Below are 67,683 nucleotides of genomic sequence, written 5' to 3'. Positions count from 1 at the left end.
CGTTGCATTATGTTATCTTGCATTCAACCAAGCCTATCATAATTTCTTCAGTTTATGGTTACTGTTTCAAACTGTGACCGCATGCCAAATATTAAACTGCTCCTTAGGATAGTAGTTCTGCATATGGAAATATGTCTACCAATACAACAATTGTAATCCTGATCCCCATGTACCTCTTCTGGTTGAGGCTCATTTATCTCTGTTTTAATGTACTTGATTTGTTTTCATATTTTACCTTTGTAGTTCTGATTTGTTCAACTTGCAACTGTAGGAAATTGGCAGATTTGGCTGGTTTAATCTAAACACTACAATAGTGCATGAATAATTTTTCTTTGTCTGTCATAGAAGTCTGACATAGGATAGGGCAGTGAAAAATTGGACTAGGGAACAGTTGAATTTGATTGATCTGCTTCAGAATATGCAATGCTCATTCTAATATATTTGGGTGGTAGAGGTAAATTCTATAGTGGTGTCTTTTGACTCATTAATTTCTTTTAACATGCCTATTGACATAAGGGTTCTGCCTTTATCATCCATCCAGGGAGTGGACTGGGCAACTCTCTGTTTTCATGATTGATCAATTTGTGATGTCTGGGGAAGATGTGTTAGATTGAGCAGCTTCATTGGTTCCTTCCATAATGGTTTTCGACTCCAAAGTTTGCAAAAGAAGCCTTGATATTTTTGGCTCTATTTCTTTCCTCAAGCATCATTTAGGAATCTTCAAATAATGCTCCTGCGATGATATGTTTAGAATGAGTTGTATTTGTGGAGCTGTAGAATATAGAATGGGATGTCTGTGACAAGTTTTGGGATGTGAGCATCATGTTTATATTTTGTAAATCACTAGACACCACTCCCTTCTGTAAATGAATATATGTATTAGGTCCATAGCATAGCCTCCTCACTTGTTTATTTGACCATAGCTCTTCTTTGAGCTTGTAAAAAGCCTTGTACTGATGTTGAGGCTCTTTTTTGTACATATTTGATTGCCTGCAATTCGTCATCCTATCTGATGTCAGAAGGGTCAGAGATGAGCTAAGGCTGTATATTGATGAGTAGCCGTTTCCACTGTAACAAAGTAGATTCTAGCCCCCACCCCCCCTGGAATTGAGTTTATGTCATCAGTTCCTTGTATATTGCAGTTCTGATGAATCTTTTGTTGTATATACCCTTCTTTTCTGGTTTTTCATTAGGATGTAGAGTTTTTCATATGATGTTTATTAGATTTTCGGTCTACAATATTCTTGTAATTTGAATACAAGGACAGGCACAGATCTTGAAGGTGCACACTCAGTGTTTTGATGCGTACTGCTTTCCTGACCTGGACAATTGCCACAGCTGTATCAACTATGCTGTTGTAGGCATCTTGTAATTTTTCTGGTCCCTTTTATGCACTTCCTTCACCTTTTGTTTTTCTGTTCATGATAGTATGTAATGATTTGTTTTTATATCAACTGCACAGCTATGGTTGTAAATTTGATATCATTTTGTATTGGGCTTTATTATTAAATGCTTGATCTGTTTAGTGCAGTTGTTTCATATAGGAATTTTACATGTGATATGGGGTAGTTTTGTGGGGAGAGGAAAAGGGGATAGCTGGGTTGGCATCCATTCTCTCCTTTGCAATTTTATGCTATTGATGGAAGATTGCATTAAGAATCTTGACGTTTTCCAGATGCTCAAAGTGTTGAGGCATTTTGTTGGAATTTTTTGTTAGTATTTCGGTCATCAAACGTGTCCAGCGTAAGTATTATCTTAGCCTCGTATTGTTCTGAGTGGAAATTTATACCAAACGATAGATGCATGCATTTGTTTGAACAGTTTATTCTTTTCTTCCTTTTGTTCATTTGCTCTGCTGTGGGTGGAGAAAGTGTTACCTTGAGAGTTGAGCTTTGTTCTGTGCAAAAACTGAGAGGAGCATTGCCATATTGCTGTGCATTCCCTTTCCACGCACTTTTGTGTTTGGAGGTAGTTTTGCCTGTTCTCTGAAAATTTAATCTATTTTCCTCGCGTGCCTGGATGCATCTGTGCTTTTCCTTTTTCGTTTTAGCCAAGGCTAACACCTTTTTTCTCTTTTTTTCCATGTTTGGTTTGTTCCAGATTTATTGTTATTACAATTTATGCTTTGTTTGTTTCAAGGAAAATGAATTCCCGGAATTCATTTTCCTCACTTTCCCATGTTTGGTGACTATCAGGAAAATAAGTCAAAGGAAAACCAATTCCTTCCAATTCCAGTCAACTTAAACTTTCCCTTTCCTTGTAGGAAAGTGTTTTCCTTTCAAAAGGAAAACACTTTCCTATTTTGAGCTCCGTTAAAACAATCCTTGATCTTGTTTGTCTGTTCCAACAAAACTTTTATTTCTGTTAATTTATCTTCTGCCTGTCAATTTTTTCTCATACCCAACCCAGTTTTCTTCTTTCTCATCACATTCAACCCAGAAAAACCCAACCAACTGAAGCATCACAATCAAGCCATAAAACACACATTTTTTCTTCCACATTCGGCACATTCAACATCTGCACAGAAAAACCCAACCAATTGAAGCATCACAATCAAGCCATTTTTTCTTCACACATTCGGCACATTCAACATCTGCACAGAAAAACCCAACCAATTGAAGCATCACAATCAAGCCATTTTTTCTTCACACATTCGGCAGCTTCTTGAGAGATCAAAATCCCCAACAAAACCCAACTAGCCCCTACCCTGTGACAGATCCAGCACAAAGAGAGACGCAAACATGAGGGTAAACTGTCGGGTGAGAGAGGGATGAGAACTGGGGATGATGAGCAGATCTTGAGGTCTAGCTCTCCTGCTCCTTGCCCCTTCAATATGTGATGGTGTCCTGCTTCTTCAGAGAACAGGGGATTGGTGAGACAGAGCCGAGAGAGAATGATCTGTGATAGGCGAGAGAGAACGAACAGTGATAGGCAATAAAATTATTAGGGGGAATTAGGGGAATCAGAGGGGAATGAAAGGCGAGCCTGAGAAACCGAAGTGTAAGTGACCGATTGAGAGGGGAACGACAAACCGATTGCCAGGGGAACGACAAACCGATTGCCAGGGGAACGACAAACCGAATGAGATGGGAATGACAGTGGAATGAAATGGGAGCAGAAACCGAACGAATGAAACCGAATGGGAATGAAACCGAACGAATGAAACCGAATGAGGAGAATGAATGAAATTGTCTTTAATTTTATGGGAGAGAGTTAGAGATAGGCAGAACAGAGAAAATTACACGGGGAAGGGGAATGAAACCGAAATACGGGGAAGGAATGAAACTGTCTTTAATTTTATGTTAATTTATTCATATTGTTGTAGTAGAACCAATTATAATATACATTCGATCATTTGGTCCAAAATGAAATGTTGGCAAAAGCATTTATGGTAAAAAACACTAATTTGAGAAAAATTTGGGTTCAGAATTTTGTGAACCAACACTGCTACATGCCTGCTTGCTAAGATGGTTTTAATATGTCGAAAATTTGGGTTCAGACTATGTTTGTTATTTGACAAGTATGACATCGAAACGTAATATTTATGCATGATTGTGTTTGATGTTAGGTATTTATATTTATTTCTTAATGATTATTTGATATATATTCAAGGGGTAATTGCCTTTACCCATAAAAAAAAATATTTATCCAAAAAACCAATCAAAATATTTTTGTATGTATTTATCTTTAAAAAAATTCTTCATACAAAAAAAAAAAAACTAATTTGGCTTTCTTCATATGAAAAAAAAAACTTATTTTAAGCTTTTAAAATTGAAAAAAATATATTACTAGGTTTTGCTTCAAAAATATTTCACAAGCTTATTTCTATATAATATGATATGATATATATAGTTATATTTTATAAAATAAGCTGTGTATGAATATAGGATATAATAATAATAAAAAAAAATTATCATTATACTTTTTAGATTTTATTTTTTTATTGTAAGTGATTAAATATTTATATTAAATATTATATATATATATATAGATAAACTTGAAAAAAAAATAATTCATTAATAAATTATTTTTCCAGTTCATTTTCCATAACACAAACAAACACCGGAAAATGTTTTCCAGTTCATTTTCCATAACATTACCAAACATCGGAATTCACTTTTCAGGAATTCACTTTTCAGAAATTCACTTTCTAAAAAGAATTCACTTTTCTGCAAACAAACGAAGCCTTAGAAATATTGGACATCGTGTTCTCTTAGAATATCCTTCCATTTGCTAGATGGTACCTAGCCATCTGATCCTTCTATAACCTTGAAGCCGATGCCTGGTCTTTTCTTGCCTTAGTTACTTGCAGTTAGGTTCTGACCTGATGAACATCTCGTAACCAATGCCTGGTCCTTTCCGGGGTTTGCAATAATGATCCTAGATCCTCGCTTAAAATTAGGTATGAAATTCTCTTTCGGTCCAGCCAAGGAGGAGTAGTTGCTGAGGCGCCGTCATGAAAATTTTTTAAAAAATTATTTAAAATTAATATTTTGTATTTTTAATTTAATATAATATATATTAATATCAAAAATAATTTTTTAAAAAATAATTTTTTTTGATATATAACCATTATCATATGCTTCAGTATGAGCTTAGATTACATGATTGATCAGGTCGGTTTTGATCAAATCACTTTCTAAAGCCTTTTTTTTTCCTGTAAATGATTCGAGGCCTGAACGGTAAGAGGCATCCTCAGCTTATAAGCTAAGAGAGTCATAATCTACCAAGGGAAAGCCGTCGTTCTCCTAATCATAGCTTTCTGTGATGGTAAGAGTCTAACTTGGCCTAGTTCGGCTCCCTGTTTCATATTCTAGAAAGTATCGTTTTGAAACCTGATCTGGTCTAGTGGGTTGATTCGATCCAAGGTTGGAACAAGCAAGGTTAAAGAAAAAATAAAGAAAGGAAAACTCGGTGTGCTTTGATAGACCTAGCAGGTTGACTCGATTAAAAACTTTATTGCAACTTGTTAATTTTTGTTTTTATTTTTATTAAAATAATGTTATTTTGATTTTTTTTTTAAAAGGATTGACTTGAACGATCCGGTCAAAATCTAGAACCCGGGTTTTAAACCGGCTGTATCTAAAAACTTTACTAGGGGAAAATGGCAGAAGGTGGGAAATCGAAAACCCACTACCCTCAGTGGAGAATTCCTTCATGTTCACTGTCATTGTCTGTGAACTGGGGGTCTGCAACATCCTGAAAATGCAGTGAAACGTACCTACGCTTGTTCGTTCCATTCCCAGTTCTCGTCAGAGGAACCGAAAAACAGTTTTGGTGTTTCCAATGCCACGGCCGGAAAATGGAGTTAGGAAGGTGTAAATGATTGAATAGGTCCCAATTTTCTTCAACCAGTACTATAATGGCTTAGAATCGTAGGTGCATGCGCAGAGGTTGTCCACCAACCCAGAGCTAACTAATTACCAGCAGCAAGGGTCCCTTGCTTCGAGTTTGAAAATAAAAATGAAGAATCTGCATCAATGCGTGTTTATTGCATTAAGGAAGAACATGATTCCACTAATCAATATATATATTTTGTGGAGATTGATACACCAAGCTCATGATCTGGTGCAATAATGGTGGTTACAATATAAATAAATAGACATCGATGGCAAGAAACCCTCCCCCCTTGCACAGAAAGTTGAGATACATAAATCTTTTACGTACACTACACAATATAACTTAGCTTAGAAGAAGAGGCAGCCAGCAACAGCGGCAACTCCTGTAATGGCAGAGAACTTGAGGGCAGCGGAATCACTTTTGGGTGATCCAGAAGGTCCCCCGGCTGCTTCAACACTTCCCATTGGTCCTGGAACAACGGCGTCACCACCAGAGGGTGCAGCAGCATCATCAGTGCCGATAAAATCATCGCTCAAAGGTGCTTCTGCTGGCACGACAGTTGTGGAAGGAGCAGGTGCTTCTGCTTGCACGACAGTTGTGGAAGGAGCAGGTGCTGCTGCTGCTGATGCCAACCCAACAATGGCAAAAAAGACAAGAGCAAGAACAATCACTTTGCTTGCCATTTTGTTTCAATCTTCTTGTGGGATAACTCTGATTGAATTAGAATGCAGATGTTCTCTAGCTAGCTATGGGGGATAGAGAAACTCTGCAATGATGGAGGAGGGATTTGCATAGAAGGTGCTTTGTGTATATATATACAGTCGTTTGGTTATGGAGACAAAGCTGTGTGGATGCTAATCACTAATTGTTAATAAACCTGTAATCCGGTAAGATTGCTGCGGGGACTGAGGAAAACCACACGTAGCCTCGGGAGTTATTGGCTGTTCAAGTTGAATAAACACCTAAGATTTTCCCAATAATTAGAGAATTAGTAGGGAAAATTTGTTAATTAGGCTACTCATCTAATTTTAGTGATTCCATTGTTGTCTTACAGAGTTTGACATGGATGTTCTGATCTTGCATTTTGCAGGGAAAACTGCGTTCCATCGAGTCAAATGATCATATCCGTGGATCAGTTTGTAAAGCATGTTTTTTTTTTTTTTTTTTTTTTTTTTTTTTTTTTAATTTTAAGAATATGATGCATCAAACATGCTTTTTCTATCTGATTCTGCACGAAATCATACATTAAAAAATAATAATTAATTAGTAGGTTGCTAAATTGTTGGTTTGTAGATGGCAATTTAATATGTCCTTTGATTTTCTTCAAAGGTATGAATAAAAAACTTTAGTTTATTAGAACCTGTTTGAACCTCTGTTTTTCTAAAAAGTAGCATGTGATTTTTATAAAAATATTTTAAGGATATATTACTTTTTCACTTTAAAAAACATGGGAAGTGATGTTCTTTTTTAAGATAGAAAACATTTTATTTTATTTGAAATAAAAAAATAACCTTGAGTATTTTAAAATTAACCACCTACAATTCTTTTTGTTTTATATATATTAATTAACTAGTATTTAATTATATAGTTAAAAATTTGAAAATTAAGTAATCTCGATTATTTCTTAAGTGCGTTTTATCTTTAACTTGTATGGATCTTAATTAAATTACTTAGTAGTTCTATTTACAGAAAAATTAATAATTATGTAAAGTTTTGATTATTTTTTACTTATATTATTTTATGATAGTTATTTATTTTTCAAATAAAGATCTTTTTTTAAATGATTATTTAAAAAAATTGTTTAATTTTAGTCTTGTACTTAATAGTAATTTTAATTTAAATACTTTTACTAAAAATATAGTACAATAGTTTACTATCAAATAATTTGTCATGTTTAATTTTACAACACAATACAATAGCTTTTAGGAGTTAAATAAACTCTTAATAATAAAATATTTTAATTATTTAATAGAAGTCTTACCTGCGATGTACCTGATTGTGTGATTGTTCTTGAGAGAATGCTAAAGGGGCTAATAATTAGATACAAGTTTTACATGTGATATATCCAATTGCGTGATTGTTCTTGAGAGAGTGCTAGTTTGGTGCAGTCTGATGAGATTTTGGTTGATTTTGCAGTGGTTTATTTGTTATTTCTCTTTGTTCTGGGCATGTATAGCTTATAAGTACTATGAGATTACGCTAGGTATTTTTAATTATTTCTTTTGGATTTTGCTGGATTCAAGAGATTGCATATAGATTTTATGTCTAAGATTAATTGGGGTAGTTATGTTTTCTTTTATATATATAAACATGCTAATCGTAAACATATGAAGTTGCCAGAACCAAGTAACATATGTCTGATAAGCTTTCCAGACACAACCAAGGTGGGTCTAGCATGCTTGTTTGATCCAGCCACAATAGTTCTAATAAGCTTACAAGACTCAACCAAGATAGTCTGTTAGGCTTACCAAATCCAAATAAAAAGATGGTTCGGGCAAGCTTCCATGATCCAACCAAAGTAAACTTGGCTATGCATCCATGAGCCTTGGAGTTAGTAAGCTTGCCACATCCATGTGTCTTGGCTTTAGCATAGTTGTCAAACTTAAGACACTTGGACTTAACCTATTATTATTATTATTATTGTTTTTTTTATCATTATTGTTAATATTATTAATATAATTATTAAAAAATTTTAAAAAAATATTATTATTGAAAAAAAATTATAAATTTAATTTAAATGGTAAAATTAAAAACTGTTATTATTGCTATTGTTTTTATTATTATGTAAACACAACGGGGGATTTATTGGGCCCTTAAGAGTAAAGGCCGGGCACACTTGATAAATTTATTGGGCCAAGGCCTTGTAAGCCCAGGAAAAAAAAAAAAAAAGTATCATCAAGTTAGGGCTTTGAAATTTCGGAGGCGCTTCTTCTCACTTTTCTTATATGCTATAACTACTACTAACTCTTCATTTCACTGAATCACTTCCTTCCTTCTACACTCTTCTCGCCTATCACTCTCCCCCTTGGAAACCGAAGAAGTTGGGGAAAAAAATCTTCATTTCTTTGCTTGAAACACACACAGAGAGAGATGGCGTTAGCGTTCGATGAATTCGGTAGACCATTTGTAATAATAAAAGAACAAGACCAGAAGGTTCGATTGAGAGGTCTCGATGCTCAAAAAGCCAACATTGCTTCTGGTATGGCCGTCTCTCGCATCCTTCGCACCTCTCTCGGTCCCAAAGGTATGGATAAGATGCTCCAGAGTCCCGACGGCGACGTCACCATCAGTCAGTACCCTTCTCTCTTTCTCTCTCAGTTGATTTCGCCACTGAATATAGGGTTTTCTTTTTAAGAAAAAAGTTCAAATTCACTTTGATTTGATTTTTATTAGGGTTTAGGGTTTGTGATTTACTAATTATGGATATGGATCTGTGGAATTAAAATTAGCAAATGATGGTGCTACGATATTGGAGCAAATGGATGTGGACAATCAGATTGCAAAACTGTTGGTTGAGCTTTCGAGGAGTCAGGATTATGAAATCGGTGATGGGACTACTGGTGTTGTTGTTTTGGCTGGTGCACTTTTAGAGCAGTCTCAGAAGCTGTTGGAGCGCGGGATTCACCCTATTCGTGTTGCTGAGGGTTATGAGACTGCTTCTAGAATTGCTGTGGAGCATTTGGAGAAGATCTCTCAGAAGTATGATTTTGGAGTTGATAATATTGAGCCCTTGGTTCAAACTTGCATGACTACTTTGTCCTCCAAGATGTAAGTTTGGTTCTGCTCTGTTTTTGTGGTATTGCACTTGTCAAACGATTTGCTGTTATGTTCATTGTATCTTCTTTATTGTTGTTTTTGTTATGTTATTGCTACACTAGACTGTTTCTCTTTGTGCATACCTATTTCTTAAATTTCTTGCGTGTATGTGCAATTCAGTACATTTGTGTATCCGGTGATGTAATCTATTATAAACCACAAGTTTCTTAATGAACCCTTGGCTCTGCACCAAGATACAGAGTCTTATAATTCTATGCTAGTGGTTTGGATCTTATCTAAAATACCTTTTTTGTGTGTTTCCTTTGCTGCCTGTTAATAACTCTATCAAACTGCAAATATGCTTAGAAAGGATGATTTTTTTTTTTTTTATTTTTATAAGCACTGCTCTAAATACCTAAATCATCTCATAAAGACCATGGAACACTGAAAATATGACAAACCAAAGTCACAAGACGAGATGTTTTAGCATGTGTCGCCCTAAGCAAAGAGTAGTTGTTTTTAGTATGCAGAATGTAGTGCGATGACTGTCCAGATGATTCATAAATATTCCCAGTTTTGTAGTAATGATAATTGCCATATATAAATCTTCATAGTTTTTTCACACCTATCTATGTTTCCCTTTTCCATAAATATTCTAAGCTGTTTTAAGGTTTTCTTCCCTCATGCATGTGTATGGAGCACTGTCATAGCTGAGTTTAGGGTTTTTCAACTTTAACTCTCCACTGAGGTCTGTAGTTTTGGTATCAAATTAGGGATCGGAAAGATGAGTGTACAGCTGTGCATTAGCTGGATTTTTTAGTGGTTGAATCGTGTGTGTTGCAACCCATTCTCTATTAAAGGTGTTTTGACTTCGAATTTGGGCATGCTAGGAAGATGAGTGCTAGTTGAATGCCTTTACTGCTAGACTTATGCTATGCACTGTGATTATTACATGTCTCTTTGTTTTGCAGTGTGAATCGGTGCAAGCGCAGTTTAGCAGAGATTTCAGTTAAAGCAGTTCTTGCTGTTGCAGATTTAGAGAGGAAAGATGTTAATTTAGATTTGATAAAAGTTGAAGGGAAAGTAGGAGGCAAGTTGGAAGATACTGAACTGATATATGGGATACTTGTTGACAAGGAAATGAGTCATCCGCAGATGCCAAAGCAAATTGAAGATGCAAAAATTGCTATCCTGACGTGCCCCTTTGAACCACCTAAGCCAAAGACTAAACATAAGGTGGACATTGATACAGTTGAAAAGTTTCAAACATTGCGCAAGCAAGAGCAGCAGTACTTTGATGTCATGGTTCAGAAATGCAAGGTGGGTTGCAGTTTGTGTAACCATCAATAAATGTTTGATATGACACAATTGTATAAGCTCATCTCTCTTACTGTATATTAAACTTGTCCCTGTACTCATCTCCCCTGTATTTGTTTTCTTTCTCTGGTTTCACCAATTTCTGACTGTTCTATTTTCATCTGGCCAGTATTCAGGTTGTATGAGGTTTTTGATAATATGCTTTTTGGCGGGTTGCTTTTGGAGTCGCTAGGAGACTATGTTACCGTCTCTTTATGTTTATGTTGCTTGTAACTATTTTTTGCTTAAATCTGATTCTCAGGATGTCGGCGCAACCTTGGTTATCTGTCAATGGGGGTTTGATGATGAAGCAAATCATTTATTAATGCACAGGAACTTGCCTGCTGTCCGGTGGGTTGGTGGTGTAGAGTTAGAGCTGATAGCAATAGCTACAGGTTCGTGTCAATTAAGCCTCTCTCTAGCTGTATATATATATATATATATATATATATATATATATATATATATATGGGGAACACTTGCGCATCAATAATATTTATCATTATAAATGAAATGATGGGGTCTTGTTATTTTAGGTGGAAGAATTGTGCCAAGGTTCCAGGAGTTGACACCTGAAAAGCTGGGAAAGGTAAATGTTTCTTATTTACTTGCACTTTTCAATTAGGGAAAAAGAGGTCGGATATAATAGCATCATATATTTTTGTGTTCTCAAACCTGGTTCTAGCCTCTGGAAGAAGATTATTTATCAGTGTTTTAGTTGAGCCAGGTTTAAGAATTTAAAGGCATTCAAACCAATAAGGCAATAAAGATTCCTGCATTTTAGTGACTGGACTCTATTGATTCATGCAATTACCTTTTACATTTCATTCATGGAGTACAGATGACACTGATGTGTTATTCATCATTTTCTTTTACTGTTTTATGTGTGAAGGCTGGTTTGGTTCGAGAAAAGGCTTTTGGCACAACCAAAGATAGAATGCTATATGTTGAACACTGTGCAAATTCGAGGGCTGTAACCATATTTATTCGTGGAGGTACGATTTAGATTATCCATTTAAAATCTTTATTGCTATTGATTTTGTTTTGGCTTGTTATATTGTGGCAACTAACTTTGTGTTTCTTCCAAAATATAATTGTTATTACATGGCAATTAACTTTGTGTTCATTCAAAATATAATTGTTATTACGCGGAGTCTTTTGCATTCATGTTTTCATTCCCCAGTAAATGGGTGACAAACTTTGTGCCTATGGTATATCTTCTCTTTTTTCTTACTGGAAAAGAAGTATTTATTGCATTGTGGAGTCACTGTTTAAGCTTGACATACATGGGGTATGATTTATATTTGGGATCAACTTGTTTGCTAAGTTTGAAGTTTGAACTCTATTTCATCTACATGTTTGATGCTCAGAAGTCACAGTCTGCTCTTGCATTGTGTCTGCTTTCCTATGGGATCCCGTGTACTTGTATGAAAGCAAGCTAGAGATGATCTCAAAGTTTACAATAGATTTGTTTGAAGATATTGTGCTGCTTTGCTTTGATGGCTCAGTATATTTAATACTGCTCTGAAACTACTCGATTGTGCCCGCTCGCAAACATCTAATTATCATCCAATTCTAGTAGAGAAATGAACTAGTAGAAAGATCTCTTCTTTTTTCGCTTGTTATGCTGTTTGGATGCATTCCATTGCTATCATGGATGAATTGCTAAGCTACTCAAGAAAGCAAGGCCATCCTTTGCTCATGTTTGATATGTAGACCTATTGTAGTTTCAAAGGGAGATGATTTGAAAAAAAAGAAGGCAGGGGGGTCCCTGTCTTGAAGTTTATGCAGTTGATCTCATGCAAGGTTCTGGTGTTTTGTGATTACTAGGTAACAAAATGATAATTGAGGAGACAAAGCGTAGCATCCATGATGCGTTGTGTGTGGCAAGGAATCTTATTCGCAACAACTCTATTGTATATGGTGGTGGCTCAGCTGAGATTTCCTGCTCAGTTGCTGTGGAGGCTGCAGCTGATAGATATCCTGGAGTTGAGCAGGTAAGTTTCTTTCGTATTATTTTATGTGTGTGGGTGTAAATCTTCTCTTTTTTTCTATTGATACTGATGGCTTTCATTTTCGTTATATGCAGTATGCCATCAGGGCTTTTGCTGATGCTTTAGATTCTGTCCCTATGGCGCTAGCAGAAAATAGCGGTCTCCAACCAATTGAGACATTATCTGCAGTGAAATCTCAGCAAATTAAGGTACCACCTTCAGTGCCTCTCACATCTAGCTCCAATTTGTGCACCTGTAGTTCACCATCATCACAGGTGTTATTTTAATTTTCCTTTCAAAAATGAATTTGCAGGAGAACAATCATTACTGCGGAATAGATTGCAATGATGCTGGTACAAATGACATGCGCGAGCAAAACGTCTTTGAGACTCTTATTGGAAAGCAGCAGCAGATTTTTCTTGCAACACAAGTTGTCAAAATGATATTAAAAATTGATGATGTCATCTCTCCTTCTGAGTACTGATCTTGTAAAGGTCGGATATCACACTGCTTAACCATCAACTGAGGCCATATTGTTTTACTGGCCTGGTGCAGCATTTCGAGCCTCTCGGAGACGGACATTTGTTTCATGAGAGCTTGTTTTGGTTGCAGATTTTGTATTGCCCGTTGGATTTTAATCGGTTTTCCTTGCGTGTTTGAAGTGGTTGATTTTTATTGCTTGTTTTCTTTTATTAGTGATATTACATGATGCCCCCTTTTAACTGTTTCTACTTTTATACTCCACTTTCTTTATTGCGGGATCTTTTGATTCAGCTCTTATATCTTGTCTTCTGTTTCAAATGATTCTGCTCATACCATCCATAAACCTCCTCGATGCCATTTTTCTGCCCACCTTTCTATGTGGACTTGGAATGGACGCCCTACCACTATCATTTTTCTGGCCACCTTTCAAACACAGCCCTTGTGATGGTAGTAGAGCGTCCATTTGGTGGATGGAAATTGGAAATGGAAACAGTGTATTTTGTGATTTTTTTTTAATTAATATGGGTGTCTGGTTAACTTGTGTATATGTCAACGGTTTTCATGATTTTTAAAATGAATGATTATATAAGCTTTTCGTGAGTAATTTCAGGACTTGAACTGTGTATTTTATGATTTTTATTTGTTTATGCGGGTGCTTGCACTGTTTAGTTCACAAATTTAATTTTTTAATTTTTTGGCATGCTCTCTAGATTGATATTGTTTTTATAATTTTAAAATTCTCATATAACCTTGATCAAGTTTCATGGGTGCATGCATTCAAATTGAAAAAAAAAAAGAAACAAAAAAACAATGTAATCAAAATATAGCCACCGGTGATCATGTGAGGTCGTACAAGAGGTGGCTGTCGAGGAAAGCAATGTACCCCGCTATTCAGGTCAGTAGAGGCGTCTCGAATTGATCTCCTTGTGATTTTGGTATTTGGTTATCATCTGTATGTTTATTATTAAATTAATATTTTTTAGTATGATTTTAACATTAATATAAAAAAAATGAAAAAAATAGTGAAAAACACGATTGTATATAATAATACGGAACACGTTTATCCAATTACTACGTGTCATCGACAATTGCATTTTATACAGGTTCGGTTCTGCTGGTCTGCTCACAATTCACCAGGCCCCTCAGTTAATTACTCACAATTTGGGTAGACAATAAAGTTCCGGCTGGCAGAGACTGAGGTCCTGTATACAGGTAGTTGATGCGCAACGGAACACATGGTGGACCTTGTTGTCTGTTCATGATGTAGATGCAATGGGTCGACTGTCAATGTTATTTTGGTCCTAGGTAGAGGGAGACTGATGTCTATAAATTTAACGGGTTTATAATTTTTTTAATTATTATTTTGCTATCAAGATACATGAACTTGGGATATTACATTAAGTTTAATTTTTATCTAGGTACATAAATTTTCGGGTATGGTATCAAGCCTATACTAACATACACCTCCATATAGAAGCTCGAGCTCACTATTTAGATGTACACCCACTATTATGTTGACTAGGAGCGACATGCCCAACCTTGGTGGGCATGTTGTGCTCGAGCCTATTATACCTTAATCCAGACAATGCATCTCGATTTATTTTTCATCTCAAATGATCTAAGGTACTTTACTTGAGCATGATATCATTAATCTTTTTATATTTTATATTGATTTAATATGTATTATTTTGTGTTGAATATAACTCAAAATACTATAACGGGTGAAATTACATTTTAATATTTTCTTTTTATAAAAAAACAAGATTTGTGAGTTATAAATATACCATGAATCTTTTAAATTAAAGATTAACAATAACTTTATTTCAAATATTTTTAGTATATATATTTTTAGAGTTTATCTCTCTAAAATATTATTGTATTTTTTCTTTTCTATAAAGTTACTGACTTAAATATCATAAAATCATTGTATCTAAAAAAAAAAAAAAAAACTTTTACATGCATAGACTATTAACCATTTTGGCTTATCAAAGATCATCAACTACTAACCACTTGATTTTTCAAATATTTTAATTAAAATAAATAAATTAGATTATTTGAGCTAAAAAATTAATCAATTATCCAACGATCTTAAATTTTCAATGAATCATTTGCATGCGTTACGAACAGGTTCGAATTAGCTCATCGGATCCCTATCGTCCCCTGATTCAGGGTGACTCGAAACTTGATTGACTTCTTCAACCTTTTATTAGCATGCGTTGCTAGAAAATACAAGCTGGAAACCATGCTGCGAGGATATAATGTTCAATCGTTCATGCCATGGAACGAACAAGCTCCGCCCTGAGGCTAGAGAGGAATCGGTCAATCGGCCACCGGAATAAATAAATGAGGCACGAAGAATGAGACAACTGGCAAACAGAACATCTATTTAATTCCATCTCTGCCGACTGATATATATGGTTTCCATTATTGGAAAGCGTCTGGTGGTATCATTTATGGCAACTGTACTTTTTTACTGTTCAGTTTTGTCTGACATTGCGATTTTTTAATTTGTTTTAGTTTTGAATTATTATTTTTTATATTTTTAAAATCATTTTAATATAATAATAAAAAATATATATTTTTTGAAAAATAAAACCGACAGCAAGAGTGAACAGGTGGATGGTCGGATAAGGAATTACCCCTTCAAAAGGCAAGAGAATAGTCCCATTAAACAGACAAAGTCGCAGTGAACAGTTTCACGTCCGCGAAAAAAAGGATGGTCGTGGCCCCATTAAATAGAGCTACAAGGACACACATTTTCTCTCGACTTCTCAAGTTTCGATCCACTTTCCATACCCACCCATGCGATCTGAGTGCAGAGTAGGAGAGGGAGAGAGAGAGAGATTGATGTACAACTACAACCATACGAGGCCTCATCACCTCTTGTTTTTTACCATAGAAAGCAGACAAATTAGTGTAGACGAATCCTATATAGCTAGCTGATTCCTTGTAATAATTACAAATGGCTTTATTAACTTCCTGTTTTCACCTTTAATTTGCTCAACCTTTATTGCTTGAATTATACACTTGGTGGGCTTCTGTGCAAAGCCACTAATCAGCAACGGGAACCCTTCTTGCAAGCAAGTGAACCTGCTCCTGCTGTGATGGAGCTAACCAAGGAAGATGGTCTTGCACCTAAGCTGGATGCCTTGGCGTAACTAGAGGAAGCTCCAGCTCCTGATGCTGTGAAGAATGCCCCGTTTAACAACAAATCCCCTTCAGACCTCCAGTTCCAGCCCTTCCATTCACTTTGTGGTGCATCCTCATGTTTAGTTACCTGAAAGTAGTGATTTGACACATTTTTAGGTTATATATTCTTCTATCTATCGATCAATGTGCCATGAAGGGGATATCAGTTTGGCCCTTGCAGAGAATTACCTCTTTATTAAATCTGTCATTGGGAGCAAGAAACCTATTGCCTTGGCTGTTAATTGTAGGATCAGCACTGCCTCCAATTGCGTACATTTTCCAATGTGAGTAGTCGTTGTTTACCACGTGGAAATATCCATGTCTACACCTGCAGATTAATTTAAGACAGGATCAGAATTTAGACACCATGGCTCTACATATCCTTCTAGATTTAGATTCTGTATATATATACCTTGGCATTCTCTGCACAAGCCCTTCTCCGAAGTGGTTGAAGGCAATGGTGACTTGCATGTTCTTGTCTTGTTTATAGCTATCACTATGGCCCAAGAGCATGACCTTGTTGTGATGGGTCAAGTAATTGTTCGAGATTGTTATGGCTGTGGATCCATGAATCGCATCAATCAACCCATCATTGCAATTGGATAAAGAGCAATGATCCACCCACACATGGCTGCCTCCGAATATCGACACCCCATCACCGTCCGAGATAGTCCTCCATCCATAATGACCTGGGGAATCCCTCACATAAGCATTCCCTCCTTGCTTACAATCATGAATATTGAGACCGTGAATTATAATGTTGGTCACATACTGTATAGTGATGCATGGACCACCAGCAATGTGCACACTGGCTCCTCTTCCATCGATCGTCTTGAAGGAGTTCATGATCAGCTCCTCCTTCAGCTTGATCACCATGTCTCGAGCGAAAATGATCCACAAAGGCTCATCCTGTATAACAGCATGCCTGAGAGTGCCTGGCTTGGGATTCACAGGGTCATCGTTCCCGGGGTCTGTCACTACATATATCTTACCGTCCCTGCCACCGATAGCATGCTTACCGAACCCAATTGCACAATCTGCTAATCGCTGCCGATTCGTCTCCCATTTGGGGTCACACCTCCAGCAATCGTCTATTGGATTGCCGGTTCCACAAGAAAGGAAACCCAATTTTCTTCTAGAGGCGTTGATGCTCCTGAAACAGATAGGAAACGAAAAACGTGTCACATTAATTTCCAAGATATATATATATATATATATATAGCACAGTTACATATAATAATTTGAATTGCTAGCTAGTGCTAACTGTTCAGAGGGCTAGAGAATATTATACCTGTGTACTTCCTCCACTACCAATTCAGGATCTTGAACTGGCGAACAGGAAATAAAATTTGGAGCTAGAATAAGCAGGAGGATCGAGAGAGAGAGTGGGATTGCCATTATTTGGACACTAGAAATTTGTGAGAAACTTAGAGGAATGAGGTGCCTATATAAAGGGAATAGATAGGGGTAAAAGAGCTTAATTGGTAAGAAAAATAATAGTGGACCCAGACTTTATTATTATTATTATTATTATTATTGGTTTTCTTTTATTTTTTTAAAAATCAAAATCCCGAGATGTTTTGGTTACTTCAGTTTGAGCTGTTAAAGAATCCCTCTCTTTTTTAGATTTTTATTAGACTGGTTTCAGTGGTACATGACGGGTTGAGTTATTATTTTTTTAATAAATAAAAATATTTAAATAATTATAAATTTAATAAAAAAAATATTTAAATAATTATAAATTTAATTCAGATTAATTTGATCAATTTTAATAATTAAATATCAAATGATGATAATAGTAAAAAAGAACCAATTTAAAAAATACATAAATAAAAAAAATTCAAATTCAATTGGGTTAACTTTATTAACCCACCAAACATGATTTGGGATCAGGATTAAAAAAAATTAAAATAAAATAAAACTAAAAAAAATGCTAAGTTAAATCAATAAAGAAGTGACGGGAAACAAATCTTGACTCAACATGTATTAACTTGGCTAATTTACAGTTTGGACAACCCTGCATGGAGGGAAGTGAAAAAAATTCACAAAGCTCAAAGATTAATAATTTAAAATCAAATGATAAAATAGAAAACAAAGTCAGTTTTGAAAAAAAAAAATATATCACACAGGTTAACTCAACTAACATGTTATATGAGATATAAGATAAGGATAACTCCATTAAAAAAAAAAAAACAAATTATGAAGCTTAAAGCCCAAGTAATTCAATAATAATGAAAATTTAAAAAAAATATAAAAGACTTTTAAAAAATACCGAACTTAAAACAAGTTAATTTTTAAAATTTATGAACTAGGCCATGAGAACTAGGATTGCCTCGTAAAAACAAACATTAAAAAACTAACAAAATAAAATTTCTAATTATAAAAGTTCAAAATCAAAACATTGAGAACTAAATCTTGTATAGAAAATAACTAGGGAATAAATAAAAAAATATATAAAAAAGACCAATAAAATCAATGAGAATCAAAACTAAAAACAAAATAAAACGAAATAAATGTAATAGCACACACCACCCCCATTAGCTTATTAAAGAAAATATTCAGTCCTGAATATATAAAAGAATGTATGGAAATACCTTTTACTTTTAAAAAATAAAACAAATTTACCATTTTCAATTTCAAGGAATATTTATCCATTAAAAGAATTTTTTATACTGTGATAGCTTCTATTTTTTTATTTAGTCAAAGAGAAAAAATTGTTTGATTAGTAAAATAACTTTGTGTTTTTTATTTTGATTTTTATATATAATTATGTTTTAAATATTATGATAATCTACTTTTCATTCATGAGAATATAATTTTTTATTTAATTTATATATTAAAATCAATTTCACAAGAGTTTTAATTAAATATACATTTCTTAAAACTTAATTTTAAAAAACTATAATTAATGTTTTTTAATCATTATCATAATATCAAATTTAAAACTTGATTGCATCAATACTCATAATTAACTAAGCTTTTCTCTGTTTTTTAAATTTTCTTTTATGGGCGAGACAAGATTTAGGTGGTGTTTTTTTAGTGTGGATAAAATATTATTGGTTAAGAGTGTTTTTAAATTGTTTTAATATATTAATGTTAAAAATATTTTTTTAAATAAAAAATATTTTAAAAAGTAATTATTACTATACTATAACTTTTTTTTTAAAAAAAAAAAAACCTGCACTTAATTGTGAAATATAAAAAGAAAGCGACTGAAGGAAAATCAATCGCTGTCAAGAACATAAATGCCATGAAATGATCTTTTTACTGAGAATAAAGTGTATAAATGATTAGATAGAGCCTGCAATTAGTGGCTAAAAGTAGCTACTAATTGTTACTGCAGGGTAGTGTTTAGCATCAAATCATGCTCCAATCCAATCTCATGAACTTTATGCTGCTAGCATAAAAAATTTGAAATTTTAACTGCAAAGAATTTTAAAAAAATAAATATCACATTTATAAAACACAACTTCTTTATAAAAATATAATGTTAAAAAAGGAAACTAGAGTTTAATTTTAATTTAATTTGCTATTTTTTTAAAAAAAGAATTCTGACTATTGATTTAAAGATTCTAACAAGACGGTTACACCGACACTTTCACAACCCGTCGGTCGGTGTTTCCGTTGAAACGGAAGGCACCCCTTTTAACTCCATCACACATAACTCTTCGTCGGCAATACTGTATATATATATATATATATATATATTAAATTTAGCTGCATTTATGTTATTCAGCTGAGGCAGTTGTAATTAATTTTCCACCAGACAAGGCCTCGTTTTTGGCCCCCGAAGGTTGCTGACTCCTTGTCTCAGTTATATTATTATATTGCTTTTAAAATCTCGTTTGTGTCTAGGAGAAAATCTAAAATGTCGGTATCGAAATAAAATATTTCCACGTAAGCTGATGGATTTTGCAAACATATTTTTATTCAATAAAAGATCGAGTAATAATAAAATACCCAATAAAATAAAATAAACTAAATTATAAAAATAAAATGTTTTTTTTTTTCTAGTCTACTGTAACTAAAGTTCTAGGAGAGGCTATGTGATTATTATCTTTTTTGGCCAAACAATCATGTCTGATGGATTGTTTCTATTCATAAAAATGAAGTCTTTATTGTCTAATAATTCAGAGGTACAATGCTTTCATGTGTTCTATTTATTTTTTTATGTTTTAAAGAGTGTTGTTTTAAAAAATTAAATATATATTTTATATTTTTAAATTATTTTGATATACTAATATAATAAATAACTTTTAAAAAATAAATATAATTCCGTTACATTCTCAAGTAATTTGAATCTCGAATTAGATATTATGTACCACACTGCATATCACATGTACAGCATGTGTAGAGGTTCACTGTCACGACAGTCCAAAATGAACATTCATTGTGCTTATTAATGTTCTGTGTACTATTGTTGTTGCTTTTTTTGGTGAATGAACTCAAACCGAGTCACTACTTTTATTATAGTTCGTTTAATAATTGTAATCAAACCCTGTTTGGTCTGATTGGATGAACTTTATCAAACCCTGTTTAGTCTGAATGGATGGACTTTATCAAACCCTGTTTAAAGAAACTCATTATAGCTCACCAAAAATAAGCTAGGCCTTTTTTTATGACATAAAAATATAGTCTCTTGATTTTTATTTATTTTTTAATATATTATAGATTTATTTATGGACATAATCCATGCATAGTCACTTCTAAGAACTAAACCAAGAAGTATAAGTCGTTAACTTGAAATCTCAAATCATTTACATACTTCACTAGATTCTATGTTTAGTGTTGTCTCGGCGCCACACATATCGTTTGAAGGGCATCTACCCACTTGCTTAGACACGTGATAACTATTTTTGAATTATATATATATATATATATATATATATAAAATATCCAATTATTTCTGAATTAATATATGGGAATTAAAAGAAAGAAAAAAAGATTATTAAATTTAACTATTGAGGTATATAACTAATTGAGTTGTATAAAAAAAATGAAAAACATAGAAACGCCCCTAAACAATTTTTTTTTAAGAAAATTGAATAGTTCATGTGCGACTCAACTCTTTTGGCTTGCCTTACCTATCATTCATTCGTTAATTTTTATGTTGTGCTCAGTTTGGTTCTTAAAACTACAGTCTGATTAGTTTGAGCATTTGCCATTAAACTGCTACCAATACTGACTCGATAACATATTAACTTACTATATAGAAGTAAAATACTAAATTAATGGATGGCAAAAAACAAAAAAAAAGTTGGAAAAAAAACCAAGATAGATTACATCCCGTCAATAAAAATATTTTCGCATTTAAATAGTCGAAGCACATTAAAAATAGATATACACACACATACAGGAGATGATTCCAATTTACAATTTGCATTATATAAAATAAAAGCAACTAACTTATGCATTGTATTTTCCTTTTTTTTTTTTTCAATTAATGCTATATTTATAACTCGTCAATTTCAAAGAAAAATGCCAAATTGTTAATCTAAGAAGAAATCCAGGAGTATATATTTTAAAAAAAGAAAGAAAGAAAAGGTGGGAACCCAGGTCGTGTACATATTATGCCACCATCCAGATTCCAGGCACATGCTTAGCTAACATGGAAATAAATGTTTTCTTTTTGCTTCCAATCCATTCCCCACGTTATTATTATTATTATTATAAACAAACAAATAAAGAAATAATAAATTCGTAAGGGTATGGATGTGTGGCTATCCCTGTAGCCTGCGTGTGGAGCTTTAAGTTAAATTACGGAGAAAAGGGAAAGCTCAAAGCAGCTTTGAAAATAAGGAGCGATTCACGTGGGAAGGCCGTACTGTCTGTCTGTCAGGCAGTCAGGTAGCCATAGCCGTTTCTTTCGCTTCTTTGAAAGCCATCACATCATCTTGGCTCGGGAGCCCAATGCACGCACGTTCTCCCATGTGACCTTTGTTCCCTTACATCCTCCTCCGCTCGCCCCTACAATTCCCATGTCTACCCTTGTAAGGGGAGTGTCTGGGATCGTGTTTTTAAAAATTTTATTTTTTTATTTAAAATATATTTTTTATATTTTAAATATTATTTTGATATAATTATATTAAAAATAATTTTTAAAAATTAAAAAAAATATTTTAATATATTTTTTAAATGAAAAAGCATTTTAAATTATTTTCGCTACCATAATTCTAATCATCTACCCTATTTAAGATTTAAGATGGTTTGTTTTTAATATTTTATAATTCTAATTTTTTAGTATTAAAAATAAAATTTTTTAAATATATATATATTTCATTATATCTCGAAGGAAAAAAGAACACTGGTGATAGGGTATCATAACTAAATTGTAAAGCTCTCTCGAAAGCAACGTGGGTGGGCTTATCTTCCGTTAGTTTGATTGGGTGACCCTTGAAGACAAGGCCTAACTTAAGATGGGTCTCTACTCTCTCTCTCTCTCTCAATGCTGCAGCGTGGCATATCTCTCACAGCCGGCCGTTAGCTTCTCAAGTTAAACTTCCATGGGTCACTGGGCGGACCTGTTTGTGTTGTTTTTTTTTGATATAACCATCCGGTTTGCCACTCTAATCCGGATTCGAGCCGGTGAGACCCGTAAGGGCGGCAAAGCTCTCCCACATAGCGCCGCTGCATGGCTCGAACTCGAGACCTTGGTTAAGCTAGGACAGCCCTCTGTCAGCTGACGCTCGGTGGTGTTTGTGTTGTTGTATTCACTGTTATTAAACATGCGGGTCAACCCGAGATTTAATCTAGTTTGGATTAAAAAATGGTAATTAATAGATACGGTCAAACTCAAATTATTTAAAGATTAATCTGCTTACATAGTCAAAACTCAATTTTATTTTTTTTTTATTTTTCTTTCAAAACAATGTTTTTTCAACTCTCTTTTTTTTTTTTTAAAAAAATTAAAACATTTTTAATTAAACGAGGTTAATATGGATCAATACATGGCTCGGATCATGTGCACGGCTGGATTTTATTTTCTTTTTTAAAAGATCAAGAAATTTAAACAAATCAGATCAAAATCAAAACTCGAATTGAATTATACAAGAATGAGTTGACATGACCGTATTTTTAAATCAACTTGCCAGTTAGCTTATGAAACAACAGATGATTAGAAGCCCATTCTTGAATGATGGGGGGCCTGTCTTGTAGACCCCAATCTGGGCCAAAACCAAACTGTTCTAGATGTTGAACACTGGCCCACCAAGGCCCACGTATCTGGGCTCTGAATTGAAACACTTTTTTGGAAGGTTGATAGACTCTTGTTTCATTTCTATGGCAAGCAATCATGTAAACAAAAAGAGGAACAGGAAGGAAACTCTGCTAGCAGTTTGATAATTTATCAGACAGCGCCGGCACGGTCGGTCTACAGAAAAGGATGCGAAAGGAATTCAAGCTACTCACCCCTTGCAATTCATTATTTATTTTCTTTTTCAAAACAATCTGTTTCGTTGCCCATATAGAGCGTATCGGCTGAGAAAATCCAAGAAAGACAGAGCATTGATAGAGAGCTCTCACACATCACACCGGCCACAGCTACCGATCCCGGCCATGAATTCTTGCTAATATCGCTATTCAACTGCAATACCATTTCTGTACAGCCAACATGCCTTGGAGAACCTCTACGAGCATGGAATAGATTTGTATCACCGGCATGCATGTGAAGGCGCTTTTGGTTGATGTGCTGCTTCAAAGCAGCATCAAGCTGTTCTCTGTGTTCATCATAACAGGTGAAGAACTATACCTGTCAATCTTGGTCAAATTGAGATAATGCCATCATGACTGAACATCTCTTCGATCACTCTCTTTTGGCTTGATAATCCTGGGGTATAGCAGGTTTGGAAAACATAAGCAGTGAGCAAACGCGAAACAATAATTCCCTAATATGACAGGAAAAAAAATAGCTCGCTAGGGGAAACAATAACTCCGGCATCAAACTCTAACACACACCACAAAAAAAAAAAAAAAAAAAAACCTCCTTTTCCCAGAGAGTAACTTATAACTTGTTGTTTCCTGTATTGAAAATTTGAAATTAATTAATTAGTCCTTGTAGTATTAGAATTGATTAAATAGTCCCTATTGACCATTCTCAATTTAGTAGTTTTTTGTTCAAAGAATGCCTCCTAGACTAGTTAAATATCCCCATCTTCCCAGCTATTTTCTTTGTTCTTTATTTTTTAAGAAAAAAAAAGAAATGGAAATGGACATGCATATGACAAGGAGAAATAAATTATAAATAAAGAGTATAGGTGTCAAATACATAGTTTTTTACACCGTGAAACTAGTTAATAAGTTTTGTCACACTACAGGGACTTGAGTTATAATTTAATCTTTTGCAAATGCCATGAACTAATCCGACCACATTCATAACCACACCTAAGGACATCAAGAGGGTAAATTCACAACTAGCTTGCAGTTTTCTGCTCAACGTTTCCAGACAATAATATTATGAAGAGCATGACAAAATGAACATGCATGCATGAAACAAGATGTGAACATAATGAAGGGCTCGGGGCAAAAGCACTACCTAATTTTCCTATAATTTAAATAATGGGCCTACATGGTCAATCAGTTAATGATGAAGATGTCAATTCTATATTAAAAAGTGCAGCTACCATTCTACTTTTGCTTATTGTTATGTAGTTCATCCCTTGCACAAACCTCAGTAGGAGCGGAAACTTCACTTTTTTCTACTACGGAATTTGTTTCCCCATCTTGCTTCTGGTCCTGGCCAGATAGATCACCATTTACAACCTTAAGAGCAGAGGAATCATGAATAGCTGCTGTAGATGCGTCATCAATTACAGCAGCACCAACTGGACTGTTTCCATTTCCTCTGATAAATGAACTGCTGTCGTGCTCATTATTTTCCATTTGACTTCCTCTACCTGCAGCCTCTTCGGCTGTCCTCTCCTCTTCTTCTCTTTGTTGCCTTCTCCTTGCCTCTTGTTCCTTTAATTGCTTGAATCTGAATGACAGTATATTTAGACCATGATACAGAAACTGGGATGAAGAAGGAAGAAAGGAAAGGTTAGTGATTACAGACCTTTCACCAGGACGCGACCCTTCTGGCGTCAACTTTTCTTCTTGCCTGGTCTTAGTTTGCATGGGTTTTAATTCAGAGATAGGTTTCTGAATCTGCAGTTGGTCTTCTTTAACAATATCATTACTGAACTTCGTCACAGGATTTTTTGCACCCCCTAACTTTTGAAGCCACACCTGTTGTATTGTGCTTAATATGTTATTTGTGAGCCTGCAAAAAATTAAACGAAAATTTCAGGAAAATATAGGAAGAATAGTGGCGGAAAAAACCATTTCCAATCACAAAGTCTCCAAGACTCTAAATGAGATAATGTGGTGTTCACATAATTGCAAGGCTGCTCACCAATAAAGGCTGAGACCAGAAGGAACTGAAAGAGAAAAGTAACCAATCATTAATGGAAGGAACTTTGTTATTGCTTGAGAATTCTTCACATTTGGATCATCGCTCTGAAAACAGTAACAAGTTAAAATTTACATTGTCATCTAAAACCAAATAAAAAGAGTGACCAGTTATGACAGCATTCAAACACAAAACTTTTAGCACTTCATCAAAACACATGACACAGCTTTTAGGCTTTAGGACAAAGGGTCAGCATTCTCTCCCTGCAGCCTTAGGCTTTAGCAAAAAGGGTTAGCACATGTATTAATTTCCTCCAAGTTAGCAAAACAAAGCACTCAGCATCACACATTCACTTCAGTTCTTGGCCAGACAAGTTCTCATTACTCTGTCTCTTCTTGCATAATAAAACTGAATGCATCAATACAAGTCTTATTTATACACTCCTATATGGTATTTCTTGTCAATTTCTGTCACACTTCACTTAAGATCTATGCATACACATAGAATGTATTGAGGGTCACGCATGAAATGGACAAGGGATGCAATTCAGTCATGTAACTATTGATGGCAGCAGTATAGGCATTTGCGGACTCAACATGCTCTGTGCTATGAGTTTTCAATTGCCAAAAAGGATACCCTTTGCCAAAAAGGCATAGCCTCCAAGAGAGCAGAGTACGAGGAAAAAATGTTTTGAACCAGTTAAAAGAGCAATCACTTAAGCTAATCAGGATTATGGAGACATGAGCAAATCTAAACTTGGGTAGTAATGGACCTGTGATGATTGCATAATTTGGACGGACATGTATTGCAAGACAACCAACATGGCAGGCAAAACAAGATATGCCACAGTATCTGACCATCCAATGGGTGGTTGTCCATCCTGAGGAAAAAAAGAACAAGTAATAAACAACAAGCTCCACAACATGCCTCAAAGCCTAATAACAAAAAGAAAAAAAATCTGAAATAGAATGGAGCAGGAAAAAAAAAAAACTGCAATCAGCATATCCTAACCGCCATCAACATGAAGACACTTGATTAAAATGCAAGTTCACATTTATGAGTAAGGAGAGTAAAAAAAAAGAATTGAAATCCTTTAAGTTGTGATGAAATACTGTTCAGCTTATTCTCATCTCTCAGAAAGCAGGATGATTCCACAAAAAAAAAGCTTCCAAGTCTTGTATAGAGTATGATCAACACAAAGTTCGATCAGAAACCCATGCTAATCGATAGCACTGGAGAACTGAATTAAGGTACTCACTACAAAAGGGAAAAGCCAAGAGATTCCGCTGCCATTTTGACGTTCAGCAATTGTAGTTGGACCGGCCAGGGAGGGTATCCAAAAGAAGCCTTCTGTGAGGAGTCCCTTGATATTAGATACAGAAATTAATTTAGAGAAGATAGAGAAATAGTATCCATAAAACTAAAAGCTAAAGCAAGTAAAATTTTTGATGAAGTGAGAAAATTAACATGGAAGGAATGTTACCTCATTTGCTACATTTGAAAGGGCTCTATAGAGTCCAATCCACACTGGAATTGTGGCAAGTGTGGGGAGACATCCTGGCACAAAGTGGTAAGAATATTGAAAACACTTTTAATTAAGCAGGGCAAAGGAAATCTTAAATCATACTACAAAGCAGAAAACAAAAATCTTATATAAAAAAAAAAGGTACCAGCTAGTGGGTTTATGCCAGCTAGCTTGTACAACCGAGCAGTCTCAAGTTGAATCCTCTCCTGGAGGCAAACAAAAGAATCGAACTAGGTCAGCGAAATCACACAAGCAACAAGCTCTGATAAATGGTTCCCATTGCCCTATTTTTATAAGAGAAAAGGGATGTCAGATAGACCTGATCACCAGCATAGAGTTGTTGAACAGCCTTAATTTGCGGTTGCAAAGATCGCATAGCCATGGCAGATTCCACCTGCCCACCACAGCCACATCTTACACACTTGAGCATAATAAACACTGACATGCATAAAAATTGCTTCAAAAAGGAGAAAGAACACGAACCTGTTTCTTACTCAAAGGAAATGTAGCAGCCTTGACAAGAACAGTCAAGAGTATAATAGCAAAACCATAAGCATACGGTACATGCAAAGCAGATAACCCATCTTTCAAGACCTGTAATACTTGCTTAATTAATTATTAAGCTCGAGATTCATTTCCTGTTAAAAGAAAAGGAAAGGACAGGACCAAACCTTTAAAGTACTCTCGAGACAGGAAGTGATACCAGAAAGCCAATCACCGTTCTGTTTGGTGCTACTATCCACGACCTGTTCGGGATTGGAGACGGCAGCATCGGCAATTGTGTAAATAATACTCTCTGCTCTACCAAACAAGTTCTTGATCACAGCCTCCGCGTTATCCGGGTCAGGAAAGAGACCCGGTCTGAAACCGAACCGGGCTACGCAGAGAGAACCGCGAGGAATTAATGGTTTGGGAAGGTGAGGCGGGTGGATGGGGAGAGAGGTACAGGTTTTGGTTCGGTCGATAAAAGGGAGGGAGAGAGGGATTAGGTTTGGTGTTGTACATGAAAGAGAAGAGGCCATTCTTACTTCCTGTTTCCGAGAGAGAGCGAGGTGGCAGAAAGTCGTTTCCTCCCTTTTCAACTGCTTTGAGCTGTAAGGGATCCTTTTCTTTTTAAGATTTAGCCAAACATCACAGAAGTCCTCAGCCTTTGAGAGGAGTCTAGATTAGGTTACTAACTTATTTTTTTCTTAATTAGATCCCTATTGTATCGAGTAATTCTTAATCAGATACTTCCCTCACTTTTAATCAAATCACATGAAATTTATATGGGTTTTTTTATACAAAAAGAGTATATTTCTAATATTTTCATTTTTAATTTAGGCAAGGTTATGGAAAAAATATATAACGATCTAATTTTTAGGCCAAATTTAGTAAATTCATGAGTTTTTTATGAAAAAAAGAAACAAATATTTGATTTTTACATCCTTACTTAACTATTTTGATAATCTAAACTAAACGAAGGATCTAATTAAGAATGAATATCAAATACCTAATTGAAGTAAAAAAACGGTTAGGGACTTAGCTGGTATTGTTCATGTAAATTGAGGATTTTCTTGTATTTTCTCTTAAATTTTTGTTTACTTAGCTGGGCAAAGTGATGGCTACTGATCGATATTTTTTTCACGTGGCAAATTGGGAGTATTACAGAGCTAATAAATAAACGTTTATGTTGTGCTTGGCCACGGAGGAAATAGAATAGAATCTCAAGGACATGAGAATATATAAAAATTATTTATAATCATTTAATTTATATATTTTTCAATAAAAAAAAATTAAATACAATAGACACTAATAATAAATTTATTTATAATTATATATATTTTAAATAAATATAAAATAAACTCACACAGTAGTAATTATAAATAAATTCTTGTTTGTTCGAACTATTTTTAAGTTAGTTTTTCAATATCTTAACTAGATTTACAATAAAAAAAAATGTGTGCACCTTTCAGTTACCGAATCCGATGTTGTTTTATGTATTAATCAATTTGATTATGATAAAAAAAAAAAATATCACTAGAATATTAAAATGCTTTAGTATTTAAACCCGGTGATAAGAACTTACGATTAAAAAATTTACTCCTTAATGATTTTAAATTCGAGCCCTGAGATTGTTAATATTTATAGCTATTGGAGGTATATTTTGCTGTTAACTTTAGGATTCATGGAGAATAATCGATATGCGTGTAAACTGGCCCAAACACTTCATACGAATAAAAAAAACAATACTTTACTGTTTATACAAATAAATTCAAAAAATTTCAATAATTTGCAAGCACACAACTAATCGTCTCCTCTATTTTGAACTTCTACGCATCTAATTCCTCATTTGGACGATTCTCCTCTAATGACAAGAAGCTTGTAATTCAGGTGGGACAGAGAGAAAGCTCATTGATTCAATGAATCTAAAGAAAGAACGAAAAAACTGAAATGTATTTTATTTGCTTTCTTCATGATTTGAATTTTCAAGGCCATTCAAGCTTATAATTCATGTGGTGCAGAGAGAAAGCTTTATTGACTATAAATTTTTTGAAATGTACAGTTCCACACGAAAACGAATAGCGAAAAGTGACGGATTATTATCCATCCATCGACTGTAGTTATCCTCGAGCTTTTCGTGATGAAAATTCGACTCTCCGAGCTTGGAAATGGTTGTTGGGCCTGGTAGGCTCAAGTGATTGTAACAAAACATTATAAGATCTTTCCGGTTTTTGTCTAACTTGGGCTTCAGCTTGATGGCCCAATACACGGGCTTCTTGTGTGTAGATAACAGACACCAACAACCACAGCAGCAAAGAGAAGAAGAATGAATGTGAATCATGGACCACTCATGAACACAGAACCCATACATTAACCAGCCCAAAAGGGGCTGCGGCCTGTTGCAGTCAATTTTCTTAGACATGGCCGTTCGGTATTGCGTTTTAAATGGGATTGAGCAAGTTTTAAAATTTGTTTTTAATTAAAAATTATTGTTTTAGTATTTTTTCTAAAAACGTTTTGATATGTTAATATAGAAAATAATTTTTAAAAAAATACTACTTTGATACATTTCTAAATAAAAATATACTTTAAAAAATAATTGATATACACAAATATCCATTTGAAAGCAATAGATTAATATTAAAAGGTAGCCCGTAGTATACTGGGGGCCTCTTTAATTTTTTTCACCTTAGCAAAGATATTAAAATGATGCGAACATTTAAAAAAAAATTAAAAATTTAAGATTTTGATTATTGACTTGAACGAGTTTAATAAATTGACTTAATTTAATAAAATGATTAGAAAATAAGACACCGGAAATAAATAAAATAGAAAAAAAAAACAGCAATAAGTCAATGCAAAAAATAAATACTTGTTAATATTATAAAAAATATTTCCTTATAATATTTCTAAAACATTTTATTGATTTTATTTGTTAATAAAGTAAAAATTAAATTAAAATGGGACAATTGCATAAAAAAAAATGAATTTTAATTCCTATCAAATTAAATGAGGAATGAAAAAATTAAAAAGAATTGAAAAACTTGAAAAGCCCCCTGACCCAAGAAAAGTGTTTTTTTTCCCCTCTAAGGATATTGAATAATTACATTGTGGATAAAATATATAAAAATACCGATTAACCCTCTCCTTTGCTGTTTACCTTTCTACCCCTAAAACCAAGCCTTGATGGTTTGCCGATCAAGAGTAAAACAGTAATTTTACTGTGTAAAATCCAATGAATGTTTGAGCTTCTTTTTTATTATTATTATTATTTTTTTTTTAATGTGTAATCTCCCTACCAAAAATATGTGATCCTAGCTGCCCATAGAACTTGCAGTGGGGTAAGCAATATGAGGTCCATATCTCACCAAGTACACTCTCTGGATAAGAGTAGAATCCATAAAACAGAATTCCATTGGTCCTCAGTTCCCTGACTTGGCTTTACATCTCCATTGCCCATCACAGCAACCTTTGCAGCTCTTTTCTTTCCAAAGAATTCCTGTTCTTGCTAAGCTAGATCACCAAAAAGTACTAAAATCCTAACAAAAGCAAGAATCAATGGCCGCAACCATGGCAATACTCAGTGCAAGGTGCTTGAGCATCAACGCCAACAAGAATACCAACCCCATCAAGCCACCAACAAAACCCATCTACCTTCTCGCCATGGAAAACCTCCCAAAGGGTCTAACCATCTCAAAACCAGCTGATAACACAGCCCTAGCTGGAACTGCTATTGCAGGTGCTATCTTCACCGTCTTGAGCTCATGTGAGCCTGCTTTTGCTGCACAGCAAATAGCTGAAATAGCAGAAGGTGACAACCGCGGTTTAGCTCTCTTGCTGCCGCTAATACCAGCCATAGCCTGGGTGCTGTTCAACATCCTCCAACCAGCACTTAACCAAGTTAACCGAATGCGTGAGACCAGGGGGGTGATCATCGGGCTTGGACTTGGTGGGTTGGCTGCATCAGGTTTCGTGTCAACGCCAGATGCATCAGCCAGTGAGATTTCCATGATTGCTGAAGCAACAAGTGACAGCAGGGGTACGCTTCTGTTGCTTGTCGTTGCTCCTGCTATTCTTTGGGTGCTCTACAATATTCTACAGCCAGCTTTGAACCAAATCAACAGGATGAGGTCCTAGTGAGAAAAATAAACAAGTGGGATGGGTTTTGTTGGGGGTGTGATTGGCATAAATTTACCTGTAATTGCACGTTATTTTAATGAGACTTTCTTCTGTTTCAAGCATTTTTCTTCTTTTTATGTTTCCTTCATCATTCCAGTTCGTCAGTTCTGGGTTCAGTCTTAATTGTATTATACGATGATCCACGCTCCAAAAAGCGAAAAGAAAACGCAAATAACAATGCTTTCGATCCGCTCTTTCTGCTTTTATTCTTCTTTTCTTGGTTTTCGTTTCATTTGGTATCAGAGCATGATTTTATCTCTGCCTTGGTTTATAAAGTTGCTCTGTTTATCTTTGTTTATGGCCGAAAGTTTGATAAAATTTAAGTTTTGATTTCTGGATTTTGTTTTATTCGAAAGAAGATAAGAAATCATGTTGAAATAGTTTTTCTAAGCTTTATGTGATTTAAAAAAAAAAACATCCAAGGAAATCGAACTCTGCAACCGAGTACGGAGGTTGAAGACAACCAAATATGACATTTTAAAAGCGTGTACACTTTTCTATATTTAAAGGATAAACAGTCTAGCGCAGCCTGTGAACTTTTCTATTTTTAAAAGCATATTAAAATTAATAAATTTAACATGCAGACAAAGTGCAGGTAACTAATTAAAGGGAGATAATAAGTAGGAATAATTAACATTGAAATAGAAAGAACTGAATAATCATAGTAATTTAATTTTATATATCTAATTAATTATAACTGTATATTAATCAATAACATGGCGTGTTTATTTTTATTTTTGTGACTTCAAATGATAAGTACGCCATCAGCATCCTGAAAGTTCATTAATCCACAGACCAAATCCCCAAGCAAGCCAAAGTTGAGCTTGTACTGTTCATTCCATCTTCCTGGAATCTTTAAGCTGTCCCTTCTTTCGAATCGCAAGGCAGAAACTTAGCCTCCAGAAATCAACAATTGATTCTGGCAACAATTGTATCAAACCCCAGAGAAGGGAATGGGGCCAGTAAGGTGTGCAGCGAGGTTCGTAGCCTATAGCACGCAGACCTGCCCGGGCATAACCATCTGATGATGGAACCCAGAAGGAAGATCTCCTTATTGATGCCATCTTTGTTGCCACGTAAAGTGGAACCTGCATCAAGAAAACCCTAGATTGATCAAAGAAGCATAAAACAAAGAAAATCGGATGCTTAAACCAATACCTGACAGTAAGCAGAATGTTTATCATTCTACCTGAATAAGATCTGAAATTATACTTAAGATATTTATGCAAATCAAGAGACTAAAACTCAAGATGGGAGACCTGCATCTCTCTTGATAAGCACAAAAGAAAAAAAATTTATTTACAAGATGAGCGGTATAGTTAGAAAGGGTATGAGATCTACATAAGAGGTCTCAAATTTGAGTTAAGATATATATTTTTTTTATAAGAGTATGGATATTCATGGTTTTATTTATTTACCTGAACCATAAAATACATTTTCAAAGGAGTTGAGTTTCCTCAAATAAAAAAATAAAATAAAGATATAGTCAGAAAGGGCACACATATCACAGACATCAGATAGGCAAGGTACTGTAGGCTTTTCAGTATGCTTTAGTTATGATTCCTCCGCTAGAGTTGTCTGTGTTTTACAGAGCAAATAGCCATCTCATTGACGTTTCCTCACATCATCACTATCCAGCTTTAAGTCAGAAAACATGTATTCAATTAGCAGTAAGTTCTAGTATCGTCCCACATCTAAAACTCTGCCGCTTCTCTCACTAATTATACCAGCCAATTCAGACAAATGTGTAGAATCCAAGGAAGAATTCAAAAGACACACGAGAATCAAAAGAAGAAGAAGAAAGATTATGTGCATTGTTGGATAAAGAAAAATGATTAGCATGGCATATAGCACTCCCATATTATAAGTTCATCTTATGCTGATAATGATAAGTACATTAATCAGGTTTATAACACCAAGGCATTCAGCAGGGCCAACAACACACAAAGAAAAAGAAAGTAGTTAAAACCATGAAGTGCACGAAGGCATTTGTGTATCTATAATTCTGCCATGAAAAAGAAAGAAAGATGGCCTCTACCTAACAACTATGTTATAAAATATTTCAATCATGATCTTTCTTTTTAACAGAATAAAGCATCAGCTTGCATGGAAGTTGTCATAATCTAATTTTTGAGTTTTTTTTTAAAAATTAAATAATAAGATAAAAAATGGATGAATAAAAAATATTTGAGAATTGGGTTAGGACCAAACAAATTTGAAGTTTGAGGACTGAATTATAAATTTGGGGGTCAATTTGGTCAACAATTAGAGGAATGGGAAGTTTGGGGACTTAACTGAACTTGTAATTGTTTAATTAATAGAATCAGGGACCCAATTGTTAAATCCCTTATGTTCAGGGGCCAAGTTGAAAATAGCCATTCCCAGGGATACAAACGGCGCCGTTTTGAACCACTATTCATCACCTTCTCCAGACCAGGGACCGATTCAACAGGAAACCAAAACCGTTTTGGACCACATCTCCCATGAACGTCTCCTCAGCTGCCCATTATCTTCCAGAGGCCATCCTGAACAGTCCTGCAATAACAGGACTGTTATTCCTCTGTTTCTTCTCAAAGAAACAGAGGCGTTCATGCCTCACGATCGTGAGGCACGAATACATGAACAAAGGCCATCCTCTGGCTTTATAAAAGCCAGAGAAGGCCACAGAAAAGGGAAAACCAACGAACAAACAAACAGAAAAGCAGATATAGAAAAAAAAGGAAAAAAAAAAAGCAGAAAAAAAGAAGAAGAACGAAGACACTGGAAAATTACACAAGGCAAGACGCAAACAAAGGAAATCAAAGGAACTGGGGGAGCTTTTCCAGAAGAGAAAGCACTAGAGGACAGACGCAGGGGACGAAAGAATAGCAGCAACACAGGGGATAGAAGAAGGCCAGAAGAAAACCCAGGAAAAAAAGTAAGAGACAGACACGAAACGAGAAGGGAGAAGACATCGTCCCGCCAGAGCTAACCGGTCGTCACCATCGTCTTCGTCTTCACCCCGCAGCTGCACCAGGTAAGTTTGCATCTTTCCGTCTCTTTCCATTCTTTTTTTTTTGATTAACGTAGGTGTTCGGGCCAGCTTGCGGGCACCACGACTAATCCCACGACCCACTGAACATCCTGCAAACCCAGTGAACAGGTAAGACACCGCGGGGGTGACAGGCATACTCTCCAGCCCCACTCCCACTGGGACTCGAATTGAAGTTCAAAGGAAGGAGAGCTGCCCCAACAACCACTGAGCCAACAACCTGTTGATGTCTCTTTCCATTTTTAATTACATAGGCTGTGCACTTGCAGTTTTAAATCACTCCCACCGTGCTGAGCGTGCGTGAAGCTTTTCACGCGTGTTCCCTACCCAGCCGGGTCATTGGCTTAGGCAAGTGACCAGGCTAGACCAGTTGGGTCTAGTCTAGTCTGTATAAGCTGGGTCAAATCTATCTCAAATAAATAAATAAATAAATAAAAAATAAACATGCATTGATTAAAATTATTTTACCTGTTTATTTACTAACGTCAGAGTCAGGAATATCATATGTTTTTTTACTATGTAATATTTATTAACACTAGAGTTTGAAGTATCCGTAATTAAATATTCACTGACTTCAAAGTTAGGAATATTACAATCAAATTATTATAACATAAACCAATAAATTTTTGGTAATTTAAGATAAAATTAACAATACAACTTATCTCAAGCAGAATATTTAAAAGGTGATATTATTTTACTTTTTACATAACTAGTTTCACATCATAAAATCTTTATTAATTTATTAAAATTTTTAGTGATCATAATACTATATAATAATTTATTAAATTTTTTTTTTCCTGTAAATAAAATAATAATAATAATAATAATAATAATAATAATAATAATAAGAGCTAGTTCCCTTGATGATTTTTAAAGCTGCTTGATATTCCGGTTGCAACAAAAGTAATAAAACACACCATATCAAGATTTCTAATAAGCTAATTATAGTCGAAAATATGTAGTGTGTCCTCTGTTATTGAAAAACATTTGCTGGGGGTAACGGCAGACAAATCATAAATTATTTCCTAACGCTAGCTTGTAGCTTATAGCACTTGACACGTAGCTATCCCTTATCGATCAATCCATGTTTTAGGGTTCCTAATTACTTTATAAGGCGAAAAGGAGATAAAGATGGTTTTTCTTCAATGCCCTCACCAAAGAGCAGAAAACGAAGCAGAAAGAAATTTCGTCACCATTTATATTCCAGATTTCAGATGCGATCACATAAGCACATTCATTTAGACATAATCACAGATTGACCAGAACATCAACGTAAACTAAATCTATTACATACAGATGACAGATCAGGATAAGTTTTGAGAGCAGCAGAGCATTGTAGCATGGAGAAGCACAGTACCTGACACTGCACATCAATCCCACTGTTCTTGTATTCAACGTAAAGGCATCTTGAGAATTGATCGATGTACCTGATAACATTACACAGATTAAATAAATCAAAACTCATAGCAACCTGCTCCGAATCTCCACAAATTAGATCCTTGTAAATAAATCACGACGAAAAAGAAGAAGAGAGGCTTACGCTTTAGTAGCAGCATAAACAGCATAAAGAGGATCAGAAGGAATAACAATGGCAGCACCAGAACCAATATTAACAATAGCACCCTTCTTCTTCTTCAACATCCCGTGCAAAACAGCTTGGGTAACTTTGGTAGTGCCTTCCACGTTCACTTTAATCAAATTCTTCAACAACCCCTCATCAACCTCATGAAAGAACCTCGCATAAGGATAAGAAACCCCAACATTATTAATCAAGACACCAACATCCAATCCTTCAATAGTCTCCTTGATCTTCTGAACACCCTCGTCAATATCGCCACTGAAATCAACAACAACGTTCTTGATTTGAACGTTGCTGTATTTGGATTGAATAGAACCTGACACGTCTTTGAGTTTATCAGGATTCCTGCCCACCAAGACTAGATTGAGACCCTTCCGAGCCAATTGGAAAGCGAACCCCTTGCCAATACCGTCAGTGGGCCCAGTAACGAGAGCCCATGACCCGTATTTCTTGAGATTCTTGGCAGGTCTGAGGAAACTAACGTAGACCCATTTGAGAGTAGCGGAAAGGAATTTCAAAAGTGAAAGAGAACCCAAAGTGAAGAGCAGAAGAAGCCATAAAGGCTGATCTTTGAGCTGGTCAATGAAACGGAGACCCATTCTCTAGTTATGCTTTTGGATCCGAGACGTGGGATTTGATGAAGACTTGTATAATAGAATGCTATAAAGAAAGAAGGGGAGAAAGAAAGGTAGGGAAGCTTCTGTTAATGTTAACACTGCAGAATTTTTGGATTTATAAAAAGCGGAGCTAACAAGGAAAACAGGGTGCGCGTGTGCGCGCGTGAGATGAAAAATCGACTGGTGGAAGAAAAGTTAGGCGAGAACAGAGAGAAGAACGGGGGAGTTAACTACAATTTGATGGAGAAAGCGAAGGGTGGCTGAACGGAGTGTGGTGAAGTAGATGAGATGAAAACCGCCCCATTAACTACTTATGGTGACGTTTCTTCACAACATGGCTTCGTTGTGACAACTGCCGAGGGCCTTCTTGTTCAAGATTCTTGCCAAAGGCCTTGTTTAAGATTCTTGCCTCCTGTTCCTCCTCTTTTTGGTTCTTCGATGCTCGTCTGGCCGGCGCGCCTCTGTGACAATGACATGTCAATTCTGAAAACCTGGGATACAGTCTGTCATGAATAAATTTTGGGCTGTTTTTTTTTTTTTTTAACTACATTTATGGTGAATTAATCTTCCTGATCTTGAGGAAGTACCTATCATAGGTCGTCCCATTGTCGAGGAGTAAATATATTCAAGAACAACTCGGGAGATTAAAGAGAGGAAAAGCAGTCCCTTCGTATAACACAAACTATATATATATACCATGTATTCTGCCTTTGACGCACATTGAGTTATTAAATTGATATAATTTTAATTTATTCGGTTAAAAATAAAAACACATTCTGCCCCACACCTCCAAAAACACCGCGAAGTTGGAAAAGACACCTTAATTTCCCCCTCTGCTTGTGCAGAAAATTCTTCTCACCCCCTTCATTCAGTTCGATTAATTGACCCCAAAATCGATAACAGAGGTTGAATTGACTGTTAACTTGCTGATATATATGGGATTTTAGAAATAAATCTAATGATTTCTGAAAGCATGCATAATTGAAAAAGAAACATGAATAAGAGAAGTATTGAAAACAGCGTAAAAACCCCAAAACCCCATCAAGGATAGACTAGCTACAGATTTCGTCGAACTCGTTTCCTCTTCGGTGGATACCGACAGAGAGACGCCAGGCATCAAGAACGCGCTCGGGAAGCAAGCAAGCCAGCCACCATTGAAACGAGTGAGCCCAGTAGGGAGCACACCGTGCTTCGTAGCCTACTCGACCAATCGCAGCCTCGGCGTAAGCTTCTGGTGATGGTATGAACAAGGATGATTTCTGAATCGAAGCTACTCTTGCAGTCATTTTTGTTGCAACATATAGCGGTACCTGTGCAGGGAGCCTTGATTACATCAGGTATGTTCATCATGAATATTACCTTCTTCTTTTTTCGTATCCCACCGTCAATATGTGATAAAACAAATGTTCTTGATGAAGTTAAGATGAAGGTATCAGTACCCATATTAATTTAATTTTTTTACACGAGAAATAATTTAATATATATTTTTTAAAAAAACTATTACAATATCAAAACGAGTATCTTAGTAGTTGGAGTGACATTTAATTTCTTCACTCAGAAAATGTAATGTAGTTATTACACTTTATATACCTTGATTTACCAGGAAGACAAATATGGTAATAAAAAGTTATGGCGATGCACAGAGATGGAAGCTATAATACCTGACACTGTACATGAATTCCACAGCGTTTGTATTCCACGTACAAACATCTTGATAATTGGTCAATGTAACTGCAAGGACTCAGCAGCTCAAAAAACATTAGTTAGGTCATTATTTATTAATAATTGAACGGCCAATTAAATTCTAATAAATCTAATTTCTTTATCCATAAAAACATCTATCTATTTGACTAGGATTTTCATTATTAATATATTTTTTATATCATAACTGCTTAAATTAGAATATTTCTGGAATTAATTTACGACGTGACTAATTATATAGACATATTTTTTCCAATAAAAATAATTACATTGTACATTTTGAAATTAAATAATAAACTAGACATTATAAACTTGCTATAAATATAATTAATTGGTATATATAATCATACTTCATTTGATTTAAGCAAGTAAATCCACGCGAGAAGAAAATAAAAAAAATACCAAGGATATTGGAAACCCATTTGATTTAAACACAAAGTTTGACAAGGCAGATATAATTACTTGGTATATATAATCATATTTCATTTGATTTGAGCAAGTAAATCCACGTGAGGAAAAAATAAAAAAATACCAAGGATATTGGAAACCCATTTGATTTTAAACACAAAGTTTAATTCTTTCTATTCTGTCTTGTAAAACCTTGTGTTTAAAAGAAAAAGGGATTAATTATCGATGCTTATGGCATGTATGCTCACGCTTTAGTAGCAGCGTAGATTGTGAAGAGAGGATGTGAGGGCATGGCACTAGCAGCTCCAGAGCCGATATTAATAATGGCACCTCTTTTCCTCTCGATCATCCCTGCCAAAACTGCTTGAGTAACCCTACTCGAGCCCACCAGATTTACTCGAACAATATCCATCCAAACTTTCTCATCAACCTCGTGGAAGAAACTGGCTGCAGGGTACGTGATTCCCAAGTTATTTATCAGCAAACCAACATCTAGCCCCTCCGTGGCCTTCTCTATTATCGACCGGACACCGGCTGAGGCTTCGCTTGAAAAATCAAACACCACAGTCTTGATCTTGGTGCCTGGATGCTCTGCTTGGATTTCCCTCGAGACTGTTTCGAGCTTGGTGGGGTTTCTACCGACTAATATTAGGTTTAGATCCCTTTGAGCTAGCCGGTGAGCAAAGGCTTTGCCAATGCCGTCTGTGGCTCCGGTGATCAGAGCCCACGAGCCATAGTCTCTGAGATTCTTTTTTGGTCTGAGAAACGTTGCATACACCCACTTGAGAAGAGAGGTTGAGGTTTTGAGGAAGGAGAGGAGGCCAAGTGAAGAGACAAGAACAAGCCACATGGGCTGGGATAGGAGGTGGTTGATGCATGCTGAGACCATTTTTTTTTTTTTTTTTTTTACTTTTCAAGAACTCGTGACGAGAGAGTGTGCATGTCTATATATTTCCTAAGAATTTAAAGACTTACGAGGATTTTTGGCTGGTCCCTGGTATTGAAAGTGATGTATGAATTAGTGATGAACATTTAGGAATTAGGACTCGGTTTGTTTGTCTGAAATATTTTCCAAAGACACTTTCCTAACTTTATCATGTTTGGTTTTGTTAATTACTTGTTAGAATAAAAATAGAATAAAAAAATCCTAAAAATATTGATACTTGTTAGAATTTGGTGATTATTTGAGTATTATTAATATAGTAGGACCGGTAGAAGTGCTTGAAACTCCAAGGACTTGGTTTAGGAAGTACACTCTCTTTTTTATTTTTTGGTTCCAATTTTTAAGGTTAGTAATTAAGATGAGTTATTAAGCTTAATTATTTCGAATAAGATGATGCGCGTGTATAGTCATAATATTTGTTTTTGAGAAGACATCTCCTTTAAAATTGTCATGCTATACAAGTGACAAAACAAAGATTCTCGTCTCCTATGTAATAATCATATATATATATATATATATATATATATATATATATATATATATATATATATATATATAATAACATTATTAGAATTTATGAAACTGACATTAAAAGATATGTCCGTACAATGTTTAGAGAAGGAAGTTAACCTTCATTGATACGTGATGGATCTAAATAAAAAAAAAAAAAAAATCCTCAAATAGGTTAAAAAAATTAACCCCATTGGCTCATGCATCTTTAAGTTTAATTATCCAATCCGTATTATTTTAAGTAGAATATAATCTAAAATATCATAAAGATAAAATTATATTTTAATATTTTCTTTTCATAAAAGAATAAAATTCATGAATTATAAATATATTATAAATTCTTCAAGTAAAAGGTTTATAATCTTTTCATTCTTGATATTTTTAGCATATATATGTTTTCAGAGTTTATCTCTCTAAAATATTATTGAATTTTCTTTTCTTATAAAATTACTGATTTTATCATCGAAAAATCTTCACATATATCAAATGACACCTTATACATATACTATTATATCTATCGGTCAACAAGCTTCCAAGGCACCACCTACTACTATATATTATATCTACCAGTCATTTTGATTTACCAGATATCATTTACTATCAGTTATCAGTTCTCTGGATTTTTAATATTTAATCTCCACACATATTTTTACTTGAAAGAATGGATCAGATTATTATTTGGGGGAGTTTGCAAAATTAGGCTGGATTCAAAGTTGTTAAAAATATTGTAAATTTGGATTGTAAAATTAAAAATATTTTTTTAATTAATTATATATTGATAATTACAGTCAAGAAATTAAATTAAATTAAAATCTAATAAAGTAAGTTAATAATATTATAATCAATGAATGATTTAAATAAATCAAGAGAGAGATATATAATATAAATCAATAAATTAATGATATGAAGAAATAAAAAATTTCAAAACAAAACTTCTCAATATAATAACTTGGTTGTTCCCATCACAATAAGTTCTAATGGACCCCTTTTTCGGTTGCAAGCTAATAAGTTTAAACTAGTAATTAACTAACATAAATTCAATAATGAAATAAACCCCTAAACAATGTCTTATACTCTAGAAAAAATTCAAATTAAAAATAATTATTCAAAAAAAAAAATAAAATAATAAAAAGTCTTCATATTAAAAATAATTATTGCATGTAGCCTGAATTTTCAATTTTTGTATATTTTTGGCAGATTTGAGTCCTGATTTCAAACATGTTCTCTCTCGTCTAGATGAATTACAAAGCATACATTATATAGTTGGAAAATTTTAGATGTTTAGTTTCTATCCTAACTTTAATCACAATAAAATTCCATTAGCAGCTTCAAATATGTCCCAAATAATACATGAAAGTTTCGTTTAATATATTTGATAAGATTCATCTACTAACTTTAACCTTTTGAAATATTATATTCTTGAACTTCATTTTACCTGAAAATTTAATTAGATTGCCCTCGTTTGGTGCCAGTTGATGGTGCCAAGTGAGCTCCAATCTGATAGGCCAAAAAGATCTGAAAGAATCCCTAAGAAGAATCCCAAGTTTTTAGCTTGAAGTGAAGACCAAGTATCAGCTTTTATATTTCTTTTTATTACTGTTGTTTTGTATTGTTTACTCATTCAAAAGTTATTACGTATTTCCTTTAAAATAAGGCTAGTTAGTTCCTGAAATTAAGGCTGATTTCTTAAGCTAAAACTCTATTTATTAAAATGTTAGCATGAAATAAATATACAGAGAAATTCTTGAAACAATTGTGGTTTAGCTTTCACCCTGAAAAAGTCACATTAGGCTAATATTGTATCTCCTGTTGATTGGACCTATCACAATCTACATCTATTTCTATGGGCAACGTGCAATAATCTAATCCTGCAACTACCAATTAATGTGCATGTGGCCACACCAGAAAGCGTGAATGATTCCTAGCCTAACGTAGAAATCGTCCCGGTTATCATTACAGAACCTATAGTCACGTATTCCTCTCCTCTCCTCTCCTCTGATGAAGAAACCACTGATCGATCACTGTCACTCCCTAGAAGTAATTCCTTTATTGGCTTTAGGCTACCTAAATCCGTCACCAAATCCAGCCCCACTGTCTTGAATCTTTGATCCACATTCTCAGGCCACACCGATTCAGAGAGGCAAAGGGTTTCCTAGGAAACCTGAAGGTTCACTCGTGTTTGACGCAGCTCCACATTCTCTGTGGAATCTCTCGACAGCTAATAATCATTATTGCGGCGGTAGCCGGTAGGTGTCTAATTGAAGAGGTAGCTGAATGTAACGTCTCGGTCGAATATTCACTTGTCAAAGTTGACGAATCATGAACGTAGACATTGAAGAGGGAGTGTGTCGAGACGATATCATAAATTTAGAAGACTCGGATGGGCGAGAACCACAGTAAACAAATAAAGAGGAAGGGGAAAGGTCATGAGCTATATATCTTGCTTCCATGATGTCACTGTTCAAATCTGATGCAAGTTCGGGCTTGAGCTGGCCCAAGTAATGCATTCTGACCTAATACAGCCTTGAACGCTACAGTTAGAAGTATGATCCTTGCAATATGTGATGGATTCCTAATAATCTGTACAACTCGAGTGCATAAATTGATTTCCCACCTCAATATTAGCTCACCTACCCTAGTTGTCTTCTAGTGGGCATATGGGGATTCCGATCCATTTGCAGACCATTGATCATGGACCACTCAGTATAATGCATCCTGGAACATGTGCGAAGTGCACCAGTTTAAGCACTTTGTGTTCTTCGATCATTGTGTGTCCAAGTCACGATTATCACAGCCAAAGCCCTTTAAAACATTTTCTTGGTGGAATGGATCATCAGCACCACGCACTGAACTCAATCGAGGAGAGAAGTTCCAACCTGCCATCGATTCCTGCTCATGGCCATTGAATCTCATATTGGCCTCTTTGAACTTGATGAAATACATGGATGACCAGTAATCCTTTGCCAAGTTCTTCAAGAAATTAGAAAGAAAAAACAGTATACTTCAGATATGCTTCGATAGTGATAAATATAAATCACATCTGTAGAAACAACAGTAAGCCACCTACCGTCTTCATCAGCTGCATCAGTTCATTTAGTGCATTATTAAACAAATCAGGGTGTGCCAAATTGGTGGTGGTCAGTATTTCTTGTCGTGTTCGATAAGATATGTTCACCTCCATTGATGCACCTGTATAATACCAGAATCAGGAAACCTATCAGATAACAGCACGCTCTGCATGCTTATGTGCACCACAAAGCCAATAAGCTTAGCAGAAATAGATTTTCCATTGGAGCAAAAATCTTTAAGGCAATTCAAGTACAAAATTTTAGCATGGCTATCCAGGTTTTCCTTACCACAGTAGACTGATTAAATAACAGGGAAGTTTTATCTTGATATTCCTTGGACTAAAATAAGGTTAACTGTACAATATTCCTGAAAATATTAATAGAGGCTAGGTGGCCATCACCTCTCCTGATGAATGGATCAGACTGATCACTGATGAGCTGGAAACTGTGTTTTATTTGCAATTGTAATCTGAATGTTATTTCTTTGTTCATCTCCAGATTAGATTTTGATTTTTCTCAACAGTTTTTGGTGGATTCCAAAGGAACACCATCTCTCAAAATCCCAGTTGATTTTTTGCTTCTCTAGCCGAGCTGTTCCCTTGCCACTACTCCTAAGAATTATTTCCTTTCCTTTTCATTTTATTTTTTCTTTTTTACAAAAAAACCTAGGGTACATCATCGTGACACCAACTTTTTTTTATTAAAAAGACCACATATACTGGAACATCGGGTTACAATGTGGACTCTCATCTGTAATTGGGATTTTCTAGTTTCTGATTTGCAAATAAGGGAAATGTGCACTGATATGTGGATTGTTACTAGCAAAGGAGCACATACCGACATTGGATTCCCAGTTTTATTTATATGCAAGGATGTATAAACATGTCTAGAGCCAGCAAGCAGCATGTAAAAACCATTTTTCATTTATTTGACTTCCTCAGCTGCCCAATCAACAAAATTGGTTGAAATCATTGGCACCTCTAAACTAAGATATCCAAGAAGAGGCCATATCACCAAGTTGTTTTTGTTGGTGAAGATTGAGCGGAAATAATTAAGTTCCTGAATGCATGCAAATGAATGTAATAGATGAAACTTAGCACAAATTTCCTATATGCACCACAAACCTGCAACAATATACTTGTCAATAATATGTCTTGCCATGTAGATCCTTCTTACTGGGTCATCTACAGGAATTTTATCATGTTCATGCACTTCATTATAGAAATGCACGCTCTCCCCCGCCAAGCAGCTGCAGTTAAGATGAAAAGTAAAAATATACAAAGTAAATTTTCAACTCGAGATTTTTTTTTTTTTGCCAAAATAAATTCTTTTTTTCTTCAAATTGCTTCAATAGTTGCAGAAAAACATTATTAGGGATGCAAAAGCTTTTGGGAATCAGAAATTTAAGTTAGCTCAAGAAATATTATGAAGCTTCTGGGAATTGAGAATTTAAGTTTGCACATGAAACAATCTCAGAAACTAAATGTTCTTGTTATAAATCTCTACATCTAAATCATTTCCCCAGAAAAAGGTTTCACTAATTGATTAGGAATCACAAAATACCTGTCAGCAAATGCCATAAAAGACTGGCGGAATCTTTTGTTGAGAAGAAGCTTGTCGAGTGGTTCGTTAGGATCTATGACCGGAACAGAATCTATTTGCAATAGCAGTCCACTATCAGGTATACCCAGAGCTTGACCCATTGTTTGAAATTCTAAAGGTTCTCTTTTCCTCAAGCTAATTTGTGAGAGCAAGGGCTGTGAACTTGATATAGAGAAGAAAACCAGAACCAGTACGCTTGCCTGTGGAGCATACCTGAGGAATGTTAGCAATACACATAAGCAGAAAACTAACTAGTTGAATCAAATCAACCAGTGATGCCACCAGTAAGTAGAAATAGAGAAAGATCCAGACAACAGAAACATACTGTTATCAAAAGCAAAATTCTGGAGGCAACTTGGAGCCACCAGATGTCATCACGAATTTCATTTGAAATATAAGCAGCAAACCATATCCCTGTAAGTAGAAAAGAGTAGAAATTAAAAGGAAAGACCATGGAGAGAGGTCAAACTGATCATCCATATACTGCTTTGACAAGCAGCTTACAATTAGTTGGTAATTTGACCAATATCTCAATGTCTTATTACCCTTTGGATGAATTGTTCAAGCAATTACTCAATCATTATCATATATGAATAACATATCAACTACTCAATTTTCAATTCTGGTTGAATTTTAGTGTGGTCCTTTCATCCAGTATCTATTTATTTTTGTTAACATTACATTAAAGCCCTGTATAATCCATTCCAGATTTTATGTACTTCTTGCAGACCTAGACCTTCAACAGTAGCAGTCCCATAAAAGAAACCAACGAATTTGTAACTGCTTTTCAGTCCCATGACTAAGCCAAGCAGACAACCCAAAAACATGCAGGTCCTACACATTAATCTTGAATTAGATTCAGGCCACTATCACATGGACCATAACAAGGAATCTAAGTGCAACTGTAGAGTTTTATATTGTTGCATCTACAAGACACAATAGATCATGAGATTTGAACAAAAGAGCTTTTTAAACAAATAGATTCTGACACCATGTTGGTTTTAATAAATTGCTCTAGAAAGTTTATGACCCTTGGTAAAGAGCCAGTGATACCTATGAGAGCTAACACAAGCAAACTTGAAAATGTAACTTTTGGGGTGTACAATGGCCTTCCCAAGGAAGCAAGACAAAGCTAAATGAGCTTATGGTATATCAACCCATGAAATACCATAGGTGGATTTGGTTCCTTGGAAAACAGATAAAACATAAAGATCATGACCAAGCTTAATCATGTCAAAAATATTGTCCATCATCAAATGACTTTTCATTTCCACCAGGCGATTGGTTCTCGGATTATGGGACTTCTTGCCTTATGCAGGGAGAAATGCAAGTTTGTAGAAAAAGAAATCCCAATTACAGTGCACTACATAGACCTAAGAGTCTCAGACAAAAGTCTTACCAATAGATAAAGACGAAACAAGTATCCCCTGCCATAAGTCTTTGAGTTCATTAAACCTGAACTCTATATGCCGAATTGCCCATGTGAATCCAACCAGAGCAGCAACATATATTGTGTGAAGGCACACGACTGGAATGGTCCAATGAGTCCCCAGGTGGCACCGATTATTCAAAGGTCTCTTCACATGGACGACTACAAATAACAAGACAGCCTTCTTGTAAGAAAAAAGAAATTGCAGCAGAGGGTATACAGTAGAACAATCAATGACCTCATTTGGAAATATACTGCTCTTAGAGGGAAAACAAATGCCACTTAAATCTCTTTGCAGTAAGTTGAACCTGACAAATAGGACTTTCAAATATGTAATATGATCGATGTTCAAGGAACACTTACATGCAGCTCCGGCAACCCATGGCAAGAGAATCAGAGGAAGAAAAAAATAAGATCTAATTGGTGGTAATTGCCTCCTGCAATATCAATACCAAATAATTATAGAATAGGGAAAACAACTAAAGGCCACAGGGATTAAGAAATATAATCTGAAAAATGAAACAAGTCCACTGTCCCACTTAAAAGAACAGTGCCACCAATAATGCTATAAGGACAGTGGAAATCTGCAGATTATAAGAGAGTGAACTAGTTGCCAAATGGTTAGATCAATTAGGTGTAGCTAGATGGCTATCGATGGATGGTTCACAAAGTCCACCGCTCCAATTTCAATTAGTACATTTGCATTTTGGACTTACTTGACAAATATATGATGCAGTTGGAAAGCTTGGGCTATTCGGCAACTCAGTAGCAAACCAAATCCAAGAGGACCTTCAATCCAAACTGAAAGCAGAAGATATTTCAGAGAATCTTGTTTGTATTAAGAAATATGCGTTCACTCAAAAAAGCAGATGTGAATGACAAAGTGAGGAAACAGCATGACTGTTGTTAATAGAATCAAAAGAAGGGGGCAACCTGCCCAAACATAGCAAGACTGCCACCAGTGACTCTTTTCAAATTTCAGGAAATTGATAGACATCTGCGTAAAAAGAGAAAAACAGCTTAATATGGGTTGCAATGCAAAAATGCCCATAAAACAGACTTCACTAATGAAAGCACTGAAAACATAAAAGAAACATATGAAAATCTGTAGCCTACCACAATTGATAACAAAAGGTTAAAGCTGCCAAACACTTGAATAACTGGAATCCAGAAGCCACTACCATTAGTACGAGGGATCTTGTGGATCAAAAAGGGAAAAAGTAACCTTGAAAGAAGCCTGAAAATAATTATGAAGGGGGGAAAAAAACTCAGTAAAGGAGAACAAAACCATTATCATGACCCACAACATTCTTGACGTTAATCTGGCACGGTTGATCATGTCTCTAATCACCCGGTAGAAACCATACTGTTAGTGATGAAGTACTCCCTCATTAATCGTATTGATTCACTAATTACCAATCAGTAATAATACTCTATGTAATCTCTAATTGATTCAAAGTGGCAACTGGGGAGATAAGGTAAAATCCTGGCATCCTTCCTGTTATCAAACTCTATTTCATTGAGGCAAAGCACCAAACAGGCGAGAATCACAAAAAAGAAGACCCCATATTCAAGAAAACAGACAAGAGACAAAATTATCAATTTTTGTAAATAATTTCTAGTACAATGATAACAAAATTATACCGTCCAAAACCATATCAAATAATAATGAATACAGAAGGAAGAATCAATTAATATATAGAGAATATAAAGAAAGAAAGAAGAAAGAAAGGAGGAGAAGGTGTAGCGGGTACTAACAAGAAGAAGGCGAGGATGGCTATGGAAATAGCTATGTAATCGGAGGGGCAACCTCCTTGCACAGCACAGCTTCGACTCCCATTAACTTCTTCTTTCATCATTTGCTTTTGTTTTTTCAGATTCAATTACACAGACAGACAAATCTCAATCTTTCTTAGGATTTTAGGAGTAAACCTTTTTACTTGCTGTCCTGTTTTTGACTCGTCGACCTTAAAACGTTCAAAAGGCCGCTGTTTTAGTTTGACCTTTTTTAAAATTAATATACTACAAAAATTCTCCATTTCTCACGTCTTGGTTTGAAGCTTTCATAGCTCCTTTACTCTTAATTTTGTATTAACTTGCTTTCTCATTTTTATTTGTACTCAATCTTCTATTTATTTTTAAATTTATCTTTACTTAGTTCTTGTTTTTTTAATGAATGGTAAGGTTGTTCATTGTTAATAAATCTTATTTTTATTAGTTTCTCATTATAGAAAGTATAAATATAAAAGAAGAAAAATATATTTAATTAAAAAAATATGAAAAAAAATTAATATTAATTTATTTTCAAATAAAAAAAATACTTTTAAAAAACTATAGCGATCATCCTCTCTCAGCATCCGGAAAACTAAACCAAAAGGAACTCCTAGACTTTTTGAAGATTTATTTGTCAGCTGCAATCGCTACCAACTGAAATTCATGGAAAAATGAATGCACTTGTGTCTGACAATGAAAGCTTTGTCGATTTATTTCATCCTCGGACCAATCATGGACGCTTCCCTAGTAAAAGCATCGTCATCGTCATCGTGATCTTGTGGCTACAAATTGGTGGCATGCTGTTGGTGTTTTTTTTCTATTGGATAATTTGATAATGGCAAGAAAAAGGGAAGGCGGGAAAAGGGAGAGGAGATGGCAGCGCTTTGGAGGTGGTCGGTTTTGTTGGTCAGAGATTGGTGGCAGCCATTGTGATTCGTTGGTGGAGAGAGAGAGGAGAAGGAAAAAAAGGAAAGCCATGGTTATTTCAGGGGAGGACATTCATAAAAGAGTTGTTTCTTTTTTCTCATTTATTCTAGGGAGAACGACAAACGATGATGTCGTTTGATGTTTTTTTTTTTTAAAGAAATATTTGTGTTTTTGATTTAAAATACATTTGAAAATACGGTTGAAATCAACAATTTATACATTTTAGATCGTTTTGATAATGTATTTGAAAAGGATTTACTCTACTCTGATCTTGGGAAACTTGAAATTCTAGCTGTTTTGCGTCTTTCTATCTCCTGACTTTAGGATTCTCATTGCTGTGCAACCACACCATATCTTGATGATGTGCTTATAGCTTGGACTTGAGAGGCTGGAGTTTTGTATTCAAGATCTCAAACTGGAAAGGAAGGAAAGGAGCACTATGCCTCTTTGGAGAGATAATCACGTTGGATAAACAGAGACATTGTTCACACTCTACAACTCATTTGCATTAAGATGGCTGCACATGTATGTACTCGGCAAAAGAACTACGCAGCATACTGAAGCCATATTAGGCTAGGATGTAGCGTATACCTGTGCATGGATCCCTTTGCAGTCGTGTTTTTCACTGGTCAAATTAGCTAGTGTTCATGTTGTGAAACAGGTAATAAAAAAATGATCATCTGATTTCTATTTTGCTGGCTTTGATGTGTGTCGCCACAGGAGCCCGCCGGCTAGATTGTTCAGTGCATGAGAAGCCATTGGTACGACCAAGCTTGAGGATACAATGGTAGCATAGCCATAGACAATTCCAACAAAGGTTGCCCTGAAAGAAGTTAAACAATAAAACCATGATTTTACATAAAGGTAACTGTCATAAACCAGCTGTAAATTAACTGAAGAATATGGAAATAGAAAACAGAGATTCTGGAGTATTCTTCAAATATAGTATTCATAGACTTTGAGAAGTTGATGTGTACCTAATGGAATATTGGGGCATAAAAAGTGATTACTGATTCATTATTGGTCTAAATGAGAAATGGAAGTTAAAACCTTCCATTTAGTCATAGAATAAAATGAAGAAGAGCTTGAGAAGGTCAAAGTGCATAATAAATGTAGCATGGACAGGATAGACATGTAATTCCAGTTAACAAACTGTAGAAGTGAATACCAGATAGCAAAGGAGTACTTTCGACCGTTTCCCAAATGTAGAACACCAAATATGGTGGCAGCTAGAAGGACACTCTTCCAATCCATTCCAAAGAGCGGTAGCAGCGCACCTCGGAAAAGAAGTTCCTAGGCAATCCATGAATTCACATAAAAAATTTGTCAGTTGGTTTTACTGAGAAAGAGATTATACGCCTATATTTTCCTTACATGCATGTTTTAGAGACCTGAGATTATACATTCACTTACCTCAGTAACTCCCGGAAAGAATGAAACAACTAAGTAATCCAAAGGTTGAAGTGATGTAAGGACCTGCATGGAAAATAAAGAAGTAAAGACTGGTGCGGGCTCTCAGCGACAAAAATTGCTAGCATTTAGAGATAGTTGGAAAAACTATGAAGGTCCAACTCAGTAGCTGAACCATAAAAAAAAAAAAAGATGAGAATATTGAAAGATAGAACTTATGTAAACAAATTTCCAATCATTCCACATTTAATTCTAACTAGATGACTTTCTGTAGATAATGATAGAGATGATGATTGATTAAATTAGAGATTGAATCAGAAAATTGAGTAGAGTACCTGCTGATTGGCTGCTTCTGTCGATTCAGCAAAGTCTGGCCATGTCTTCAGTAGCAAGTATCTGCATGATGAAATCAGTATGACCAATCCTGTAATCAACTCAAGATGCCACATCTCAATACCAACTGTAAAGAGAAAGTAAAGATGAGAAACTCTTTTAAGTATGGTTCAAAAAGAAGGAAAATAAAAACCCCCCTCTTTAAGGTACTCAATAAATAGTATACACACAGACATATAACTTTGTATTTGGTCAACAGAATAACAGCAGGCAGAGAATAAAAACAAAGACATCTGGATAGCACATCAGATTGAAATTATCCATCATCAACTAGCAGTCATTTTGCCATGTATTTGGATAGGGACATTTACCAGATTCAGAGTGAAAATTTTTTGGATTACGGTACTATCAGGGAAAAAACAAAAACATCAGCAAAGATTGATCATAAGTTCTATAGGATACAAAATTATGATGATAAACGTTTTCCTTGAACATGGCCATGAGAAGACATTTAAATTTGGGCAAGAATCTTCAATCTCATCAAAAACTACACACCACTCAATGAAGCTTTAACCTAACTATGATGAGTTGTATTCATCTTCTTTGACTGATAAATTGTTGCTTGGGCTGCATTCTTTGTCATAGCTCCATCTACATGGATGAAAATGTGACTCGGACATCTAGCATAGTCATTTACATCTAGACAAATAAAAGAAGAGAGTACTATGAACATTGAGTTCAGGTCCAGTGTCCCTCAGAGAGACAGGGAGGACTCCCATCTTGGTCCATGCCATGAGGTAATGGGTTGTCTTCCTGGTTCCTGGTCCATGTTGCAGGAATAAGTGGGACCAGTCCAGCGTTTTAATGTAAATCTAGATGCAGATAGTTCTCATCGAGAAGTCCTTAATTTAATAATAAAATCCAACCGGCATATCCAACAAATGTGGATGATAATACAGGGCAAATAAACTTTTTATTTTATCATATTTCTAGTGTCCAGCCAAATACTAAATGTTCACTTTATTTCTATTTGCACAAGAAACAAGGTTGAAATAATGAAAACAATTTTATGAACAACCAACTGGAAAATTGAAGAGGCAAAACATGAAAATTTATACATGTGACTTCAGTAGAGCAGTCGAGGATTGGCAGTCCTTCCATTGATGCGACATGAGACACCTGGAAATTAAAATCAGGGATCACCAAATAATGTGCAGATTATTCATGATGTCAAGCAATAAAAATTGTGCATATAGATGTTAATGATATCAATCTAAGCTCTAGAACTTTAATCACATGATTAGAAACACTAAGCATTGTATATCATAGACAAGGAAAGATGGGAAAATCAAATCCATTATTTTCTAAACAACAAGAGACAAGATCAACAAATGAGAATAACTCTGAAAAGATTTCATCCAGATTTTCCTGAGCAAGTATGCAAGAAAGTAAAGTAAAACCTTGCCTGTCGAATTAATAAACCCAAAGCAGCTATCAACCCAGAAGTGACAGTGCATGCCTGAAGCACATCACTTCTTGAAGCGATATTGTTGAGTGTACTTTGCACAGGCTCCACAGAATTATCCTCTAAAGAAGACTTATCTGATAACACTACTCTCTCTTCTTCTAAACCCTTCTCAGTACTTTCCAGAGCTATACCATTTTGTGACCGCTCATCCCGTGTCCATTTTCTCACTGATTTCCGTCTCGCATAAGTTCTTGTGCGAAACTTATCGCCCTGAAAAATAAATAAATATATTATTTTCAGTCTCAAAAAGATAAGATAACCCGCATAACCATTCCTTTCAAATTTTGCTAAAAAGAAAGGTGAAAAGTGAGTATCTTACACTAGGTGATTTGGCAGGTAACTGCAAGAACTGACAAGAATCAATTAGATAGAGGGCAGTGAACTTCCCACCTAGTTACAATTATGTTTAAGAGAAAAGCAAGCACAGCTTTACTAAGCTCTCAGTGTCAGTGACTATATTATGGAATCCATGAAAGAGAGAGAGAAGAAAGACTAACCCATGAAGGTAGAATTTGACCATGATACGTGGTTGGTTACAGAGTAGATATTAGCTGAGGTATTAGTAAGCAAAGCCATGGTAGTTGATGGCCTCCAACTTCAATTTTGATGACCTATAGAGAATTGGAAGAAACCTTGAAAATCCAAACCATTACAGCTCCGGTCATTTGTTTTTCCGTTCTCCGTCAATTTATTTTTCTGTACTAAATTTTGTCCTCTCGCCACGTGGATGGTCATCAATTTTCACCAATCATTTCAGTGCCCAGCTGTGCTATGTATTATAATAATATTTTTTTAACATTTTATATTAATATATTAAAATTATTAAGAAATATTAAAAAAATAAAAAAAATCAAATTTAATTCTTAAAAAAAAAAACAGTTTAAGAATCATTTAAAAAAGAGATTGAACACAATCTGCAGGGTAATTTGGAGTCTAATAATAATAATTTTTTAAAGTATTTTTTTATTTTTTAAAATTTATTTTTAATATCAACATATTAAAAATAATCAAAAACATTAAAACATAATTTAAAATATAATATATTTAAATTTTAACAAAAAATAAATTAAAACTCACTCCCAAACATCATTATAATACCAAATTTTTTGATAGTCCATATATCATGTCCTAAGTAATAGTGTTAAATCCATTTGGTTGATTTAAAAAATTTAATCCAATTTAATCTAATAAGATCTAATTAACTTAACTATATTTTTAATAATTTGATGAATTTAAATAAATCCAACTAAATCAATATTAAAAAACAAAATAAAATGATGACTATTTTAATAAAAAAAAACACTATGAAATAATAAGTGATCGTTACCTGATTGGTATTAACAACAATATTCCATTTAATTTTTATGTGTTTTAAATAGTATTTTAAGAAAATTAAAAAAATATATTTTTTATATAGTTTTAGATTTTTGATGTGCTATGTTAATATTAAAAATAGTTTTTTAAAAATTAAAAAAAATATTATTTTAATATATTTTCAAAAAATAAATATTTTTTAAAAATCAATAGTTACTATTCTCTCAGTACCTGTTTAAAGTTGCCCTCAGTTTTATTGTAAACAAACGACCCATCGTCTTCTTCTGTTGCTATCACTACATTTTGCTCCCACATTTTCTGATCAAATCATAATCGAATTGCTCGCTTCTCGATAAATGGTAATCAGATGATTCAGATCTGCTAATTAAATTAAATTAAATTAAATTATTGAAGAATGGGAAGGAATTGATCTGGGAATTTGAATAAGAAACAAAATGAAACAGAGCAGGATTTGAGTTGTGGAATTGACGGTGATTTGTTTGCTGTTGCCGATGGTTTCGTTAAGTGCGAAATAGACAAATATTTCCTACTCAAAGTGTTGAAAGACGGAGCGTTTTATAAAATAGATCGAGACGGTGCCGTTATCTGATTTTCTATTGTTTTCATGTACAAACTATCATTTCTAAATGTATTTTCCTAAATCAATAAAATCATATATTCTTTAATATCATTCTCAATTAGTTCACGAAAACTCGATTTAAATGGATGAAGGCTTATTTAAAATTATGGTAGCGATAATAATTTAAAATATTTTTTATTTAAAAATATATTAATTTTTTTATTTTTTAAAAATTATTTTTAACACCAAAACTTTAAAATAATATAAAATATATAAAAAAATTAAAATTTAAAGCAACCCAATTAACAACACATTATCAAACACAATCAAAAGTACCTTGAGTAGTGGTTGGTTGCCTTTGGAGAAGGATAAATTTTCCACATTGGAACTACTCATTAGATTGGCTTCCAAATTTGAATTTTGGGGTGCCTGGGGACAGCTTTTAAAAATACTTTTTGTTTGTTGTACCAGCACAGCACATCATACACAATTTAAAGAGGCAAGTTCATCGGCTGGGAGGAGAGGGTGACAATCACTTACTCGGAAAGCAACATGGAAATGGCTAGACATGGAAATAGACAGTGACATGCTGAAGAAATTCTCGCATGATTCCAATCTTAGAAAGCAATAAAACTATGTAACATTATTGGACGATAATATATTGGGATCCGAGCTAAAGAATTTTCCACATAAATTGTTTAATATTTTAAATTAATTTAATATGTATTATTTGGAATATAATTTAAAATATCACAAAGATAAAATTTATCGGTTATAAATACATCATAAATCATTCAAGTTAAAAATTTACACACTCTTTATTCTTAATATATTTACGTATATATTTTCTGAGTTTATCTATTATACTTTATCTATTTATAAAGTTACTTACTATATTATTGGATAGCCTTCACATCTTGCATGTACTATTTACCGGTTATCTCATCACCTGTTACTACTATAATTACCCATTATTTTCTTTATCAAACATCACCTACTACCAGCTGATTCTTTTAGACTTTTCATATTAATTCATTAGATACATTGAATATAAATAATAAATTAAATTGCTTGAAATACAATACCAAATACCAACTAATTATCCAGCACATTAGCGTTTTTCCCATAACATAGATTTTGAGACGCATCAATAATATCAGTAGAAGATCCATTTTCCTGCAAGTTTCCCGTGCTAAATAATTTAAGTAAAACAGTGCCGACATTGCAATTTGAATGTTCTTTAATTGCATTTTTTAGACATTTTTCACAGTAACGGAGCTCGGATCAGACCAAGAAAAAAAATGCAGAAGGCAAATGGACTCTGTCAAAGAAACCAGACTTGTGGTTTGGTTCCGGTTGCAGAACCGAAGAGAACTCTGAATAAGAAATACCATTTGAGTAAATGTCAAGAGGGATCGAGGGAAGGATGACGGAGGTAATGGTGTTCACTTTGTTTGGTAAGAACGATGGCCACCCTACAAATCCTTCCTCAATTGTAATTTCTAATAATTGACTCTCATCCTTCCCGTTCTTTAGTACTTCTCAATGCTTTTGTTTGGGAAGGATCGATTTACATCCTTCCTCTCTCTTGTTGTCAAACAACTAAATGGATGATAACTTATCCGTCATTTCTCCTCCACCTTTAATCCATCTCTGCTCACAAACATAGCCCGAGTGATTTACAAGTGGTAAACATGATGAAAACTATATGCACAAATTCTACTCTAAAATCCTTTTTCATTATAAGAAACATAGCATATGGCATGGCAGGGCAGACGTGAAATGAAGACAACCTCAGGTGTATGTTTTCTAATAATGCCATTATGACTGTTCAAAAGGAGAAATAAAACTGGGTACTGCTGATAAGTAAGCAAAAATGTGCTTCCATATGTTCTAAAAATGGATCTCAAATTCACATATTTAGAGATTTATATTAATTACGAGGATGCTGACTTTCAAGAACTCAACAAAAGATGAGATCGATCATTTTGTGTAAGAATCAGGGACAGTAGTTCTTACCGGTCTCTATGTACATTTGAAGGTCGGCATCTCCCCTCTATACATCATTCTTCTTATTTACTTTCAATTCATATTAGGTACTCGTAATACATTAAGAAAAGGGAATCATGATAATCTTTTGGCAAGCTATCGACGTAGAGATAGAAGCGCGACAAATCCTCTTTGGAAACTGCTTTTGTGTCAACAACTTCATTGTTACAAGTGAGAACCCATAGGTCTTCCGAGTTAACTCTCTTTAAGCTGCCACGGCAAAATGGGCAGGACTCTGACCTTGTGTTCCTGCGATTATACAAAAAACCATACAAGTGAAATTAATGGCAACCCTCTTCAATATCAAGTACTCACAGTGGAAAAGGGCGTTGGTATTGCATCAAGATTTCAAGGCTTGTAGTTACCAGTTGCGGTAGCATTTGATGCACATTGCATGACAGCAATTAGGCAGTACCATTTTGGTGCAGGGCTCCAAACAAATTCCACATTCATCTTCCCTCTCCAAGTCAATATTGGCTAGCTTGTTATCTCCTTCCACCTTATTTTTGCCCAAATTCTCCATGCCAGAATTCTCTCCCTTAACATCTTCCAACTCTTCTAAGTTACTATGAAGCCGTTGAAGAGACGGTGATATAACACCTGTTGATGCAACAATCATGAAATGGAACAAGGTCAAATAAAAACATACAATCAGAATGGTTGGAAATTAGTTGCAGTGCATTTATATCTATGGTCTATAAATCAAGAAATGCCAAACAAAACAATCTTACATGATATACATACCATAGAATTCCCGAATTGTTGCTTTCCTTCCGTGCTTAGATAGGCTAGGTCTACCATCGCTATAAACCTGCACGATATTAAAGAGCAAACACATAGAAATTTGCCCCAATTATACACAGCAGGATGGAAGAATTGGAAACTTTGGCAAAATATCTTTTTAGAATCAACAGACCAAAAGGAGAATTGACCTTATATAAAAGTACATGAAAGAAATTTAGATATCTAGGGAGCAGGCAAATGCATGAACAATCTATCCGTTGTAGCAAAAAGAAAAGGAGAGGTGCCCAGCGATTGTAAACTAATTTCATCTGCAGACGCGCTCCATCCTTGCCCCTTGGAATTGCAGCAGCCCTGGTACACCATCATTCACATCGTGTAACAAAATTAGCAAGACTCAGTCACGCTATCAATATTTAGACAATACTGGTCACTAGAAAAAGAACAAAACTTATAACCATTTTTTTCCCTGAAAACAGAGAAGGCATAAAGAGAGAGGGAATCCCAACTATCTCCACCTATTAGCACTTGGAATTGCATGAAATTTAAGCCAAAGCAGCTCGCTTTAGCCGCAATTGAGTAGGCAGACATAGCAATACCAACACCAAAATCCATTATTTATGTGTGTACATGGATATTGCAGTCTTTTTTATGTTAAACAAATAAAACTGAAACATAAATTCCCACTTGAAAATATCCTTCTACAAATTCACAAAATCTGCAAATTGCTTGGTACAAACTAAAAATGACCATAGAAAACAAGAATAAAAAATCCCTATCCTCTTTTTCCTTGAATTATTTCAAAACGAACTTATGTTGTTGTTGTTGATCATAACAAGTGATTCTTAGAATCCCAACTACAAAAAAAAAAAAAAAAACCCATGTGATCAAAAGAGGAGTTGAAAAGAAAAAAGAAATTTAAATGACTCACAAAACATTGGCATGCTGGATATCGGCCTCCAAGACTTTGAGGGAGTCTTGGTAAGATGAGTTGCTCAACTGATAATGCATCATCTCCATCTCTCTCAAACTCAAAGCCCAACAAAACAAGCTCAACTGGGTCTGCAGGTGTGTCAAGCAATAAAAAACAACAGAGAGAGAGAGAGAGAGAGAGAGAGAGAGAGAGTATAGCTAAAAAGGAGAAGGGATAGGGTGTGTGTCCCTAGCTTGCTTTCTCGGGGCGGCTTTGACACTGACAACTCTTGGGTTTTTTGATCGTCAGAGAATACGTATGTATAATTCTGGTGTGGTGGGTGGCTGTGTCTTGTTCGTTTGTTGACGATGCTCTCCTTTAATTTTTTTTCTCCCTTTTCTTTTGTTCTTATCTAATCTTTTGCTTTTAGTTGTTGCCTTCCCTTTTATTATTTCTTTATAGCCTTGCCTTTCCTCTCTCCTCTTTCCCCTTCTGTATCTTTGGATTTTATGCTATTTATGTAGAGAAATTATTAAAAAATATGGGGTTTTATCCTTATTTCTCACAAAAATATGAGAATTTTCATAAAAATAATTTACGAATTTTATTTTATAAGATAAAAAGAGGTGTAATTTCTTAGACTCACTGTACAATCAAATATCATTACACGAAGTTAATTAGGGTAATTTTTTTTATTTGGTTTAATTTTTATCAAAAAAAATATAACTAAATCAATTTTTAAAAAAAAAAACCGAAACTGGTTCAAATTAATTTGGTTCAGTTTATTTTTAATTTTTTTCTATTTAGATTCGGTTTTTTCAGTCTCAAACTTATAAATCTAAAACAAATCGGTTGATTTTTTTAAAATTTTAATCGGTTTTTTTTTTATAGTTTGATTTTTTTTAGTTATTTTTTTTTTAATTTTCTCGATTTCATTAATTTTTTGATTTTTTTTTACTCACTTCTAAAATTAATAACAAGATTTGGTGGAGATTATTGATTGAGTATTTTTTAGGTAAACTGCCTATTATTACATAAGTTGGGTAGTTATTAAAACATAATTGTTCGAGTAGGCTTTTTTATTTTAGGGTTTAGCTGCCCAGTGGATTTGGTGGCAGCCTGATTTTTAATCATAGAATAGAAATCCCTTAATATATGAAGAGGTCGAATCATATCTATATAATTTAATATAATATATGGTGGCTTTAAGATGATGAAAAACCTGTTTAGTCCTCTTCTTGAACAATATGAACATATAATATTTAGTGGATGAGATAAAATAATAAAAGACTATAAGGAGCTATTCACACAAACACCATCTAAAATGTGAAATCCAAGCCTTAAGATATATATACTAGTTAAGGCGATGCCAAAAGGTCAACTCCATTAATTGCTTGTTGATGAGTATATTATAAATTGTTTTTTTTAAATATATATATTTTAAAAAATATATTAACATAATATATTTTTTTTATTTTTTACTTCAACACATCAAAATGATTTAAAAATATATAAAAAATTAATTTAAAGAAAAAATTTGTATAATATACCTTTTCAAACCAAAAACATCTTCAACATATTAAAATAATTTTTTTAAAAAAAAATATATATATATATATATATATAAATTAATTAAAAAAAAAAACTCGTGAAACATGCCTTTAAAAAAACTTATACCTTTCCAAATCAAAAGCATTAATTGATGCTTTCAGTTTAGGAGCGTAGGCGAGGTGTAGGCATGAAAATGCAAACCATATTCCTAAATAAAAAGCATCAGAAGCGTGTTTGGTTATGTGGTAGTAGTTGCTTTTCAAATAACTTTTCGTGTCGAAATACATGTCAATAATATTTTTTTTATTTTTTAAAAATTATTTTTGACATCAGCATATCAAAACGATCCAAAAAGTACAAACCGAACTCAATTTTAGCAAAAAAAAAATTTTTTGAATTTAGACAAAACACCGTTTGGAACGCAATGCCATATATTAATTGGATTCGCGGTTGCGGTGGAGGCAAATCGCGTTTTTAAAATAGAAACATTAATTAATTAATATGTTTAATATTATGAAAATTATTTTTTTAAAAAAAATATATTTTACTTGAAAATATATCAAATTAATATATATTTTTTATTTTTTAAAATTTATTTTTAACATTAACACACTAAAACAAAACAAAAACAATAAAAAATAAATTTTTATTTTTATTTTTTTTTAAAATGCCACCAAAAAACAACACACATCTTTAAGAGTCAGAAATTTCTGCTTGGGGCATCTCTCCCTCTCTCTAACTGTTTGATAAGGCAAGACAATTATTACATCTTCCAGAACATCACGCTATTAGATAGGAAAGTTGGTGTTTTTCTAGGGCAGGCACCTCTCAATTGCCTTTTTCTTTTTTCTCTGGTCAAAGTTTGCAATTGGAAAAATAATTTAGACCTCTCTCACTTTTATACTCTATTGTATCAGTTTAATTCAGATTAAAATATGAAAAAAAAAGTGTGGATATGGTGTAAGAGTATATGTTACAGATAAGCGAAGGCTGATGGAAAGAAAACTATCTGGCTGCTGGGACAAGGCAACCATTAGATAAGTCAGGGCTCTCAATCTCGAGAAAGCTTGTGAGTAATGTTTTCCGGGAAGATTGTGCTCTTGAACTAGCAGATTGTACTTTTTGGCTGCCTTCAGTTACTTTTTCAATCTTGTTAGCTTCTTGTATAGCCAAAATTATTTCATGCATCCTTGGCCGAGAAACTGCTCGTTGTTCTACGCATTGGATTGCAACTTCAGCAATCCTCCAGATGGACTCGATCTTGGCATTTCCAATTAGAACAGGATCTACAATGCTCATCACATCTCCTTTACGAATCAAGGACCTTGCCTGCAGAAGATAGCAGCTCATGAGGATGATTAAGCCTTAATTTGGTTTCATATGTAGTGAGCATAATAGAAATATACGGGCTTCAATTCAAGAAAGATGACTATATGCCTTTGAAGAGAATGGTGATAGCAAGAAGTGCATACCCAATGAACAATGTTCAATTCAGAACCAAAATCTTCTGTTGAGACAGGTTTTTTTCCTGATACCAGTTCTAAGAGAACTACTCCAAAGCTGTAGACATCACTTTTTTCAGTCAATTGCTGATTTGCATGGTACCTGAAGAAGCAGTTACACGATTGGTGAAGCACGAGCAGAAGTAGTAGAGAATGATGGGTATGCACAACTGATGAAGGTGTGGCTTACTCAGGATCCAGGTAGCCAACTGTTCCTCGCGCCACACTTGATACATGGGTTAAATCTTCTTCAGCTTGCCTTGAGAGCCCAAAATCTGACACTTTTGCTCTCATATTGATGTCCAGGAGAATGTTGCTTGTTTTAACATCTCGGTGTATGATACCAGGGTTGCATCCGGTGTGCAAGTATTCAAGTCCTACAAGCATCTAATTATGTGTTTATATTGTGAACTTGTAAACCAAATACTAATGCATCATAAACAAACCAGAAGTTCAATATTAACCTTTTGCTGCATCCTCTGCGATCTGCAAACGAGCTAGCCAATCCAAGCGCTTCTGGTTGACAGGACCTATTAGAAGGTCATCTCATTGATTTAAATGGAAATGTTTCTAATAAAGAAACAGAAGGGTGGACAATAAAGCAATTGTAATGTGCAGATTGCAGACCATGAATGTGATCGCGCAAAGTTCCATTGTGCATGTATTCATAAACCAGAATACGCTGATGTTCTTCTTCACAATATCCAAGCAGAGGAACCAAGTTCCTATGATGAATTCTTGACAATAGGGCAACCTGCAGGTGCTTTAATGTAGTTAATTAACCAGCCCTCTGAAGTTCATGATAGTTGCTTCATTTCTTGGTCTGATCTTATGCTAACTAAGTTTCTTGTTCTTTAAACATTCAAAGTTTCAAATCTCTAACTCCATCAAATTATGTGGGGTGACATGAAGTTACCTCAGTCACAAACTGCTGTGTCAGATGAGTGGACGAGTCAGCCATTATCTTAACTGCCACTTCTTTTCCGTCTATCATTTGCCCATAGTAGACAGTCCCAAAACTTCCTCTGCCTATTTTTTTGGAAAAATTCTTGGTAGCTTCTTCAAGCTCACGGAGTGGAATATAATATGAAACTCCTTCATCCATCATATGCCAACCCCGTGCTACAGAATACGCAGTCGAAGGCTTGGTACTTACACGCCAAGAATTACCTGACAGACTCAAGAATACTTGAGAAATGCACAAAAATTTGCTATGCAACATGAAGATAACTGAGGTGTGTGTGTATAGATATATACAGACCTTGGACTTCACTTTTTTTATGAGATGTCTTTCTTTGAAGATTACGCAAGAATAGTAAACTTCCTATCACAACAATTAATAGAACTGCAAGTATGCCAATCGAAATTCCAACTATCAACTTCGAGTGCATCTTTTTTCTTGCCTCTTTGTGCAGTCCAGGATTATGTTCATAACTGCAAGAGAATAATATCGTAGCTCTTTATAAATGTTATGAGGCATACGATTTGATGGTTCTTGCATCTTATTCTCTATACCAGTTTCCTATGGAACAAAAGCTAGGCACATCTTTTATTATCATATAAGCCAAGGGGTAAGCGATGACATAAAACAATTCGAAATACTCACTTAAAGATAACTTTTCCAGTTAAAAATTCTGAAGGTATTTCCCCACTAAAGGAGTTGTTCTGTATGTACCTGTCACAAAGACATTTCACAGTTAATGAGTATCATAGCAGTGTCATGGAAGCATTACCGCCTGGGATCAAAAGATTAATTGTACTTCATATTGCAATCAAGAGTCTGGTGAAGGGTGAATCATCATATATAGTGTATAGAGACAGTTAAATAAGTCAAGAGTGCTACTTACAGTGCCTGTAATTTAGGTAAACTACCAAGGTACTTGGGCAATGGACCATTCAGTTTGTTGCTCTCCAGATGCCTGGATGACCATTGAATAAAGCAGGCAAGGACTAGTCAGTTGTTCTACAGGTAATTTGCAGAAACATGCACTAGTAGAAATTGCAGTTTTAGGATAAACTGATGGAATGTAAAGCATGAATTTCAAAGCTTACACAATTTTCAAATTAACAAGATTGCTTGTACCAGGGATTGGCCCTGTAAGGAAGTTACCATCCAACCACCTAAGAAAAAAGAAAAGGATTAAGATGGATCATAATATGAAGTAGTACAGCTCAACTATTGCACAGCATCACTTACAACTCTGTCAATTGCTCCAAGTTGTTAATCTCAGGTGGAATCTCTCCTTTCAGGTTCTTCCCTGACAATGCACTGTTCAGCAGGTCAGCAGAGTCACTCTTATAAGGATCTTAGAAAGTCCGGAACATTAACTACTTAATTATGTGGAAAAATTTACGGAGCCCATTACAAGTTAGCAACACTTTTAATATTGCGGCATTGGCTGTTCTATGAGCTTTTAGATCAAGTATATCAAATGAATTTCCATGGCATGATGAATTTATTGTTTCTTTGAATTCATAACTGTAGCATTCAGTAACGCATGGCAAAGCAAGTACTCTAGTTGACAAATCAATGAATAGATATGAATGGAGTAATGAGTATCCATACCAACTGCAACTACTAGCGTTTTTCAAAGACTAAGAGTCTAAAATGCCAAAATGCACTGTCCAGAATGAAATATATGAAAATCTAGAATTAACTAAGTGAGAAGAGGTTACATTTTTGTGATTCTTGGTGGTGTGGTTGAGGAGCAATTCACCCATTCCCAGTGAGCAGGAACACAAGGATCGCCTTGTTCATTTGCCCAAACACTTTCAGCAGACAGAGAGCGAAGGGCATTGAGAACAGTCACTGGCAATTAAAGTTGTAATTATTCATACAGCTAATATTGGTCAAGCACGTTCTTTCTCATACTATTAGGAAAAATTAAGAAAAACATTATGATTAGGACCTCTTCGCACAGATGGTTTTTGGGATTAGTAATAAGCTGCGGTTGTAGGCTTACCATCTTTGCTGTCAGTCTTCGGTTCAATCTTTAGGTATTTACTAATCTCAATCGCATTTAAGAGCGGTCCTAGTGTAGAATCTCGGGTCTTGACAAAAGAGAATGAAAGAACAAAATCCAGAGACACATTCATATAGCTGGGTTCATAAAGAGTGTAGCTTCCGTTGGCATTTTCTGCTATATTTACCACTGCATTGCTGTAGTCAGATAAGTAGGGTTGCTGTAATTTGAATTTCCGAGTCTCATTGGCTCCCAAGTCTTCAATTTCGGCAAAATATGCATAAGCTCGAGCATTTGCAGGGAAATCTTCAAGATTCAACCTATAGCTTAGTGTCTCTTCAGTGCCAACAACAGCTGTTTGCATTACTTTAACTGGAGGGTATTCTCTAGTCCTAGTGTCTACGTACTTCGATGTATTGATTCTAACTGTGCCAGGGGCCACCCCTACAAGGTAGTTTTGCCTTTTCTCGAGATCTGAACCCCAAATTCTGTCATATGGATCATCCGGGTACCTGAGAGAGGCAAATGTTTTACATTTTGACATCTTTCCATGTTGCACAAGAACTAGATTTAATAGAGAAGTGAGTGGAAAGCTAATTAATGAAGTGCTCAATTAACTCCATGTTATCTTTCTGCAACAATTGGAAATCAGCTAACCTTATGGCATCCTTGCTTAAGGCACCAAAATTTACTCTAGCTGCTACCTCTAAGAAGAAATTATCCTCAAAATCAGTGGCATACATTGAAAGGTTGAGAGGTCGCAATTCTAGAGTGGATATGAAGGGAGAACCAGTTGTAGCACAGCATACGCACACATCAATTGAACTTGAAGGAGCCCTGATAATCATTTCCTTCACATACACTCTTGAAGCATCCAATACTACCATAGTCGACCACTTTGTTGTGTCCAAGTAGAGATCAAATTTGGGGTAGGCATCTTCATTTTCCAAACTTCCATATTGAAAAGTGGCACGGACAAGATACCGCTTTCTCTCTTTGGTACCTAGAGTGTAACAGTACTTGTTGCTGTCTATAGGAAAGTCTCGCCGTCTTTGATACTGCGTATTTCCATTTGAAACCTGTGCTTCTGATGATCTTCCATACTTCATGATTGTACCGTTGTCTGAAATCCATGCCAGTCCAGTTCTTGGATCAGTGTAATTACTTGTGCCGCCACAATCTATACTGATAAATTCTGCATTTTGAAATTGGTTGAATTAATTTCTTGGATTTTCATCTATATTACAAACTCCAATTCACAGCACAAAAAGAGAAAGGGATCATCGCCAATCTTTAAGAAATAGATTGCTATTACTGCTATCATCGCAAGAGAATGAAAACATGCTTAAGATCGCAACAAGAAACCAAGTTGGTATCTACATCTTTGTGTTACAACGTAGCTAGCACAGTGTACAAAATGAAAAGAAAATATCCTTAAAATAAACAATAAGGTTGCAGAGTCAAGAAGAACTCACCTGTAACTTGGCATATAGCAGAAGATACAAAGAACAGATAGAGAACCAGAAAGTGAGAATACAGAGCCATTAAAGAAAGGGAGATAAAAACAAATCCTATTATCTAATTTTTGTTAGAACTTCAAGTGATTGATGAACCCCATAACTGTTTGTTAAGCTGAGCATCTAACACATTTTTCTTCCACAACCTAGTACTTACTCTTCACTTTTTTTTTTTTTTGATTGATGAGGTTGTGCAATGTTCACTCATGTTATGGCCTTCTTTTCTCTTGGGAATCTTCTTTTCCCCAACAAATCAAAAGATTTCAAGTTCTGCTTTATTTCCTTTGTGAAAGTGGGTGACTCAAGCTGAACCTATAGGGTGGAAAAAGAAGAGCCAACTTTTACTATAAACACGTTTGTTTATGTTGAAAAACCTTTAAATTTTGTTTTTAGTTTTGATATGTTATAATAGCTTGAATATGATGTCAAACACAGAGAAGTCCATAGAGTTGTAACGAAGATTTGAAGGGAAAGCTCTCTCTCTCTCTCTCTCTCTCTCTCTCTCTCTCTCTCTCTCACACACACACACACAAACACAACACACACACACTCTCTCTCTCACACTCACACACACACTGAGAGAGACTTGACATTTGAAATAATGAAAGATAAATATTTTTTATTTTTTGGAATTAATTTAATTTCATTAATTAGTTTTTGAAATTTTAATTATGCATAATATTTCCAAATAAGTTATTTTTTTAATATGACTGATAAATATATTGATATGTAGAGGCGTGTTTTTAAATTTTTATAAATATATTGATTTAAAAAAATATTTTTTTATATAAATATCAGTATGATATTAATAAAAATCAATTAGAAAATAATTTTTTTATTTTTTTATTTTTTCTTTACAAACTCTTTGATATTGATAATCAAAATAAACTTATTTTTCTTATAAATATCAATTTGATATTGATAAAAATCAATTAAAAAATAATCTCATTCTCTTCCTATTTTTCTTTACAAACTCTTTGGAGTACACTCATCATAAATAAAATAAAAATGTTTAAGAAACTTATAGTAGTTGTTATTTATAAATTTCAAGATTTTGTTATATTCTGAATATATATTGCTTTAACATTGTAACAAATATTACGGGGCAATTAATTCTTTAAAGATAATGATTTTCCCTCAAAGCTTTTCTGTGACACCCAATATTATAATAGGATATCAGTTTGATAAAGATATTATTTAGGAACGCATTTCATAAAAAAATAATTTTTTTTAAAATAATTTTTTATATATATTTTTGAATAATTTTGATGTACTGATATCAAAAATAATTTTTTAAAAATAAAATAAAATAAAAATATTATTTTAATATATTTTCAAAAAAATATATTTAAAAAAACAACTATTATAATAAACCCAAGCATCAATCCATTTGAGTCAGCATCAATGATGTTTTTTATATAATAAAATGAGATTATTTTAATAAGATGTTGACCTATCTTGATCCCATAATCCATAGATTGATTGGATAAACAATTATTAAGTTCAAAAGGGGCAGTGGGTACTGGGAATCAAATTTTAGCCATGCATACAGCAACCCTAAATGAAATAAAAGGAGATGGTACTATTACTGTTGAGGAATTTAATAATTCTCTTTACTTTAGCTTTTGCGAAACACAAAATCTACTTTTTTTTTGTTTTTTGTCGATTTGGACCAACTTGTCTTTAACTTTACACATATTTACAAAATACGAGTTTGAAAAATACTTTAATCAAAAGCATTTTAGAAAGTGTAGTTTTGATTATTTTTTAAAGTGTTTTTTTATTTTAAAATATATTAAAATATATTTTTTATTTATTTTAAAATTAATTTTAACATCATCACATTAAAATGATCTGAAAACATCAAAAATTTATTAATTTTAAAAAAAATCAAATATTTTCAAAAACACTTTTAAAACTTTACAGAAGCTTATAAGGACAATTTCGAGATGTTCATAAAAAAAGTATGATAACAGTTATTTTTTAAATATATTAAAATAATAA

The 67,683-nt window shown here is 34.4% G+C and overlaps 12 protein-coding genes across 19 annotated transcripts in view; 3 read left to right on the top strand and 9 right to left on the bottom strand.

Annotated features, from left to right (window-relative positions):
• The window catches only part of LOC118053774 (uncharacterized), a 5,556-nt gene extending 4,046 nt beyond the window's left edge, over positions 1-1,510 (top strand). For all 4 annotated transcript variants that reach the window (XR_004688432.2, XR_012170528.1, XR_012170527.1 and 1 more), the window contains exon 3: positions 542-1,510. The gene's annotated coding sequence lies outside the window, so the exon portion shown is untranslated. The remainder of the gene's footprint in view (positions 1-541) is intronic.
• Positions 1,511-5,687: 4,177 nt separating this feature from the next.
• Positions 5,688-6,023, bottom strand: LOC118054093 (anther-specific protein BCP1). Its single transcript, XM_035065541.1, has one exon. The coding sequence runs from the start codon at positions 6,021-6,023 to the stop codon at positions 5,688-5,690; it is 336 nt and encodes a 111-aa protein (XP_034921432.1).
• Positions 6,024-8,303: 2,280 nt separating this feature from the next.
• On the top strand, positions 8,304-13,107 carry LOC118053770 (T-complex protein 1 subunit epsilon). Its single transcript, XM_035065135.2, has 9 exons — positions 8,304-8,629; positions 8,790-9,108; positions 10,068-10,416; positions 10,715-10,847; positions 10,989-11,041; positions 11,345-11,447; positions 12,283-12,449; positions 12,542-12,655; positions 12,760-13,107. Exons 1-9 carry the CDS (start codon positions 8,431-8,433, stop codon positions 12,928-12,930), a joined length of 1,608 nt encoding a protein of 535 aa, XP_034921026.1. The 5' UTR covers positions 8,304-8,430; the 3' UTR covers positions 12,931-13,107.
• A 2,457-nt stretch (positions 13,108-15,564) lies between these two features.
• Positions 15,565-17,557, bottom strand: LOC118053761 (probable pectate lyase 5). Its single transcript, XM_035065120.2, has 4 exons — positions 17,410-17,557; positions 16,531-17,271; positions 16,308-16,446; positions 15,565-16,206 (listed from the first exon to the last, which is right to left on the bottom strand). The coding sequence occupies exons 1-4, from the start codon at positions 17,514-17,516 to the stop codon at positions 15,985-15,987; spliced, it is 1,209 nt and encodes a 402-aa protein (XP_034921011.1). The 5' UTR covers positions 17,517-17,557; the 3' UTR covers positions 15,565-15,984.
• A 5,869-nt stretch (positions 17,558-23,426) lies between these two features.
• LOC118053752 (ALBINO3-like protein 1, chloroplastic) lies at positions 23,427-28,122 on the bottom strand. The gene is made up of 11 exons (XM_035065109.2): positions 27,700-28,122; positions 27,512-27,622; positions 27,348-27,422; positions 27,174-27,234; positions 26,987-27,060; positions 26,762-26,866; positions 26,276-26,383; positions 25,507-25,610; positions 25,168-25,374; positions 24,783-25,089; positions 23,427-23,943 (listed from the first exon to the last, which is right to left on the bottom strand). The coding sequence occupies exons 1-11, from the start codon at positions 28,048-28,050 to the stop codon at positions 23,920-23,922; spliced, it is 1,527 nt and encodes a 508-aa protein (XP_034921000.1). The 5' UTR covers positions 28,051-28,122; the 3' UTR covers positions 23,427-23,919.
• Positions 28,123-31,069: 2,947 nt separating this feature from the next.
• On the top strand, positions 31,070-31,752 carry LOC118053748 (photosystem II reaction center proteins PsbY, chloroplastic). The gene has a single exon (XM_035065100.2). It carries the CDS (start codon positions 31,070-31,072, stop codon positions 31,646-31,648), a length of 579 nt encoding a protein of 192 aa, XP_034920991.1. The 3' UTR covers positions 31,649-31,752.
• A 590-nt stretch (positions 31,753-32,342) lies between these two features.
• On the bottom strand, positions 32,343-37,404 carry LOC118053739 (very-long-chain 3-oxoacyl-CoA reductase 1). Its single transcript, XM_035065087.2, has 3 exons — positions 36,262-37,404; positions 36,079-36,148; positions 32,343-32,778 (listed from the first exon to the last, which is right to left on the bottom strand). The coding sequence occupies exons 1-3, from the start codon at positions 36,897-36,899 to the stop codon at positions 32,524-32,526; spliced, it is 963 nt and encodes a 320-aa protein (XP_034920978.1). The 5' UTR covers positions 36,900-37,404; the 3' UTR covers positions 32,343-32,523.
• Positions 37,405-37,741: 337 nt separating this feature from the next.
• LOC118053731 (very-long-chain 3-oxoacyl-CoA reductase-like protein At1g24470) lies at positions 37,742-40,081 on the bottom strand. 2 transcript variants are annotated; one of them, XM_073411144.1, is made up of 3 exons: positions 39,275-40,081; positions 38,579-38,648; positions 37,742-38,240 (listed from the first exon to the last, which is right to left on the bottom strand). In XM_073411144.1, exons 1-3 carry the CDS (start codon positions 39,913-39,915, stop codon positions 38,034-38,036), a joined length of 918 nt encoding a protein of 305 aa, XP_073267245.1. In that variant the 5' UTR covers positions 39,916-40,081; the 3' UTR covers positions 37,742-38,033. The 2 variants fall into 2 exon arrangements, with proteins under 2 accessions (XP_073267245.1, XP_034920967.1); XM_035065076.2 differs by having other exon boundaries at positions 37,742-38,227.
• Positions 40,082-42,890: 2,809 nt separating this feature from the next.
• LOC118053713 (regulator of G-protein signaling 1) lies at positions 42,891-48,765 on the bottom strand. Of its 2 annotated transcripts, XM_035065046.2 has the most exons (11): positions 48,337-48,765; positions 47,695-47,815; positions 47,512-47,575; positions 47,295-47,379; positions 46,942-47,015; positions 46,549-46,740; positions 45,475-45,563; positions 45,111-45,349; positions 44,672-44,796; positions 43,547-43,668; positions 42,891-43,449 (listed from the first exon to the last, which is right to left on the bottom strand). In XM_035065046.2, the coding sequence occupies exons 1-11, from the start codon at positions 48,435-48,437 to the stop codon at positions 43,243-43,245; spliced, it is 1,419 nt and encodes a 472-aa protein (XP_034920937.1). In that variant the 5' UTR covers positions 48,438-48,765; the 3' UTR covers positions 42,891-43,242. The 2 variants fall into 2 exon arrangements, with proteins under 2 accessions (XP_034920937.1, XP_034920955.1); XM_035065064.2 differs by lacking the exon at positions 47,695-47,815 and having other exon boundaries at positions 48,337-48,763.
• Positions 48,766-49,700: 935 nt separating this feature from the next.
• On the bottom strand, positions 49,701-53,229 carry LOC118053694 (uncharacterized). The gene is made up of 8 exons (XM_035065025.2): positions 53,047-53,229; positions 52,869-52,939; positions 52,487-52,759; positions 52,140-52,200; positions 51,024-51,148; positions 50,692-50,754; positions 50,447-50,571; positions 49,701-50,101 (listed from the first exon to the last, which is right to left on the bottom strand). The coding sequence occupies exons 1-8, from the start codon at positions 53,123-53,125 to the stop codon at positions 49,966-49,968; spliced, it is 933 nt and encodes a 310-aa protein (XP_034920916.1). The 5' UTR covers positions 53,126-53,229; the 3' UTR covers positions 49,701-49,965.
• Positions 53,230-56,332: 3,103 nt separating this feature from the next.
• LOC118053703 (E3 ubiquitin-protein ligase AIRP2) lies at positions 56,333-58,576 on the bottom strand. Of its 2 annotated transcripts, none has more exons than XM_073410677.1 (5): positions 58,165-58,576; positions 57,425-58,090; positions 57,237-57,303; positions 56,858-57,092; positions 56,333-56,741 (listed from the first exon to the last, which is right to left on the bottom strand). In XM_073410677.1, exons 2-5 carry the CDS (start codon positions 57,542-57,544, stop codon positions 56,531-56,533), a joined length of 633 nt encoding a protein of 210 aa, XP_073266778.1. In that variant the 5' UTR covers positions 57,545-58,090; positions 58,165-58,576; the 3' UTR covers positions 56,333-56,530. The 2 variants fall into 2 exon arrangements, with proteins under 2 accessions (XP_073266778.1, XP_034920927.1); XM_035065036.2 differs by having other exon boundaries at positions 57,425-57,587; positions 58,165-58,574.
• Positions 58,577-60,565: 1,989 nt separating this feature from the next.
• On the bottom strand, positions 60,566-66,190 carry LOC118053678 (probable LRR receptor-like serine/threonine-protein kinase At1g67720). Of its 2 annotated transcripts, none has more exons than XM_035065006.2 (15): positions 65,638-66,190; positions 64,820-65,357; positions 64,163-64,674; positions 63,876-64,008; positions 63,397-63,468; positions 63,252-63,320; positions 63,047-63,118; positions 62,806-62,874; positions 62,461-62,633; positions 62,116-62,369; positions 61,827-61,953; positions 61,664-61,729; positions 61,390-61,576; positions 61,170-61,302; positions 60,566-61,026 (listed from the first exon to the last, which is right to left on the bottom strand). In XM_035065006.2, exons 1-15 carry the CDS (start codon positions 65,705-65,707, stop codon positions 60,703-60,705), a joined length of 2,799 nt encoding a protein of 932 aa, XP_034920897.1. In that variant the 5' UTR covers positions 65,708-66,190; the 3' UTR covers positions 60,566-60,702. The 2 variants fall into 2 exon arrangements, with proteins under 2 accessions (XP_034920897.1, XP_034920905.1); XM_035065014.2 differs by having other exon boundaries at positions 65,837-66,190.
• Between the last annotated feature and the right edge of the window lie 1,493 nt (positions 66,191-67,683).

The sequence above is a fragment of the Populus alba genome, chromosome 8 (genome assembly GCF_005239225.2).
Source record: "Populus alba chromosome 8, ASM523922v2, whole genome shotgun sequence".
Lineage (NCBI taxonomy): Eukaryota > Viridiplantae > Streptophyta > Magnoliopsida > Malpighiales > Salicaceae > Populus > Populus alba.
Note: the sequence above shows the minus strand (reverse complement) of the source record. Positions and strands in the feature narration are given on the sequence as shown.

What these genes read in the sequence shown, in the direction of transcription:
- LOC118053713 (XM_035065046.2), bottom strand. Translation starts at nt 48,437, where the DNA reads ATGATGAAAGAAGAAGTTAATGGGAGTCGAAGCTGTGCTGTGCAAGGA. An exon ending in GCCATCCTCGCCTTCTTCTT is followed by an intron (nt 47,816 to 48,336) that starts GTTAGTACCCGC and finishes AATTATTTTCAG; the next exon opens with GCTTCTTTCAAGGTTACTTT. An exon ending in TGTTTCGTCTTTATCTATTG is followed by an intron (nt 45,564 to 46,548) that starts GTAAGACTTTTG and finishes TTCTACTTACAG; the next exon opens with GGATATGGTTTGCTGCTTAT.
- LOC118053739 (XM_035065087.2), bottom strand. Translation starts at nt 36,899, where the DNA reads ATGGGTCTCCGTTTCATTGACCAGCTCAAAGATCAGCCTTTATGGCTT. An exon ending in GTTTATGCTGCTACTAAAGC is followed by an intron (nt 36,149 to 36,261) that starts GTAAGCCTCTCT and finishes TAATGTTATCAG; the next exon opens with GTACATCGATCAATTCTCAA. An exon ending in GGATTGATGTGCAGTGTCAG is followed by an intron (nt 32,779 to 36,078) that starts GTACTGTGCTTC and finishes TTCTTGATGCAG; the next exon opens with GTTCCACTTTACGTGGCAAC.
- LOC118053703 (XM_035065036.2), bottom strand. Translation starts at nt 58,253, where the DNA reads ATGGAGATGATGCATTATCAGTTGAGCAACTCATCTTACCAAGACTCC. An exon ending in ATCCAGCATGCCAATGTTTT is followed by an intron (nt 57,588 to 58,164) that starts GTGAGTCATTTA and finishes ATGGTGTACCAG; the next exon opens with GGCTGCTGCAATTCCAAGGG. An exon ending in AACAATTCGGGAATTCTATG is followed by an intron (nt 57,093 to 57,236) that starts GTATGTATATCA and finishes TTGCATCAACAG; the next exon opens with GTGTTATATCACCGTCTCTT.
- LOC118054093 (XM_035065541.1), bottom strand. Translation starts at nt 6,023, where the DNA reads ATGGCAAGCAAAGTGATTGTTCTTGCTCTTGTCTTTTTTGCCATTGTT.
- LOC118053748 (XM_035065100.2), top strand. Translation starts at nt 31,070, where the DNA reads ATGGCCGCAACCATGGCAATACTCAGTGCAAGGTGCTTGAGCATCAAC.
- LOC118053770 (XM_035065135.2), top strand. Translation starts at nt 8,431, where the DNA reads ATGGCGTTAGCGTTCGATGAATTCGGTAGACCATTTGTAATAATAAAA. An exon ending in ACTACTTTGTCCTCCAAGAT is followed by an intron (nt 9,109 to 10,067) that starts GTAAGTTTGGTT and finishes TTTGTTTTGCAG; the next exon opens with TGTGAATCGGTGCAAGCGCA. An exon ending in AACCATATTTATTCGTGGAG is followed by an intron (nt 11,448 to 12,282) that starts GTACGATTTAGA and finishes TGTGATTACTAG; the next exon opens with GTAACAAAATGATAATTGAG.
- LOC118053761 (XM_035065120.2), bottom strand. Translation starts at nt 17,516, where the DNA reads ATGGCAATCCCACTCTCTCTCTCGATCCTCCTGCTTATTCTAGCTCCA. An exon ending in GTAGTGGAGGAAGTACACAG is followed by an intron (nt 17,272 to 17,409) that starts GTATAATATTCT and finishes TATCTGTTTCAG; the next exon opens with GAGCATCAACGCCTCTAGAA. An exon ending in ATGACAGATTTAATAAAGAG is followed by an intron (nt 16,207 to 16,307) that starts GTAATTCTCTGC and finishes CACTACTTTCAG; the next exon opens with GTAACTAAACATGAGGATGC.
- LOC118053731 (XM_035065076.2), bottom strand. Translation starts at nt 39,915, where the DNA reads ATGGTCTCAGCATGCATCAACCACCTCCTATCCCAGCCCATGTGGCTT. An exon ending in ATCTACGCTGCTACTAAAGC is followed by an intron (nt 38,649 to 39,274) that starts GTGAGCATACAT and finishes GAGTCCTTGCAG; the next exon opens with TTACATTGACCAATTATCAA. An exon ending in GAATTCATGTACAGTGTCAG is followed by an intron (nt 38,228 to 38,578) that starts GTATTATAGCTT and finishes CTCCCTGCACAG; the next exon opens with GTACCGCTATATGTTGCAAC.
- LOC118053694 (XM_035065025.2), bottom strand. Translation starts at nt 53,125, where the DNA reads ATGGCTTTGCTTACTAATACCTCAGCTAATATCTACTCTGTAACCAAC. An exon ending in TACCTGCCAAATCACCTAGT is followed by an intron (nt 52,760 to 52,868) that starts GTAAGATACTCA and finishes TTTATTTTTCAG; the next exon opens with GGCGATAAGTTTCGCACAAG. An exon ending in CTGCTCTACTGAAGTCACAT is followed by an intron (nt 51,149 to 52,139) that starts GTATAAATTTTC and finishes TTCTCTTTACAG; the next exon opens with TTGGTATTGAGATGTGGCAT.
- LOC118053752 (XM_035065109.2), bottom strand. Translation starts at nt 28,050, where the DNA reads ATGGCCTCTTCTCTTTCATGTACAACACCAAACCTAATCCCTCTCTCC. An exon ending in TCTGGTCTCAGCCTTTATTG is followed by an intron (nt 25,375 to 25,506) that starts GTGAGCAGCCTT and finishes AATTTTTTGCAG; the next exon opens with GCTCACAAATAACATATTAA. An exon ending in GGGTCGCGTCCTGGTGAAAG is followed by an intron (nt 25,090 to 25,167) that starts GTCTGTAATCAC and finishes ACTGTCATTCAG; the next exon opens with ATTCAAGCAATTAAAGGAAC.
- LOC118053678 (XM_035065006.2), bottom strand. Translation starts at nt 65,707, where the DNA reads ATGGCTCTGTATTCTCACTTTCTGGTTCTCTATCTGTTCTTTGTATCT. An exon ending in GAAGACTGACAGCAAAGATG is followed by an intron (nt 64,009 to 64,162) that starts GTAAGCCTACAA and finishes TTTAATTGCCAG; the next exon opens with TGACTGTTCTCAATGCCCTT. An exon ending in TTTGCGCGATCACATTCATG is followed by an intron (nt 61,730 to 61,826) that starts GTCTGCAATCTG and finishes ACCTTCTAATAG; the next exon opens with GTCCTGTCAACCAGAAGCGC.